The following is a 72089-nucleotide window of genomic DNA, read 5'->3' on the forward strand; positions in this document are numbered from 1 at the left end:
GGAGTAGAGAGGCTTATTGGCCCGGACAACAGGCCTAGGCCCTGTCCCCAGCCACGCACACGACTCTTCCTCCGTAGCAAAAGGGCCGGGGTGGAGGTGAAAGGATTCCGGCGGCCGAAGGAGTCGCCGGCTGCCCTGCACTCACACCCGGGAGCCAGCCGCCCCAGTGACCGCTCGCGGCTCCCGCGCCACGTAGTGCTCTACTCATGCCTCCAGGGGGCGCTGCGGCTCTTCTCGCGGGCGGCTGAGCTCCCGCTGCGGCAGCGCTTTCCCTACCCATCCGTGTTGTAGAGCGCCGACTTGAACATACTTTTTTAAAAGATAAAATTCTCAGTGTTTTTACTCCCTACCTCCACACCCACAGTTCTGAACCCAAAGCCTGCGATCCTCCTCCAGCTTTCGCGGGCCTCGTCACGACTCCGGGGCTGGAGTGTACGCGCCCAGATAATTGCTGGGCTCCCAACTCCTCCGGGCTTCGGCGGAAAGCGGCCAACAGTGCGGGAAGTTCAAAAGCAAAAGGTCCCCGCCCTGCAGAGGCTGGGGAAAGCTGGGGGAAAGGGAGGCGAGTCCTCAGAGGTAATGGCAGCTGGGATCCCCAGGGAAAGGATGGGGTTTCCATAATTTGTGTCTTCAAGGGTAAACGATTTTAGGATGTGCGCCGCGCTCGGTCTGAGTAGAAGGCTCGGAGTCAACTCCAGGGAAGTCTGTCTGACACCTGCTCGCTGCTAAACTGGCAGAGCCTCCTGGGTGGGCCGAGGGGAAGGGGCCTAGGCTCCCGGCCCCCTCCTCCTCCAACTCCTCCGCGTTTCCTCTCGCTGGCCTTCATCCCGTCCTCCAGGGGCGTAAACTTTCGGCGGCGGTTTGGGTTTGGGCAGAAACCGTTCGCGCGCCCCTCGTCAGTGTGTTAGCCATTTCCCTGGGAGCGTCCTTGGTGTGGAAAGCTGAGAGCAGCGAGGGCAGCAGAAGACCGAGTCGGCGTAAAAGTCAGAGTGAGCTGGCTGCGCAGCTCGGGGAGGACACGGGGGAGTGGGACGGCTACGCAGAGACGCAGCCCCGGAACACAGCTGGGCCGCTGTAGGTTCCGGGACTTCCCTCTCCTCACACCCGGACCCCACAACTCGCTGGGCCGGGTGCTCAGTCTTCCGTGCCAGGAGTTCTCGCCTGAAGAGTCCGGCAAATGAGGCTGTTCCTCAATGGGCCCCACAATGCGTGCGCCCTAGACGCCAGCGTGAACCAAAGGGCTTGCGGGGGGCTGAGCGTGGAGCAACTCCGGGGCATGCCGCGGGTGTGCGCGGAGGTGACTCACGGGAGCCCTGCGTACGGTGCGGCACGGGACGCGGCCTTGGGCTTGCCCTCGTCGTGGGTCGCTGTTCTGGGTCGCGCACCTGCGGATTGCGTTGGCGCGGCCTGGAGGCTGCCGAGGCGCGGCGGGAAGACGCAGCTCCCGCAAAGCCGGAATTCGCTGACTCCTTCCTACTTTTCTAGCGAAGGAAGCGCTGCGGGCTGCGTGGCCCAGGCTCCATTGTGGAACGTCGGAGGCTCGGGTGGGCGAGGTAAACGCATTTATGGAAAAACCTCGGCTCAGGAGGTTTGCAGAAAGAGGGCGCAGCTCCTGGGTGGTTGTAAAGTCTCTGTACTTCTCGGGAAAAGCGTGTGGTTCCACACACGCACACACGCACGCACGCACACGGCGAGAAGGTGTGAAGTTCGCCGCTGGGGAATTGCCTCCACTTTAGAGAAAAGGAAATGCAAAGCGTAGGAACACTCTTCAGGTCACCACCCCTGGCGTGTGTGTCCTGAGGGTCTGAAAGAAGAGAAAGTTCCCTCCAAATCTTCCAAATTGAGAAAAGCTGCGGAAAGAATGAGGCGGTTAGACAGAGGGGACCGCAGGCATCCCGGTAGCTGGAACTCAGGACTGAATACTAAAATGAAAGCACCCCTATGGAAGCCACCAGGGAAAACGTGTTTGTTTGTTTGTTTGTTTGTTTGTTTGTTTGTTTGTTTGAATCCTGATCTCAGACTTTTTACTAGGTCCCTGATGTTTGTCAAATATACTTTAAAGCAGTTAAATACTGAAGAATATTAAACACTCAGGTCTGCCTTCCGAGCTCACTTTTTAACCTTTCGAATTTGAAATTGGAAAGAAAAAAGATATGCTATCCCTGAGTTATGTTTTACCCCAAAGGAACGAAAAATTCTATTCACCTTGGCACAAATAAAATAAAATTTTATCTTAATAAACCAACGTCTTGTATCTTCTGCCTATTTCCCCAATCACTGGTTCACCTTTTGACAATTTTTCGTCTTCTGCTTATATTTGTCCACTTTCCTGCACGATTGAGATTATTTTGATTGTCCTTTGAGGCAGCACATCCAAAACCAACCTTTTGGCGGAACACTTGAATTGTACAGCCGGCTGGCTGGGAGATCTGTGCCCCCCAAAGCTCGGACTTGCCAGGGCGCTAAGGCAAATCCCTTCCTGCGACTGTCTGGGACGAAGGGCACTTTGCTCTCTGTTGTTCAGGCAGATCTCATCTGGGAAGAGGCTGTTTAAAGTGAATGTATGTCATTCTCTTTCTGTTGGTCACCCTATTTCCAGAGTAGGTTAAGTGTACTCTGCAGTTACTCTTGTCAGAGGACCAAACCTTTAGAAGAACCTGAAAAATGTATCACTACACTTCAAATTCATTAAGCTTCCTCGTGACTGAATGAGCTCTACCTTTTTTTCCCCCTGGGAACAAAGATATACATGTTTTGAGACGCTAAAAGAGTAGTTTTCTAACTTTTAAAATGATTGTTCTTCTCCCAATTCTAGATGGATTCTTAATTTGGCAATGGGTTACAGAAGCCCACCTCTTTAAGTCGGTTAACTGCTTATGGAATATACATTGGCTGATTAAAGTTTAAATATGGGAAGAAATTTCTCCTGAGACATTTCACATTTGTCTTCGCAGTAATTATGAAATTAGCCATTGTCACTTCTAAAAACAATCTTTGTTTTGAAAACAGATGAAAGCAGACTACACATATAGTCAAAATTGACAGAGTATGTACAACATTGTATTTTAAATTGGGGGAAAGGTGATATATGCTGAAGAATACAATCTAGAGCTGATTTATTTCACCCTACGAAGAAGATGGTTATGTTAAACGTGTTAAGAAGTGAAAATTAATTCAGCGAGAGTTACAAATAAAACTACAAAATGCTCTTTAGTTTCTCTGTGGGGTCTTTGGGAGGCAGAAGACCGGTTGTTCAGTTTCTAACAATATTAGGAAAAGTGGCACAGAGAAGAAAAGAGGTGGGCGTTGTGTTTGTGTGTCAGTTTTGAACTGAGTCACCTTCGGCTCCAACTGGGAAACTTCGGGCAAACCTGTGCCTTTAAGACTCAGTTGCTATCCAAACACAAGTAAACAGAGTGGACCATTAGCGGGCGCCCGGGCTCGGAGGCGGAGCCAGGGAGCAGTGGGCCCCGCGCGCGCGGCAGGACGCCCGCCCGAAGGGGAGGCGGGGCCGTTACTAAAGCCCTGGACTCCCGGCTGCGAGCAGCCTAGGGAGGGACGCGGGCGGGGACAGAGCTCAGCCGCTCGCTGCTGGAGGGTGATGGCCCTGCGAGGCAGCAGACTCCGACCTTATCCGGAGTCGGCGAGAGGCTTTTGGAGGCACGGAGTTCCAGGCGAGCACTGAGCGCTGGCTGCGAGCACCCAGGGTCTTTACGCATTCCACGTCCACAGACTCCAACGAAGGCGAGGATCCGCTCTCATTTTTTGTGGCTCGTGGTGCTCCAGATAATGTCCGCGGCTCCCGGGACTCTGCGTGGAAAGAGAAGTTTGCCCGGCGTGGACCCAATGTCCTTTTCAATCTGTGCGCCTCACTGCCTGGACCGGGTCTGAGCGGCGCTGCCCAGGCGGACCTTTCTGCGGGAAGGTGAGTGTCCGCCCTGGGAAGGGACTGCCGCCTCCCTGAGAAAGGAAGGGTGCAGGGGATGCAGGGGACGCTGATTCTCGGCCCGGCGTGCCACAAATTCAAAAATTGTGAAAAGAAATCTTATGGATGCAACCCCGGGGCATTGTTTCTCACTTTGTCGGATCCCAGGCACGCCACTCCCAGCGAACACCCAACAATACACACTTTTCTGTACTGTTTTTAGTTTTGTTTTGCTACATTTAACCTAAGCATTCACCAAGTCTTCTTAGAAAAGCTGATCAACATACCCTGAGATACAAACTCTGTTCCCCCAGGGTGTTTCTGACCCTGCTATAGTATTCCCTCTCCACCCGTCCCAGGGCAGCTGCGGACGGGCCAGGACACACAGTGCCTGTCTAGCTCACGGTTTCAAAAGGGAAGTAATAGTTCAATCCTAGGTAATTCTCCAACCTTGTGCTGGCCTTTTGACTTTTCTCCCATCCTCCAGTTCTGGAGGAGGGGGCAGAAAGCAAATTCCCCCGGGGCTCGAACGCTTGGATTCTCAAGAAATAGCAACTGAAAAAGAAGTTGCGGTTGTAGAAAGGAGGGAGAAAAAGGTGTTTGTAGAGGGAGCTCTGCATCTGTCTCCCTACCTGTTAGGAGAGAACAAAAGAGGGCTGGCGTTTCCCAGAGCGAAACGCCTCAGACAGCTACTTTCTCTGCTCAACAAACTGCAGTCTTGAGCAGAACAAGAAAATTACTCACTCAGGGGGAACGAGGGAGCAGAGAGAAACAGACCCTTATGCGGAAGGCATCTTAATTTAATTAACTCCTTGGGAAGGCAGAGGCGCTGCACAGGGGCAGGAACTTCGCAGGCTTTTTTTCTCAGTTCACCTGATCCAGTCTGGCCATTTTATTTTATTTTAAAAAGGATTTCCTTAGATGCACTTGGACTCTAGCTCTCTGATTTATGCAAAAATTCCATTGTGGCTTAGGCTGAAATTCAGCGAGCCAATCGATCTATCAGTCAGTTCTCTCAGACACCAACACACAGGTTTTAGCAGATGACCCCTGACTGTATATTATTTTTAGATAATTTAGTGTATTCACACTATTACCTAAAAGCGAGACTCCTTATCCAGTTACCAGGTACCTTTTTATTTCTCTCTAATGCTTTGAAAGCTTCACTGAACTGAAATTAGTATGTACACATCTCACTTGTTGACAGCCAGTGAACTAAATTTTACAAAACTTCTGTACATGCCTAGAAATTCCTGTGAAGAAGAGTGATGAAAGAAAACCAGCCCCAGCTCCACTAAAATATTTATGTATTTTCATTGGTTTAAATTTCTTTCCTTGCAAAATTAAACGTAACCAGTGGTCCTAAACAGCATGGTGGAGAAATGACAGCAAACGATGATAACTGTTATTGCCTGAGACGGAGTATAGGAACTACATGCTCAACTCCAGACAAAATGAAAGTACTTTAGATCTCTGCATTGACTTAAAATATTTTTTGACATATATTTTCAGTAACTCAGCAGGAGCGTGAAAATCTAAACGTCCTAATTTTTTATGGCAAAAATGTTTGGTGGATATTTAGGGTTGTTCTGTTCGTAAAAGGGTTTCAGAAGTCACCAACGGTCTGCTCTTCTGTAAAGAAACCATTTGTCCTGCAAATTAAAGTGAACACATACTATTAAATAGCAATTGTATACCACCATGAAGTTGAATTACAGTAGAATCATTAATTTTTGTGTTATGAACCATTGAGGGAAAAGGGAAGGAAAATGGCACTCAACTTTCTGCTGGCAGAATTAACATGTAACCTTTATGTCAGAGTTCACTTTGTGTATTTGGAATCAAAACCACAAGTCCTGGTAGTCCTTCAGTTGACAACACCCACACCCACACACATATACACACACAGAACATGGTGGGAGTTGTGCTTGCCTCCTATATTTATTTCTAAGAAATCTGGGAATACACCCAAATAATTTTGGTTTTCTCTCTATGGGGGAGGCTGCTTTTTAACACTAGGAGAAAAATAATATTTTGAATCTGGAAAAATATTCATTATGCAAAAAGAAGGAAATAAAGGTGTAATTTATTTTAATGTAAGGGGAAATAATCAGGTTGCCAGGGATGTTAGTAGGAGCCTTTTTTCCAGTCTCTCATGGAGAGGGCTTGAGGAGTTGACACTGAACAAAATGAATCGTGATTTGTGGTGGGAAAGTTTATTCCGAAAGGAGGTTTACAGTTTCGGTTGAATGGTCTGACTGAGACCCTCTGACTGTTGCACACCTCTCATTAACTCCAGGCCTGAACTTCCAGACCGCATACCACCAGGCAGAAGCGGTTCATTAATAAATCCCTGTCTCTGAGCCTTTCCAAACAGGAGGAGGGAGGGAAGGTGTGGGCCTCATGGAGGCAGCCAGATTCTGCCTTGCCAGATCGCTGTGTCATTAGCGCAGCCCCCTAAGTCTGCCCGCAGAGCCATTGGCAACACAACACACCAGAGAAGAAAATTCAGGTGCAGAAATGGGTGGGTGGTGAGGGAAGGCTGAACAAACTCTCCCACCTTTCTGCTGGTTTCAACAGCCGGACGTAAAGGGTGATGGCTCAGACAGGCCGGCCTTCACCTCTCCAGGGACAGCTTGTAGCTGTGAGTCCCGCACCTGGGGAGCCGCCCTCAGAGACAAGGCGCAGTTCTGCCGAGCTGGCAGAACCTGGTGCTATAAAAGGGCTGGCTGTGGGAGAAAGTAGGTCCACCCTGAATGCAGGTGAGGTGTTTCTAGAAACCTGGATCTGAAAGCAGACCTCCGTGTAGCCACTGAAGGCGCTGGGAGAACAGAGTGTGCGCGCCCTGCCTAGGCCCAGGCCGCAGACCTCGGCCCAGCGTCCAGGTGGCTGGAACACAGCAGCACCCATTTCCAGGAGGATAAACAAGCTTCCTCGAGGCCGGCAGGACCTCATTGTACCTGGCCCGCTGTGGCACCCCTACTGCCCCTTCCTTTTCCCTCCCCAGGGAGCCCTCTCCCTACTCTTCTTTTCTCCGAAGTCTTCTCGGTGTAGGAGCCACTACTGGTCGGGAAGCCGCTCAAGCCTCCCGAGAGCTTGGCGCTCAATCTGGGAGAAGGGGTTCAGGCCCCCCGACGTTCTTCACCCACCCCCAACCTCTCTCCGGGAGCCGAACCATCTGGAAGGGATCTTGGTGGGGGGTGGGAGTGGACTGCCCCTGGGAAGAAGGAGGGATTCTTGGTCGAACCCGGCCCGGAGGTGTCACTTTTCTTTCCTGCGGCCCGTCACCGCTGATGAATGGGACTGAGGCAGAGGAAGGAAAAAGAAAACCTCCGAGGTCAGCGCGGGGCGAGGCAGGCCCCTCCGAGTGCTCCAGGGCCCAAGAGCAAGAAGCACCCCCAGCTGCGCTCCCCGCACCCGGGCCACCGGAGTAAGTGCGGGGTGCACCTTGAGGAGCCGCCGCACGGGGACTGAGCCTGGTGGGACTCACAGCCCGTCCTTCTGCGGGGAGCTCCCAGGTGCCCCGGCGACAGAGGCTTAGCCAGGGATTACGTGGCGTTGGCCTTGAGAATTATCGGGGTTCCCTGAGCCTCACCAGACAGGGTGAGGTGGGTGGGCTGGAAAGGGTGCTGCCCCTGTTCCCCTTTCTTTCTTCCGGGACCTGAGTCTTCCGCTCCATCCCTGCGGTAACCTGACCTTCCTGTGGGCGCCCAGAAAGACAGCCAAAGAGCCCAACTCACCAGGGGACCTTTACTTGCCCCACCTGATGCCCTGGCCTCCGCGGAACTCAGTGTGGGCTCGCTGGGCAGGCGCTAGGGTTCCCTCATGACTCCTTTGGGGGCCCGGCAGGAGGGTGGGGAGGAGGATTTAGAACGAAGGTGTGGTTACTCGCGCCGGCGCCAAAGTTCAGACCGAGCTGGTTTGGATAACAATCACGACTCTCCTTCTCTCTCCCTGTCATTTTTAGGGTGTCTCTGCGTGCAGTCGTCTCTCTGGATTTTCACCGGAGCCCCACACCCACCCGCCTCTGAGTCCTGGAAGAAAGGGGCGGCTCCCACCGCCCCCTGGCACCCCTGAAAATGGGGAGCAAGGCCCTGCCGGCGCCCATCCCGCTCCACCCGTCGCTGCAGCTCACCAATTACTCCTTCCTGCAGGCCGTGAACACCTTCCCCGCAGCAGTAGACCACCTGCAGGGACTGTATGGCCTCAGCGCCGTACAGACCATGCACATGAACCACTGGACGCTGGGGTACCCCAATGTGCACGAGATCACCCGCTCCACCATCACCGAGATGGCGGCGGCGCAGGGCCTCATGGACGCGCGCTTCCCCTTCCAGGCTCTGCCCTTCACCACTCACCTCTTCCACCCTAAGCAGGGAGCCATTGCCCACGTCCTCCCAGCCCTGCACAAGGACCGGCCCCGTTTTGACTTTGCCAATTTGGCGGTGGCCGCCACGCAAGAGGACCCTCCTAAGATGGGAGAGCTGACCAAGCTGAGCTCCGGGCTGGGTAGTCCCATCTCAGGCCTCAGTAAATTGACTCCGGACAGAAAGCCCTCCCGAGGGAGGCTGCCCTCTAAAACGAAAAAAGAGTTTATCTGCAAGTTTTGCGGCAGACACTTTACCAAATCCTACAACTTGCTCATCCACGAGAGGACCCACACAGACGAGAGGCCGTACACGTGTGACATCTGCCACAAGGCCTTCCGGAGGCAAGATCATCTTCGAGATCACAGGTGAGATGGGGAAAGAGGTTGGCCGCGGGAGGTGAGGCGAATTTGTCCAGAACACCTAAGCCTTACAGCCATTCCAAGCGTCACTAAAATCCCCTCTGAACTAGAATGTAGCCCCAAAGGCCCCCCTCCGCCAGCTACAGCTACCCGCCAGCCTTCACCTTTTCTCCTCACTGGCCTATGCGACGTTCTTCTTTGGGATGCAGGAGGGGCTTTTTTCATCCTTTGGCAGCTAAAAACCTGGTGGGTTGGTTTTAGTGTTGTGATTGGTTTCTCAGTTTCCTCCCGGTGGCCCTTGGGGTGGAGCAGGTAAAGCCTAGGGACCCCAAATCCCACAATAGCAGCCCTGAGACTATTTCTGGAAACCTACTCGGGCCACCCCCACTGGATTCCCTCCCTTCCCTACTCCCTACCCCACCCCGGGTGCGTCTCAGAGCCTAACACCAAGACGTTTCTTTTAAAAGTATTTGTTAAGGTCTTGAGATCCCCGAATTTAGACAGAGTTCCCCCCACCCCACTCCCACCCCCACCCCCACCCAGGACCTTAAACTCTGCATTAATCAACGGCAATTGAAGAAATACTATAAGTGTAAAGGGTTTCATCCGGTAAAAACTTCCCGGGAGTTGGGGTGGGGTGTCTCTCTCCGGACTCCACTAGCTGTTACCCAAGGTGGGACTTGTGTACCGATCCTCCGTGGCTGGTAAGGGATTCGCTAAAGTCAGTTCCCCTCAACAAGGCCTTGCCTTACATCTTGATTTGGTCTGTTTAAATCCCATGCAAAACCATAGAGGCCAAGAAGGACTCACTCGGCAGGATTTCGAGCTCCAGAATACGCCAGAGAGGGCGATCAAGTGTAGACAAAACCGACGTCCAGTGAATGTTTGGAAGAGTCTGTTAGTTGAGGTTAACCATAAACAGAATTACACAGGGAAAAAAAAAAATCTAAAAACATACATAGTGGGAATCCTGTTTCTTTTGTTCTGTCATGACTTCGATTTCAGTAGTTGTCAAAAGAAACTCCTCATGGTGGTGGTAAAGCCATTTCAATGAAACCTTATATTGATTTTCAGGTATATTCATTCCAAAGAAAAACCCTTCAAATGTCAGGAGTGTGGGAAAGGATTTTGTCAGTCTAGAACTCTAGCAGTTCACAAAACTTTACACATGCAGGTAAGTTTGTTTTCTTGTTTAAAAACAGTGACTGGTTCTGTTTTATCATGTTTGCTCTACAAAAGGTGTTCAGTGGCAGAGTCTTTCTCTTAAAAGACTATTTAGATTAGTTTTCTAGGAGGAGAAAGCAGCACTCAGGTTTTTTTATACATAAACTTAATCCTATTTAACATAAAACATTTTTATATTTTCTTAAAGAACAGGCCACTCTCTTTATTCTAAATCCTAATTTTAGAATTATTATTTTTTCATCTGATCTGCCCTTCATTTAAGGCTTTCGTGTTTGGGAGGAAATAAAGGTAATTTTGATAATGGAGGCATGGTGAAATCCCATATGCTCTCTCTCCCAGGGGCCTCATAATTTGTAGTTTTCAGAACATTGAGGAATAGTTTAATTTTCCAGCAAAGAGGAGACTTATTACCCCAGAGAATGTCATTCCTTAAGAGAGGATTAGAGTTTTTCCTTCCCCTTTTCCTGCCTATGACATGGTGATGAAATGTAAAGAGCTGGAAATCACAAAGCCCACCGCGGTGGCCACTGCAGTTATCAGTGTCATTGGGGCCTCGCTGTGTGCCTGAGCGGGTGTTTTGGTGGTTGGAGGATTAGGAGCACAGATTTGTTCCTGCAAGTCCCCTCCTTTGTTGTCATGCGTGTGTTATGTGATACCAATAAGACAACTATTGAGAAGGGTGCGGTGGTGGTGTGAAGGATTAATCCTTTGCTTGCTTCACATCTGAACAGGAATCTCCACACAAATGTCCCACATGTGGAAGAACCTTTAATCAGAGAAGTAATCTGAAAACTCACCTTCTCACCCATACAGACATCAAGCCCTACAGCTGCGAGCAGTGCGGCAAAGTGTTCAGGCGAAACTGTGATCTGCGGCGGCACAGCCTGACTCACACCCCGCGGCAGGACTTCTAGAGAAGCCCAGGATCTGTCCCCTGCCGCCCTTCTCCCCTCCCCAGACACCTCTCCACGCCTCCCCCCCACCCCCAACCCTTCACTGACCCCAGCTCTGCCCTTGCTGCAGCCGCACCTGCAGCTCCAGGGAGTTAACTCAGCTTCTGGAGGACTGAGAACTGTAGAAAGCCACACACGTACATCCCTTCACAAAGAGCATATGCTAGTTTCTTGTAGATATTCACAGCTCATTTTAGAGCTCTGTACATAATGTCGTGGGTCTTGGTTTTGTTGTTTTGTTTGTTTTTGTATCTTGTTGGATGCACCTAGATATGAAAAATGGAAGCCAAATTTATCTTTAAAGACTGTATTTTCAAAATAAAACTTTTTCTTGTTTGTTTCAACACTACTGCAAAGAGTCTTGCTATTTAACTTCTATTTTTCCTCTGTATTTGGAAAGAGTGGGTTGCCTCTAAAATAGTCAATATTGAAGAATATACTTTATCCCTAGGTTTAAAAAATGACTCACCGTTTTCTTACTGGAACTTCAGCTCTTCCCTTTTTGTACTGTGGCATTTTGGACAACTATGTTGTCTTTTTGTTTTTCAAAGATATTAAAATAGACACCCCTGAGGTTTTATTCCCATTTGCTATTCTAATTCATTGTGTATTATTGCTTCAGATAAAGGCAACATAATTATTATTAATAACTTGCAACTCCAATGACTGACCTACTTAAAAACGTAAGGTGTGAAGAAGCATAAGGAAGAGAAGGGGAGCTTCTCACCATTTCATTTTTTTAAAGACCTTGACCTATTGTCAAAGTTTATGACAATTAGACTTTGAACACTATGATTTAGCACTATAGACAGACTTTACCCTGCCTCCGGGGGAGAAGTCTAAGATCTCCTACAAAACACTGCAAGAGAGTACAACCTTCAGAAGATGGAGGACAAGAGGAGAAAAGAGAAGCTACTTAGCTGTGTTTGCACAAAATATTTCTTTCCAAGGGCGGAGAACCTTTCTTCCAAAAGGTTTGGATTTCTTTGCAAAGCAAACTGAGTTAGGTCACTAGCAAGGTTTCTGTCACTGGTTGGCCTTTTGTCCCTGGGAAGAGCCAGAAGTACGGGTGACTCTGTGTATAGAACTCATGGCAAATCTGTAATCACCTGAGGCATTTCAACTTTTCCCAAAAGGTTTCTGGGGAATATGACACTAGTATAATGACAACCCTGTGTAGGATTTGGGCGGAGGGCTTTGGATGCAAGTAAACAGTAGTACTATACAGAGACTAGAAGGAAAATAATTGAACTTAAAGTGAGATTATCAGAGGAGCCTATAACCCAGTGGCCCAGTAGGGTCTCACAAACTGTAATAGTGAACAGGGTAAATTAGATATTCTATAATTTTTTTCATTTGTATATTTGTATGGAGATGGCATGTTTTATGTTCAGAATGATAGTAGGCAACACGTCCTATGTTTGTACCTCCAGAATCCTCCAGGAAGGTAGTTAGGGATTTGAAGAGTAGATTCAATTTTCTCACTAGTGCCTTGTTCGGTATGACTTACAAGGAGCTTTCAAAATTGTTCTGGACTCACTGCTCACTCTGTTTTCAGGGGAGCTGGCTGGAAGTCACTTCTGCTTCTCATGACAGATTAACTCTCTTCAACAAAGTGTCCACTCACCATCCTGTGTGTCCAATACTCACATAAATGCAATTCCCAACATGGGATGGGCCTAAAGGCTTCACTGAGGAGAGAGGGGCAAGGACAGAGTGTGGGGTGCATATGTGTGTGTTACTCAGAGGAAATGAAACTGTTGTTTGTTTTCTTTTGTTGGTACCGAATTAACTCTGTGACCTTCCTATCCCTAATCTATTAAGATCCTGCCCATCTTGGCACAGAAGATATGAATACTTGAGAGCAGGGTTGTTCTAGAGCTTTCCTAATCCTGCAGGTTTTTTCCATGTAGTCAGTCTCACTGCCCCACCCCCAACTGACTACAAGCTTCAACAGTTCCACTGCACATGCTTCAGTCAAATTATCAAAGAATGACCCTTGCTCGCTATCAAGCTCAGGTATAGCCTTGAAGTCCCTGTCACAGGGCTATAGAGATAGGTATAACTAGAATATTATTCCTCTTCATATTCTAGTTGGAAAAAAAAATGGGAATCAGAAGTGAATGAGAAAAATCAGAGAAGAAAGTAGAGAAAGAAGTTTCCCTTCCCATACATACATGATTTCACAATTTAAGGTTAATTTAATAATAATTTATTTATGTAGTCATGAATTTAACAAATGCTCATTATGTGCTGTTCATTTGCCAAGCCCTGTGTTTGGTTTCAATTATTTTCATGATCAGTTTCTGCCTTTCTATATCGAGTGGCACATTTTGCCACTACTATTTAAATAATTTAAAAATCTATAATAGGGCTTAGTTTTACAGCTACCCTCCATCAGCACTCTTAAATCCAATGTTCATCTAGACGCTGAAAGGGTCTAGCTTCAGAGTAGACTCTTTCTACACTCTTCACAATCTCAGGTGAACTTTAGAACAGTGGATTCCTCTCCAAATTCTGAGTTTTGATTTGTCTTCTTTAGAATGTTTAAGTATTCAGGTAGTGAATCTTACACGAGACAAACTTATGAGACATCATAGGGGAAATGATTCCTTGTATCTTATGAAATTGATCTGCTCTTTTTTTGTTTGTTTTTGTTATTTGTGGGTTTTTTTTGTTTTTGTTTTTGGCTTAGAGAAGAGTCACTAGTTGAGTTTTAGATTAGCCTGAGTTTTCCTTACAATCTCTTCCATACTCAACTCCTGGCCAGAGACCAGAAGTGAGAAATACCACAAATCACAACCACAGTGCTGAAGAACTTTATGAGCATTGTATTGAGCTATGACTTTAATCTCATTTTGTAATGTGTGCAGGGTTTTAAAAATAATTTCCAAATATGTATTACATTGTAATCAATTGTTAATATAAAGCTATGAATATGTGTTAAGCTCACTTATTGATGCCATTTACATGGAGTTCATTGTAATACTAGTGCTATGCTTTTTAATTGTAGTAATTAAGATTGTTATTTTGCCCAGGCACATCCTCTTTTACATTAGGAAGCCTTTTCACAATTTGACTATAGGACAACTAAATATTTAAAAAGTAAACAAATCTAAAATCTCAAATTATAAGTAGGCCCAAATACACCTAGCGATGAAATCAGGAGCAGTTAATGGGAATTTCTTCTATTGTTCATTTGTCAGATATTAGCATAGATATTTATATTTCTTCCCTTAAATCATGTTTAATCAGCTACACTTGTCCCAGTTATGATTCTGGAGGGGATCTGCCCCTGGAAGACACTTGGGAAACATTAGTGCTTTAATATTGTCAACATGATAGACTAGATGCATTTGGATTAAACCTAGTGTAGAACCTACAGCAGATTTTAATATGAGAAGGGTATTACCATGGCATTATGGTTGCCTTTCTTATTACCAAAGTAATTTTAATATTATTATAATAAAGAAATTAAAAAATTGCAACCTTGTAATACATTGCAAACAGGAATGGCTTTGTATTTTGGGGGATTATTTGTGTTCATCTTTATTTGTGTGTGTATTGAGACTGTATTTACCAATTTTTCCTTCTGAAATGAAACTTGCCACTGATAATCACCTCTGCTCCCAGCAATGAGCAATAAAGGGAGTGGAGATTCAGAATGATTCAGCTTTGATGACCTGAGATATTTCATGTTTATTCCTGTTTCTTTTCTTTATTGCTTATTGCCCCCTCCCCACTACCCAACACACACTATCTAAATTATGTAACTTTTTTCTTAAGACTATTCAAGGCAAAAACTGATAGTGAAAAATTGTAACACAAATATACTGCAAAAGGAAAATTTTAAGGTAAATGATAATGCTATATTTCTTAGGATGCTTTCTATTGCAAGAAACAGAATACCTGGCTAATGTGGCTTACACAACAGGGAATTTATTTTCTCCCATAAAAGAAGACTCAAGGTAGGGTCCAGGGATGTGTAATTAATTGGAGTGACAAGATCATCCAAAGCCCAGATTTTCCTTTTCTCTTCTTTATCTTTTGTGTGCATACTTGCTCCTTTCATGGACATAAGATGGCTGCAAAACTCCAACCACCAGCCCTAGTACTTCCTTCTCACACACATGCCACAGGCAGAAAAGGGGGTTATCTCTTTCTTGTGTCACTTTTTGAGAACTAAGAATCTCCTCTATAAATCCATACTGTATATTTGCCCTCATATATTATTGGCCAGAATTAATTCACTTGCTGCTTCCTCAGCCAATCACTGACAAGGGGAACAGAATTATACCATGATTGACTAAGACGAAATAAAATTCACCTTCAATGCATGGAAATAGAGCCAGCCTTCCCAGGAGCCTAAAAACACCGGAGTCATGTAAACAAGGAAGAAAGGAGCACTGATTGTTGTTAATATTAAGCGGTTGTTAAAAATAAATATTCCATTAATAACCTTATGTTAGAAGATTCTTATGTCATAAAAGAAGCACATTTAATGGCATATATATACAATATTTTCCAAACTAAATAAACAAATAAAATCTTCAAAAAAACTAAACAGAAACAAAGACTAGCAGTATTTAATATACCAAAATATTAATAGCAGCTATTCATGAGTAACAAATCAAGGCTACATTTTTCTTTGCCTTTTCTTATTTTTCAACTCTTCCACAATGAGCATTTGTTACTTTCATAAAAGAAAAAATAAGAAATATTATTTTTAAAATCCAAGGTAAAAACTTTAATTTCTTCAATATTTTTGGTTTCGCCTCTGACCAGTCTTGTCTCTTTTTAGTTGTTGTTTTTTTAAAAATATTTTTCAGTCTTGTCTTTTTTTATGCACACCCACACATACTTTTTTAAAAAGCTGATTTTAGAGAGAGGGAAGCATTGTACACACTCCCACCAGAAATATTGAACCCACAACCCAGGTATTTGCCCTAATTGGGAATCAAACCGGTTACCTTTTAGTGTACAGGATGTGGCTGTAACCAACTGAGCCACACTGGCCAGGGCCTGCAGGTGCTTCTTCTAAATCAGCCCTCTAACTTTGTTACACCTTTACTTTCTTTTTTTTTTTTTTTAATCCTCCCCCGAGGACATTTTTCCATTTTTTGTTCAGATAGAGCGGGAGGGAGAGAGAAAAAGAGAGAGAGAGAAACATCGACGTGAAGGGACACATCAAGTGGCTGCCACCCGCACGACCAACCAGGGCTGGGGACAAACTGCAACCGAGGTACGTGCCTTTAGCGGGAACCGAACCCGGGTCTCTCTGTACCGCAGGCCGACACTCCAACCGCTGAGCCAAACCGGCCAGGGCTACACCTTTACTTTCTAGTTTCCTTTTCTTTCTTCCTTGATTTCTATTCAAATCTCTTTTTCCTATCTTCTCTTCTCTAGAAGAGAAGAATCTGTGCTCTGATTCTTTTTCTCCCTTTTAAGAGCTTCAATAAGTCTAGCTCAGTGTTCCTCCAGGTGTAATCATTAGAATTATCCAATCCAGAGTACTTATTTCTGGTCCTCCCTAATCCAGTGGGTAAATTGGAATTTCTGGTGATACAGACACAGAACTCTGTATTTTAAACAAACACTTCAGCTAGGTCTTATGTATATTAGAGGCTGAGAACTTCTACATTAGCCTTTGACACCATCATAAGCTTTATCTTATCCATCAGCCATTCACTATATGCCTGCCGTAATAAAAATAAAACAAATCTCAACCCACTTTTCTTTACTTATTTACCCACTGTCCTTGAAGTTGTCAGATTTCCCTTTGCCTTGGTTCTTACTACTCTTCCCTGGTCTCTCCATCTACTTTTTTTCTATTATTGCTGTCCCCAAATTCCATTTTTCCTTTTCACAATAATAAACACCTTTGGCTTTGATATTTTATTTTTAAAATTTTCCTTGTTATTTTAACCCACTCAGTAATTTAAAGAGGCAGAAGAAGAAAGAGAATGTAATAATTGATTAAGATGAGAAAATCACAGGGAGGTAAAAATAATTTACTTTTCAATTTATATATTGAAATATCATCATCAAGTGACTTGTTACTTCAACTTCTATATGAAGAACATTGATTTGCTATGAGTAATGCTTTATGTATTGGGGTGTTGGTATATGCTTATTTTAAGATCAGAGCTAAATGAAGATTTTTTTTTTATTATTTATATTATTATCACACTAAAATTTCAGAGCAGAAATTTGTGATAGAAAGAGCCATGGACAAGAAGCCAGAAGATAAATTGAATTTTTTTTAAGTTCTGGAGTTGTTTACAGACAAGACATTTAATCAACCTGGGACCCAGTTTTTTATCTGTAAAATGAGAATTTGCACTATATAATAAGGTCTTCTCTAGCTTGTACGCTTTTTGGTTCTCATTGAGGTAAGCATAAAAAACTGTTAGGTAAGTATTGTTGACTACATAAAGGCTAGAAAAATAGCAGGAAATCATATCACTTTCCCTCCCATTAAAACTTTTAATTAAGTAAAAATAAATGTGGGTTTACAAATTAATCTCTACTTGTATACTGTCATATCATCTGTTTTCCTAAAACTATTGAAATTTTAGATTAGAGGACTTTTGATTGAAAGTAATGTTTGTAAACTAAAAAGTAAACATACCTCTTTATTATTTTTCAGATGATAACAATCATGGTGATTGTAAAAATTCAAAAAATATAAAAGTATATAAAGTAAAAGTCTCTTATTTCTCCCTTGCCCACCAACGATCTTGTTAACCTTATTTCCCAGAGGTAGCCACTATTAATATTTTGGGTATATATTTTTAGACATTTTGCTGTGACTATGCAAATGAAAGCGTACACTTAAAAACATGCACACAAAAATAGGATCATACTATAATACTATTTTGCAACTTGCTCCCTCTCCCACACATACACTTAACAATTAAACAATATATATAGGGTCTATTTCTACTTTTTCATATCAGTATAAATAGATCTTCCCCTAAGGTAATGAAAAAAAAAAAAAAAAAAGCTCTAAGGACCTTAAACTTGAGAATTCATTAAAATTAAACATGAAGAAAAAATACATACATTGTAATTAATAGTAACATTGCAGTAACTAATAAATGAATTTTAATGAAATCAAAACATTTGCATAAGGTAAAATTTGGGCAATTATCAAGTTGTTCTATTCATGTAATACTTTATTTTCTTGATCCACTCTTCAGTTTTAAAACAATTAAAAATTTGAAAGGAAAAATAAATTTCAATTTTAAAGACATTAAAAAGAATTAAACATGAAGAAATTAGAAAGTCATTTTGTTACTGAAATTATGTACAAAATGCCATCTCTTTAACTGACAACCTTTCGTTCCCTACCTTCATGATGGCAGCTCAGGGAGTGCCTGAGGGTTTTGAAGATTCTTCAAGGGGTGTCATATTATGGTTCACATCAATGCACACTGATATACCTCCCTGGCAAGAATTGAAAGATACAGTTCTTAAATCCCCTGGTGACCCATTATCTATGGATCATTGACAAGATAGAATGTAATAGCTCCTGTCTTTTTACCACGATAAACTTCCCAATGAAACTGTACTGTTCATGCCTTACATCTTTTATCTAAACAAAAAAATTAGTCTAGGAAAAAGAAACTTCATTAAGTGCATAATGCAGATACTATTGTATCTTTTACTATATTTTAATATTTACTGAATGAAGAAATAGTTGTTGAAGTATAGTAGCTATTTAATTGCAAAGTCTGAGAAACCTTTTCCTTAGCCTACCTTTCCAAATAGATTATTTAAAATTCAAGCTAAATGAATTGCACAAGATCCAGAATTTGGACCATCAAGTTGAACTAATAGATATTTTAACTATTTAAGGATATCATTAAAACAGTAGTTCCATTGGTACTATTGGCCAGAATTTAACATTTCTCATTATTTTGCTATGGTCTAAAAAATTAGTGCTTCCCTATCCTAAGAATCATTTCACTTGTGAACTGGGTCATAGTCATAAACTCTCAGAGGAACTTATTCACAGGTCTCTGCAACATTTGCCATGCGGCACTGTGTTTTGCAACATTACAGAGTGGCAGTGCTGTGTTATAAAAAGCATAATGTAATGATGACAGGACATGGCCGTGATTTTATGTAGTTCTGATCTAGATCCATGTGAAAGCTCCTTATTTTATGTAAATCTTCATGATTTCTATAAGAATTCTGCCCACTTGTTATTTGTTTAGAGATGGAAAAGATTAGAAATGGAAAGATGATGTTCTTGTGAACTTGATTAACACTTCATTTTCTGCCCAGGTCAAAAGAAAAAAGGTAATAACTTGACCAACTATCTCCATAGAAATATAGGCAAAGGGTCAGTTATTGTGGCCTAGACAAGTGAAGTTGAAGATATATATCCCTTCAACCCAGCAATTCCACTAGAGAAATCCAAGCACATCTGTAGAAACAGATATGGGCAAGAATACTGTCTGAAATATTGTTCATAGTAGAAAACAACTAAAAAAAACATAAATATCCACTAACAGAAGAATGGATAAATAAATTATGGATATTCACATAACGGAATACCATATAGTAGTTAAATGGATTAGCAATACATGTATCAGCATAGATTAATCTCAAGCACATGGTGTGAAAAAAAAGGCAAGTTGCAGAATAAGTATATATAATTCATGTAAAGTTTGAAGACATAATATATAATTTGTATAAATACAATAAAATTATAAAGTGTTCTTAAAAATAATAAACATCAAATTCTGGATTGTAATTACCTTTGGGGAAAAAGAGGAAGGAAATTAGGGACTGGTGCACATTGAGGGGGACATCATCTGTATTTATGACATTTTATTTCTTTTAAAAAATATGAAACAAATACAGAAATTGTTAAGACTTGACAAAACTCAGTGATGCATGTAGGGGTATTTATTATTATATGTATCCATACTTTCTATATGCTTGACATTTTTAAAAATTTTTTTATCCTCACCCGAGGACATTTTTTGATATTTTGTTCAGATAGAGCGGGAGGGAAAAAGAGAGAGAGAGAGAGAGAGAGAGAGAGAGAGAGAGAGAGAGAAACATTGATGTGAAAGGGACACATCAAGTGGTTGCCACCCACAGGATCCAACCAAGGCCAGGGACAAACTGCAACCGAGGTACAGCGGGAACTGAACCCTTGGGTCTCTCTGGACTGCCAGCCGACGCTCTAACCGCTGAGCCAAACCGGCCAGGGCTTGACACTTTTTATAATAAACTTTTTTTTTTAAAGAATGATTTTAGAGCTGAAATGGACTTTAGGAACATTCTACTACTGGATGTTTAATGGGCAGCTACTCTGTGGTGTTAGAAACACATTGTTGTGTCACAGAGCCAAGATCTCTACAACTCTGGAGCTTACATTCTACCAGAAAGAGGCAAAATACAAACAAAAAACAGATATTAATAAGGACCACATAGGGGACCTCATTCCATCTGAGGATGAGAAAATTGAGGTGCAGAAAATTTAAGTGATTTTCTCAAGGTGCAAGCCAATTCTAGAAACTTGCCTTCCTTCCGTGCCTTCCCACAAAGTCTGTTGTTTTTCCCTGTCACTCCCTAGCTTAATGTTATTCTATTGTTGTTGGTGTTAGGCACAAACACATTGACAGTGTCTTAGTTGTTTTGTAGCCATCTCTAATTTAAGATATAAGGCAAAAAGTACACATTTACCAAACACCAAAACTTAACTAAATTAGCTTTAAATTATCAGAATATTTTTAATGTGACATTAAATGTATGCAACTTTCTCATTAGGTAGGTCAGCATTGTCATCATTTCACGGATAAAAAAAGAGATGAATGGGGAAGTAGTAGTGTGATGAGGTACATTGCCCAAGGCTCTGTAGGAAATAAGAGTGAAAGGTCTGGATCAGAATTCCTAACTCTGACTAATCTAGTGCAAAATCTTGAGTACCTTTCTTTCTGATCTTACCTTTCAGGTCAGTGTGCCTCACTTCCATTCACTCCTGTAAAGCTTTTGAAAATTGTAAGAAAAGGGCCTGTAACTCTAATATCTTGTCAGACACATTGAGTATTTTTTCACATTGAAAGTTGTAAATTCATTGGTAAAAATATTTAATATAAGCTTTTGTGTCCATCTCAGTGTGCAAACACTTCTCTCCAGATGGTCTCAAAGAATGTTCAAGGAAATAATTTCCCAGACTGCAACTATTCTCTTCAGAGCTTTGAAGACAGATTTCAGGTGAGTTTTTATCCACTATTGGAAAGTACAGGGAGCAGAAGAACAGAATAATTATAGTGACCTAATCTACCTAGATGGTGTTATGACATCCATTCTACTTATACAATTCCAGCATTCATAAAGTTTCTATTCAACTAATTGTCTTCATTTCTGCCTATTAAAATAATTGTTTTAATATCACAATAGCCAAAGGTAATTGTTTCAGCTTCTTTTCCCTGTATTCATTTTTTTTAAAGTCACTTATATAAATAAAGTTCTTATGGGGAATATTATTCTGGGCAGAATTTAAATATTTCACATCAGAATGTAGTATTGTGTGATACTACTGCCACCCAGGAGTCGATCAGCAAACTTTACCCCTGTGCACTGTATACTTCCCTACAAAGCTGATTATAGGTTTATGTTGTAAGTGTACAATATTGACTGGTACAGGAACTATCCAGAATTACTTATTATCTTCATTTTCCAATGAATCCTTTCTTCCCCTGGCTGATGTGTGAAGCTAGGCTTCTAAGGACTTCTTCGGTGTACTTATTAAGAACATCTGTAAAGAGCATCAGAATGAAGTGTTGAATTTCACCCATTTGGATTTCATTAAAGTGTCTATAGTTGTCAAGCATTTAGAAAGTCAAGACACTAAGAGTTTGGGGTTTGACCCAAAGGAAATTGGTCCTCATTTTAAGGCTAAACAGGAGGAATAACTGAGCCAATGTTTTTTAGGGGAGATTTTTTAAAAAAATCATTCCTTTTAGATACATGCCCCTAAAGAATGAAAGCTTAAACAGTCATACATTCTAATGGTAGGTTTTCCATCTTACCAAAGCAAAATGTGGTTTTATTGCAGGGGTTCTTAACCTAGAGTTCATGGACTCCTAGTGGGTCCACAGGCAGACCTCAGAAAGTCCATAAACCCTGTGAAATTGTAAACAAAATTTCATGTGCATATACACATGTGTATTTTTTTTCTGGGAAGAGGAAGCTATAGCTTTCATCAAATTTTCAGAAACATCTGTAATTCAAAAAAGGTTAAATGTTGGTTTATTTTATTACATATTTAGATATCTTAAAAACTTCAAAGTATCTGAATGAACAGTTTGTAATTTCTCCTTTTACTAAGAGTACATAATGTACATAATGTTTAAAATGCTAATAAGGTAAGCTAATTTAAATATATATGTATATATATATCCATTTATCTTCAGGTAGAGTAAGAGGGAGGAAAGGAGGGAGAGAGAGAGAGAGAAAGAAAGAAACATTGATGTTAGAAAGTCATATCAATCTGTTTCCTTCCGCATGACCCTGACCAGGGCTGGGACGAGCGGCAACCGAGGTACATGCCCATGGTTGGAATCAAACCTGAGACTCTTTGGTCCATGGGCTTACACTCTAACCACTGAGCCAAACTGGCCAAGGCAAAAAATATTTTTATTGATATTTTTTAGAGAGAGATGAAGGGAGAGAGAGATAGAAACATTGATGTGAGAGAGAACCATCAATTGGCTGCCTCCTATATGCCATCCCCCCCCCCCCGGCCTCGTTGGGGATCCAGCCTGAAACCCCAGCACGTGTCCTGACTAAGAATCTAACCAGGACCTCTCAGTCCATGGGAGGACGCTCAATCCACTGAGCCACACTGGCTGGGCTAATTTTTAAATATAAATTAATGAGCAGACTTTTGGTGATTTGTGAAATCTCAATTATGGTTAAATTCACCTACATATACACACTGATTCAACCAGGTATGACAAAAGTAGCATGACTGATCATTTGAAATAAATGACATAAAAAGAGTAATTTGGTTGAAAAGTGAAAATATATTGTGTACAGCCAGTGTGACTCAGTGAATTGAACATGGCCCCATGGACTGTGAGGTCCTAGTTCAATTCCCAGTCAGGGCATATGCCCAGGTTTTGGACTCGATCCCCAGTAGGAGATGTGCAGGAGGCAGCCTATCATGTTTCTCTCTCACATCAATGTTTCTAACTCTCTCTCCCTTCCTCTTTAAAACAATCAATAAAAACATATTTTTAAAAAAGTGAAAATATGTTGTATTTGCAGCACAAATTGGAGAAGAAGGCAGCTTGAAAAATTTCCATTGCATTTAGTAGTAATAACAATAAAAGTACTATTATTTTAAAAATAATAATATAAAATAAAAAATAAAAATGCAATAAAATTTTTATTTTTTATATTTTTTTCTTTTTTGATTTTAGAGAGAGAGAGAGGACGGGAGAAAGAGTGAGAAATAGAAACATCGATGAGAGAGAACATCAATTGGCTGCCTCCTGCATGCCCCCTGCTGGGGATTTGGCCCAGAACCTGGGCATGTGCCCTGATTGGGAATTGAACTGTTGACCGTGGTGTATGGGTTGATGCTCAACCACTGAGTCACACCGGTCGGGCTTATATTTTTATTTTAAAATAAAATAAAAAATTAATTAATTATGCTCTATCTGTGGTAAAGTGGCATGAATTAATTCATATTGTGAGTTAAATTCACTCTGAGTGAAAAGAGCAATTTCATTTTTTAAAGAACACTAAGGGAAATAAATTCTGAAGTGAAAAATCCAGTGGGTATTTTTAAGTTTTGTAACATTTAAAATGAATACCCAATGATTAGATCATTATTACACTAATTCTACCTACATTTATATTTGGAACAGTTGGTAAAATTTAAGAGATCATATTTTCAGTTCAAACACAATACATTATTTCTTTTCTGCATGTGATTTCTAAAACGTGTTGTTTGAACTGGATCCTGTTATTAGGTTTGGCTTTTAAAATTTGATTATTTAGGCCCTTGCCAGTTTGGCTCAGGGGTTAGTGTGTCAGCCTGTGTACTGAAGGGTCGAGGACTCAATTCCTGGTCAAGTACCTGGGTTGCAGGTTTGATCCCTGGCCCTGGTCGGGGAGCATGTGGGAGGCAACCAATCGGTGTGTCTCTCTCACATTGATGTTTCTCTCTCTCACCTTCCCTCCCTTCCACTAGTTCTAAAAATCAATGGAAATATATTCTCGGGTGAGGATTAACCCCCCCAAAACAAGATTGTTTAGTATACATTGAAATAATATTTCTTCAGTGTTGTTTTCCTGGTGCATCATCCACTTTGGACTGGAATCAAAATGTAGAATGCAGAAACACAGCATGAATCTTTGATTAATAGGCTATCTGCCACTTTTTGTTTTATATCACAAAAATATATGCAAGTTATTTTTTTCCCTTGAGTTAAACTTCAGACATCAGTCTATTTTTATTTATCTTTGCTCCTTGTGCAACAAGCCTTCTTTGGCCACCTTCTTGAATTACCTACCCTCTCAGACAGTTCTTTAGTTTATTATACATTTTGAACCTGGTTTATTTCCAAATTAACTTGGCTAGCCTCTTAATCATTCCCATCCTCTCTCAAAAGTCCTCATCAGCCCTCTTGATATTGACCAAACCAAATTTAATTTCCAGGATTTACACTCTCTTGTCCCCTTGAACCTCCTTGATATAGAATACTGTATTTCATTAACCTTTCTTTTCTTTTTTTTTTTTTTAACTTTTATTCTTTATTGATTTTTAGAGAGAGAGGAAGGGAGAGATAGAAACATGGATGAGAGAGAACATCGACTGGCTGCCTCCTGCATGCCCCCCACTGGGGATCGGGCCCATAACCTGGGCATGTGCCCTTATTGGGAATCCAACTGGTGACCTCTTGGTGCATGGGTCGATGCTCAACCACTGAGCCACATCAGCCGGGCAATCTTTCTTTTCTTATATTATTTTTCAGGTGCCTTCATTCTCTCCTCTTGTCTTTCTCTCTAATTTTGCCTCAAAATATGTTCTTCTTTTTGATCTCTCTCAAAAACATAGTTAAATTTAAATATTAGTGAAACATGGACTCCTTAAGAGTTGCTTGTTTGTTTTAAAGTTAAGGCTTCTTCCTGGTTTTTTTTTCTTAGCATTAAGTTTCTATCTTACTATTTAAATAAGGTTAAAAATCAGTAACGGTTATAGTATATGAATTATATCTCAATAAAGCTATTGTTATAAAATCAGAAAACAGTGAAGCAGAGGGGAAAAGAATAAAGTAAAAGAATTTACATGAAAGCATTTCGGAAGATATAAATTGCAATATGGACCCTACATATTTACCATTATTGTAATTATTACTATATGCACTATTTAGCTTTACAAATTCTCTGAAACCTTTCTATAAACTAATAATTTAAGCTCCTCTACTAACTCATTGTGTAAACTATTTAACCAAATACAAATTATGTAAAAGCATCTATTCTAGCACAATGGCAGGCATATGATAGGTGTCCAATAAATGTTAAAAAATAAAAAAGTTAGCTCTGGTCAGTTTGGCTCAGCAGTTAGAGAACTGGCCAGAAGACCAAAGAGTCTCAGGTTCGATTGCAATCAAGGGCACGTACCACAGTTGCAATTTGATCCTTGGCCCTGGTTGGGGTCTTGTGGGAGGCAACCAGTTGATGTGTCTCTCTCACGTTAATGTTTCTCTCTCTCTCCCTCTCTCTCTCTTTCTCTTTCCCTCCATCCCTTCCTCCCTCTCTATCTGAAAATCAGTGGAAAAATATCCTCAGTTGAGGATTAAAAAAATAATAAAATAATATAAAATAAAAAAGTTAAAGTACAGTTGATCGAGTCAAGTCAGATCCATTAGTACAGGATTTAAAGACTAGAAGAATTTAACTTTTGCCTAAAATAATCAGGAGCCAATTTAAAGATATTTTTAAAATTTTATTCTTGGATGTTAGAGATAATATATGCTATTACACAAGTAACAGATTTGAACCCCATTAGATTAAAAATTATTTTTTTAGGCCTTTCTTAGAAGACTATTATTAAATAGCATTTGAAAAATGATTTTGTAGAGTAATATGATGATTTCCACTCAACTTTCTTTGCATTATGGGGACCTCACAGTTTTGGTGACCAAAGAGTATTTATTCCAACATGGTTCTTCCTTTTGGAAACATAGAGCTTTTTTTTTTTTATATATACTCACCCGAGGACATTTTTTCCATTTATTTGTTCAGATAGAGTGTGTGGTGGGGGGAGGGAGGGTGGAGAGTGAGAGAGAGAGAGAGAGAGAGAGAGAGAGAGAGAGAGAGACATCGACGTGAGAGGGACACATCGAGTGGCTGCCACCCGCACGACCCAACCAGGGCCAGGGTGCAACCGAGGTACACACCCTTAGCAGGAACCGAACCCCGGTCTCTCTGGACCGCAGGCCGATGCCCCAACCTCTGAGCCAAGCCTGCCAGGGTCATAGAGCAGCTTTTTTATTTTGTACAATATGCAACAGTGACTGTGTAGTTCACGATGTTGTGGTTGCTCAGAAGGTGTTTTATTTTTTTCAACCACACTTCCCTCTCAGTTTCTCAGAACCAATGAAGAAGGAAATATTATTTATCAAAGAAGGTGAAAACCAGAGCTGATGGGATACTAGTTTGCTAGGCAGGACAGCTAGCATATTTTCAAAGTTATAATCTTCATTATATTTCAAGAAAAGCAATGTCTTTGGATTGGAAAGAACTTTAAAAATGTCTGTGTCCATCACTTATATAGTATCACTAACAGGAGGAGCACTCACTATTTTGTAAAGCCTCAGGTTCCATTGTTAGAAAATTCTGAATGTTAAAAAAGTCTTATGTTGAATCAAAACACCACCTTGTTGCACCTTCCAGTGATTGGTCCCAGTCCTGCCCTCTACCCTCTTAAGATATAAACTTGGGAGAGGGGAAGAATTCTTCTTATATAAAGAGGTAAGATGTTTGCGTTGAACTTTGTAAAATGTTTAGAATTGTTAGGGAATGTTGTCATACACCATCAAGTTTTCAGAAAAATACATTGCTTATTCTCTGTTTAGGTTCTAGACTAGCAAGTTTTCATCTTTCATTCAAATAGGCCAGCAAATTTGGCTAATTTTCAGTCTTCCTGGAAGATCTGCCAACAATTACCAATGAATCCATGTTAGTACAACTTACGGGAGGAGGGAGAAGGAATTAGAAACTTCATAGTTTTATTTCCTGTTCTGGTGGTATGGTAGGAAGATGGATTAACTGGTTAGAGCTAAAGCCTTACTAGGTATGAATCTTTTAAATCCTTAGTCCAGATTAATTGAACCATCCCAGCACTGAGCACACAGGTTGTCAAGAGTACTTATCACACCAATTTGCCTAATAACTAATCTGTTTACAACCTCCTCCACATTTAACGAGGAGGTTCCATTGTCCTCCTCTTGCAAGTTCTAACATGCTATATTCCTATCTTGATTTAAAAGGGTCTGAATTGCATGATAGTGTCTCAAGCTGCCAAAGGCCACAGCTTCTTCATTTAAAAAAAGAAGGGGATTATTATAGATCAGGCAGCAGGACTCTTACAGTCTACACCTGGCTGGCCTAGGTTTGGCTTTTCCTCATCTACTTATTCATCCAAATAATAACTTCAAAAAAAAGTTAAAAAAAAAATTAGTCACCCTGGTACCAAGCCTGAGATAATGTATATCAGCTTTGATCACATGCTCTGGGGTTTGGAAAAATGAATTATTATATACCGGGTGTCATCCTCAGCTCTTCCCTGGAAACACTTTTCTTAAATGTTGCTTTTGATCATATTTTTAAAGATGTAATTAAGGATTCCTTTTCCCTAGTCATGTTTTCTCTCTTGAGCTAAAACCTTATGGAAACAATCCAATGGAATTATACAGCTATGGTTCCACTCACAGGAGCTCTTGGTAATGATTAAGGTTGCCTGGACAAAAGAATATGGAATAGGTGTCTGCCTGGTGGGTGTGTCAATGGGGGGGTGTCCTTTTTATCTGTCTGTAACCTGAGGTCCTATGAGGAACCTTAAAGCATATCTGCAACCAAGAAATTCCTGTGATTTAATTTATATTTTTTCTAATACTTCTCATTCATTTGATAGCCATTCAAAAAATATTTGCATATTAGCATGTGTTAGGCCCTGTATTAATCTAGCATGAGAGACAAATTTTTTAAAAAATGAATAAAACTTTAAGAAAAAACATTATCCAGGGTATGTGTTGGCTTCTATGAAGACATATAGAAGTCTCTTGTCGGTGAGGGAGGAAGACTCATTGGAGGAAGTACATGTGATTTCAGTGATGAGACGGCACTGAAATGTCTTTTTCCAGTAGAAGTATGCTAGCCCAGTACTGATCAGATAGGAATGGCAAAAAGCATAATCCATGACAAAAGTCTTTTTAAACTCTGAGACAAAAAGGATTTTATAGTCAAATAATCTGAAACTTCACAATACATGTTAACAATTAATGTGTCCGAGAAGTACGGTAGTAAAGAGGCCTGATTAACAAAGTACCACCCAACATTTCCCATACTGCCCTTACCATAACTCTCCTCTTTTTGGGGGGTGGGAAGATCTATTTTCTTTCTGACAGATTCCATTAAAATTCTTAACCAAAAGTGGATAATTTCCCATGAAAAACGGGTGTTGTGGGTCAGTGAAATACACTTCAGCTTTTCTATGTTTCACAGTTAACTGTTATCATAAAATGATTAATGAGGATGGCTTTTAGAATAGGCAAACTGGGCCACAGACTTGGAGTCTATTGCTTTCTGAAGCTGTGTGCCTAGCCCTCAAAAATTCTGCATAGGATCCTCACCTTAGAGGTAAACAGTCTGGAGCCCTAGGGCAGAATATGTCTCTACATTCCTTGAAACAAGTGTGAAGAAACAAATGAAAGAACTGCCATTATGAATTGTACTAAAGCCATGATCAAAAGTCTCTATACTTTGAAATAACCTAACCATATTACAGGATTAAAAACACATGAGTGAACACTAACCAATAATTTATTCATTTCTATATCAAGTACATCTTTTAATTTTGGAAACATGAATTTATGGGTTTTTTTCTCAATTATACTGACAAAAATCTTTCTCTTATTTTCAGTCTGGTAGGTCCCTTTTTCTATGTCTTATTGTACTTGGACTACAGTCAGTTTCTGGCTTTATCCAAGCTCACTTTTAAATGTGACTTTTGAGTAGAAGAAGACCTAGGGGTCATTAAAAATTAAGAGTTCATACAAGAAGTCACCTTTCTCTAGGAATAATGAAAAGTGTATAACCCCTATATGAATGTTGGGCTTATTTTGTTGTCTTCTAATAAGACTCTACTGTTGAAGCCATAGTGTAAACCACACTTCTACAGGTAGACATTACTATCTCTGAAGAAAGTGGGTATCCCCTGTATCGATAATCTGGAAAAGGGCAGTTCCTGAGAGGGATTAACAGGATCTTGGAAGCTGAATCTTAAATTTGAGCGAGGACTCCTAAATCCCTGTGGGACCACACCTTTGCTGGACTTAAAGTATATAGACTGAGGATGCTCCCTCATGTTATTAGAAAGATGGCGTCTCCAGGTTCTAGGCAGGAAGGTGGTACCCCTGTAGGGGATATTAAAATAAAGTAATACACTTTCAGATTACCTAGCTTTATGTTGCTTTTTGGGTTCATTTCTATGTGGCTATACCAAAGTGTATAGTAAAGACTTATCATACTTTAGCCTGGCACAGTCTCAACTGTACACTAAGGACCTCAGGAGAGAGAATATGGAGTCCATGTTTGGGCCCAAGAGCTAAAGAACAGACAGTAACCACTCAAGTTAACATAGTGGTATGTGGGTATGGTTATTAATAAGGGTAATAAATATCAGGTATTGAGTGCTGTGTCAGGCATTTTATATATACTACCTCATCTAATCTTTATACCAATTCTCAGATTAGTCATATTTTGTGGATGAGGAAATTGAGACTCAAGGAGAGGTGGGATTTCAATCTAGGTTTAACCTGACTCCAGAGCTGAACATACTCTAGTTACGTTACTTATCAGAATTTAAGTTTTTCTATTTGAAAACACGTCTTCTATGGTTGCTCTAGGATTCAATGAAATAATGTATATAGAGACCCAGACCACTGACTAGAAGATTACAGGTATCCACAAATGGTGCTTAGACTTGTTTCCCTTCTGGCCATTCCTTCTTTTTTTTTTTTTTGTGGTACATGCGCCTAGCAGGAACCGAGCCCAGGACTCTCTGGTCCGTAGGCCGATGCTCAACCGCTGAGCCAAACTGGCCAGGGCTATTCCTTCTTAACATCCTTCAAAACTATTCTCTTCCTCTATGTTCCCTAAACTTTTTTTTCTTTAACTAAACCCTCTCCTTGAGTGATTCACCAAACAGAGGGCTTCAACTACCATTTTTATACTGGTGATTTCTAAATCTTTTCCTTCAGCCCAGATCACTGCTGAACTTCAGACCCAGATATCTATTCATCTGATGTCTCCACCTGGATGTCTCACAGACACAGTAAACTCAACGTGTCCCATACTGAACACATCAACTTTATGTTCCAATCCTGGCTTCTCTCTAGGTAAGTGGCATCATCAAATGTCCAGATACTTAAGCTAGAAGCCGGGGAATCTTCCTCTGCTCTTCATTCTCACTCACCTGTCATGGTCACATTCTCTCAAGTCTCCTTTCTTATTATCTCTTGTATCAGTCCCTCCCTCTCGCCCTATCATCCCTCAATATTATTACTACAGCCACTATCGTTACATAAATTCAGACTCTCGTCTCTTTTATCAGTCATTACTGTAATAGTCTCCTAACTGGTTTTCCTACTATCTATCTAACCCTCTGATGTGTCCTCAACATTACTGTAAAATGATCTTTCTAAAAAGCAAATTGTATCATGTATTTCCCACTTAAAATGTTTCAAGAGCTTCCCATAGTTTTCAGGATAAAGTTCAAATTCAGTACACAAGGCCCTTCAAGATATAGTCTCTTGTTGCTTCTTTAGCTGTATTTCTTTATTTTTCATTTGTACCATTAGTTTCTGCTTTAAAGGGTTACTTGAACTTTTCTAAAGGAAGCTATCTCTAGTTTTGGGCTTTCAGGCATGTTCTTTGGATGCCCACTCATGCCCCCCACCCCCTCATCCAATTGCCCCCTTTCAACTTTTTCTTAAAGCTCAGCAGAAGGAGCACTCCTCTGGAGAGTTTTTCCTTTTTCTTGATCTTGACTCTTTCTTCTTAATGCTCCCATGACACCGAAATATTGCTATGTAACAACACTTTTCATATTACTTATCTCTCTCATTAGTCTGTAAACTGGACCCCAAAGTTTTTTCAATATAGCATCCTTAGTACCTAAATCCTAGTGCCTAGCTCATAACAGATGCACACTGTTGGTTCATGAAATGAACTCAGGAAGAGAGTTTTTAACTCTTGGCTATATTGTGTGTAAACCTAAGAAGCTCAAGGAAAGGCAGGGCTTTGAGTTAAGGTGGCAGGTTGCTGGAGATCCTTTAAACCTTTTTTTTTTTCCTTCCCCACCCTGTCCTTTCTTCCCCATTTTACTTATGGTCAGGTTTTGCCACTCACCCTAGGAACAATAAGACATGACAGCTTTTAGACACACCTGATAGAACAAGTAATTAAGACCCAGAGTATTCCATTTGGCAACCTAGAGTGATGAGATAGAGTGACTGGGACCTAGCAAGCCAATCAGGGACCTACCCTGACCTGTACAAACTTGAACTTCATTGCTCCTTGTAAACCCAAACCAGAGGTTGGGCTCTAAAGGGCGCTGTTTGGTTTTACTTTCACTGGGGAAATTGGATACTTAAAAAAAAAAAAAGTACATTAATTGACCTTTCCACTTTCTCCATTTTTTCAGACTTCTCTGAACTGCTTTCTCTTTACATTAAATTTTAAAGTTTCTCACCTCTCCTCTGAATGTAACAGAGATTAAAAGGGTCAAAAAGAAGAAAAGCAAAAGCAACTAATTCAAAAGCTAGTGGAAGTTTTAAAGCCTCTGAGGGGGAGAGTCTCTGAGTTGGAAAGGGAAAACCATAGGATTTATACAGCTTACCCAACAACTTTATTTAGTGAATGATGAAGGAACAAGGAACGGGTTGTGGGACTTCCTGACTTGCTCACAGCCACTTAACCAGTTGAGAGCAAGAGTTAAATTGTGTCCCCAAGATCCCCAAATTGCCATTTTGGCAATCTCTTTTTTTCTTGAAGACTCTACTTGTGCCCACAGCGAATATAATTATGTTTATGCAAGTTCGGGTAATCAGTAAAAATATATTCATTATATATACTATATTTATATAACTTCTATAGAGCATATAAGGTTAACACACTAACAGAGCAGAGAGAAGCCACGTAGTCAACGTGCAGGGCTCATATTTTGTCCCTGGGAGAGTGATAAAGGTTTCCAAGGCTCGCCTTCACCAGGAGCCTCTGCTCTCCGGCCTTGCTCCAAAGAACAAATTGACACGTCGTCTGTGGGGGCAGCAGAACGGTTTGGGTAACCTGGAGGTGTTCCCTTCCCAGGTCCCCTTTGCAACACCTCCCAGGAACTGGGTGGAAGCAAGAGCCAGCGCCAGCTTTCAGCTTAGGGACCACGGCGTTGGAGCCACGAGGCTCCGGTGGGGCTCTGGACACTGGTCCTCCTGGGAGCGTGTCCTGCTCCGGTGTGGGGCATTTGCAAGCCTGGCCCCTTGCCCCCAGCCTCTCACGATCCCCTGAACCCTTTAGAACAGGCAGCTCCAGCCCTGTCTTTGAATCTCTAGAGCCTGGGCAGCACCCGGGTCAGAGCAAAAGAGCAGATGGTCTTGTCATATAACCAACGCAGAACTCTCCCGTTTCACCGATGGCGAACGAGGCCCTTGGACTTGACCAACGGTGTAAAACTCCTCTGTGTAGAGATCCATTTCCTTTCCTTTCAAGAGTTTTTTTTTCCCCCCTTCGATATTCATGCACTGCCCTTGTGTACCAGAAACTGTATTAAGTACTGTAGATAAAAAAGATTAAATTAGCCTCGTGTCCAGGGACAGTGTATTTCCATATAAACTAAGAAACAATGAGGTTATAAGGTGGTGAGTGTTCAAATAGATTCAAGTACATACAGAGTGTGGGGGGAAGGCACAGGCCAGAGGGGGGAGGGAGGAGAGAGGACAGCGGGGGAGAGAGGGTGGAGGATAGAGAGGAAGAGGGAATGGGGGTTTGGGAACAGACGGCAGAGGGAGGCAGAGGTGGGGGGAACCGGGCGGGGTGGTGGGGAAGGACGTTAAGAGGAGATCCTAGGCGGGGTGAAGGGAGGTGGGCGGGGATGAGAGGGGCCAGGAGAGGCCTAGTTTGGGTCGAGGAGACCTCTCCTCATCGCCGTCTTCCATTAGAAAAGTCTCTCAAGCCCCCAAATGTGCTCCGGGTAAGCCTCCCAGCCTCGCTCACCAAGCGCCCCCTGGCATCATGACCACGCTGGCACCAAGGCCTCGGAGAAGGGCCGCACGCGCACCTCGCGCCCGCCAGCCGCTGCCGAGTCTGGGACCGACGGTGTCCCGCTGGAGCGAGCGAGCCGGCGGCCCTCCTCGACGGCCTCTGTGCAGGTGCGGGCGTCCGGAGCCAAGTGGCTTCGCCCCGGCGCGGCCGGCGGCAACGGAAGCCCCGGCCAGGCTGCAGACCGGCGGAAACGCTGGCACCCTGCGGACGTGCGGCACCCAGGGGCTGCTTTCTCCTCCGTTAACGCGTCTTTGAGCTCCGTCTGTTGTTCACCCGATAAGCGCTTTGGGGATTCCAAATGGAGCACGACCGCCGTGCTCGGGCGGAGGCTGTGGGGAATAGAGGAGACGAGACTCGAACAGGAATAGCGACTGGTCTGGCAGCTCGGGCTCGAGGCCCTCGCGGGAAGCAGGTGGCCGCGCGGGGCGGGGGGCTGGGGCAGCGCCCCTCAGCTCAGCCCTCGCTGAGCGCGCAGGAGGAAAGGCGCGGCGCGGCCCTGGCCCGGTCGCCAAGCTGGTGGGAGCCGGGCCACTGCGAACGGCCAGCACCGGCGGCGAGACCGCGGAGCGGGACTGAGCGCCCGGCCTGACGTCGGTGGGCGCAGTTAAGGCCACGCCCAGGCCGCTGGGTCCTGCATCCTCGCCCGGGACCGAGCGGAGGTCTGTCGGCGAACCTGCGGCGCAGACGGCGGTAGAGGGCTCCTGCTCTCGTCCAGGTGGGAGCGGGCCGCGTGGCCCGTCGTCTGGCGCTGGCGCTGGCTCCCGGAATTGGGTGGCCGGCGCCGCTCAGACTTTCCCGCCTTCGGCGCAGAGCCGCCCGGAGCGCGCCCTGCTGCCCCGCGGAAGGAGGGCAGCGTCGGGGTGGGTGTTGCAGCTCCCGCAGGCCGCGCTTCTCTGCGCTCTCCACATCCGCCTGAGCCGTGGCCATCAGGACCAGCAGGAGGCGCTGTGTGGACGACTTAAGAAAGAATAAGATTTTAGGGGTGGTGTTTTTTGGATGCTGGGACTTGATTCAGACCATCTCCTTCACCTCCGGCACCTCCTCTTTAAAATGGATTTGCGTGGGTGTTGTAGTTAGAAGTATGGAATGTCAGCGAAAGGGGTTGGAAAGTAGAAAGTCCTAAAATTTCATATTTGGATCATTTTATTTTATAATTTTTTTTGACAGATATTTTTAAATTTAATTTATTTATTTTTGTTATAGATGTTTCTCCTTTTCCCCCCACTGATACTCCCCTCCCTCTCCCTCCCCGCACTGTCCCCAGCTTTGTTGTCCATGTCCACTGTTCATGCATACATGCATATAAGTTCTGTGGTTTATCACTCCCCCCTCACACCCTCTTCTGGGGATTGTCAGTCTGTACCCCACTTCCACATCTCTGGGACTACCCTGTTCCTCAGACTGTTATGTTCATTATATTCCACAAATAAGTGAGATCATGTGGTATTTGTCCTACTCTCCAGGTCCCTCCAGGTCATCTCAAAGGATAAGAGATCTTTCTTTCTTACAGCTGCATAGTACTCCATTGTGTATATGTACCACTTGCTGACCATTTTATTTTATTATTTATTTATTTATTTATTTATTTATTTATTTATTTAATCCTCACCCGAGGACATTTTTCCATTTTTTGTTCAGATAGAGCGGGAGGGAGAGAGAGGAAGAGAGAGAGAGAGAAACATCGATGTGAAGGGACACATCGAGTGGTTGCCACCCGCACGACCAACCAGGGCCGGGGACAAACTGCAACCGAGGTACATGCCCCTAGCGGGAACCGAATCCGGGTGTCTCTGTACCGCAGGCCGACGCTCCAACCGCTGAGCCAAACCGGCCAGGGCTCTTGCTGACCATTTTAATAGGGACATGTATCCCTGGCTGGTTTGGCTTAGCAGTTAGAGCATCGGCCTGCAGTCCAGAGGGACCCTGGTTTGATTCCCACTAAGGGCATATACCTCTGTTGCGGTTTGTCCCTGGCCCTAGTTGGGTCGTGAGAGAGGCAGCCACTCGATGTGTCCCTTTCACATCGATGTTTTTCTCTCTCGCTCTATCTTTTCCTCTCTCTCCTTCACACTGCATCTGAACAAAAAATGGAAAAATGTCCTTGGGTGAGGATAAAAAAAAAAGGAACATGTAAAGCAGAAATTCTAATTCTTGACTATCTATAAAGAGCTCGCCTATCATTGCCACTTGTTAAAGATCCTAAGGATCTGACTCTTTTATAAGACGTATTTATAGGATTTGGTTCAAATTATTTTATTGAAATAAAGGTTTAAACAAGACTATTTCTGCTTATTACATTCTGGAAGATCATGTAGTAACAGGAACAAAAAGTAATAATAATTCTAATATAGCTGTAAAAATATTATTTATGTCGTTTATCAAACTATAAAAATCCTATTACTTGCAAATATATGGTGTTCTATGAATCATTGGTGAACCCGCTGGAACTGAAGCAATTATGCAATATTATTAAATTTATTGCAATACTTAAGTGTAGGACCAAATCATGCCAGTGAATAATCTGAAAACTCCGAACACCATTCAAAGAACATCCCCGAAATCTATCGCATGAATGGTCATTTTACACTGTTGAGTTTTGTATAGACAGTGAGGCAATGAAGGGATTAAATGGCAGTGCCTCCATCTATGTATTCTCAGCCTCAGAGAGCTCAGCCTCAAAGAGCTTGGCCTCCTGGTAGAAGCTGGCACTCTTGGGCTTTGGTTTTCAAAAGTGATTGATGCCATTTTGGAAATTATTCATCAGTAATTATAAATTAAACATGTTAAAAGAGATGGAATATAAAGAGATTTTATTCTCTTAATGATTTTTCTATGGGGGAACTAATTTCAAAATAAAACTTCTAGAAAGTCTTTCATTTGTTTTATGGTAATGTTATTTGGAAGTGATACCATTCTAGCTAACAACTATTTCAGGAGCTGAGGATATTAAACTTAAAACCTGTACTTTTTGGGAAACAGAAGAGTTTACCATCTAGACAGATGCTAGTTGTACCAGGCTAGACTTGTTGTTCCACGTATTTATGTACTCATTGGTTGATTCTCTATTAGGACAACAGTCTAACCAAGCTATTCGGCCAGGGCTACTGCAACTTTTAACATTAATCATGTATCTAGAGTAAAAGTTATAGGGATTTTCAGTATAACTTTTTATGACTAATTGAATTAATTTACCAAATTACACGTTACTTCTTTCGAGACTATAAATAGAAAGGTGTATGCTATAAAAATACCACTGCATATATTTTTCAGAGAATGAGGACTGATTAACATTTGGTGCTTCCATAGTCCTTTTTTTAAACTCTAGAAATAAATTAGCAGTTTTATGACAAGATTTTTAAAATTTATCTTTACTGTTGAAAGTATTACAGATGTCCTTCCTTTTTTCCTCCATTGACATCCCTCCCCACCCTTCCCCCTTCACTGCACTGTTGTCTGTGTCCATTGGTTATGCATATATGCATATAAGTTCTTTGGTTTATCTCTTCCCACTCCCCCACCCCCTTCCTTTGGTGGTTTGTCAGTCTGTTTCCTACTTCCATATTTCTGGATCTATTTTGATCGACAGTTTATTTTGTTCATTATATTCCATAAATAAGTGAGATCATGTGGTACTTGCCTTTCTCTGTCTGGCTTATTTTGCTTAGCATAATACTCTCCAGGTCCCTCCATGTTGTCTCAAAGGGTAAGAGATCTTTTTTCTTATAGCTGCATAGTATTCCATTGTGTAAATGTACTATGGCTTTTTATCCACTCATCTACTGATGGACACTTGGGCTGTTTCCAGATCTTAGCTATTGTAAATAGTACTGCTATGAACATAGGGGTGCATATATTCTTTCTGATTGGTGTTTCAGGATTCTTAGGATGTATTCCTAGAAGTGGGATCACTAAGAAACACCATACTGTTTTCCATAGTGGCTGCACCAGTCTGCATTCTCACCAGCAGTGTACTAGAGTACTCCTTTTCTCCACATCCTTGCCCTCTCTTGTTTGATGATTTGTTGATGGCAGCCATTCTGGTAGGTGTGAGGTGATACCTCATAGTCATTTTAATTTGCATCTCTCTGATGATTAGTGACGTTGAGCATTTTTTCATCTGTCTCTTGGCCATTTGTATGTTCTCTTTGGCGAAGTGTCTGTTCAGGTCCTCTGCCCATTTTTAAAATTGGATTGTTTGTCTTCCTTTGGTTGACTTATATGAGTACTTTGTGTATTGTGGATATTAACCCCTTATCTGATGTATCATTGGCAAATATGTTCTCCCATAAAGTGGGTTCCCTTCCCATTTTGATGTTGGTAATATCTTGACTTTCAAGTTGCATAGAAGACTTGGTATTCCTGAACTAACGGATGGATTTTCAGCTAGAGAATTCGGAAACAAAATTGTGATATAGTTTTGAAGTAGGAGGGGTGTGTGTGCAGAGAGGTAGATTGTGTTTCTGGCCCAAGATTTAATATATAAAAATATAAATTGTGAGTCCTTAAAAACAGTAGTGTTTTTATATTATAGCTAAAATAATGCTGGTATCTTAAAAAGGAAAAAAAAAAAAAGATCCATGCAGGTCAAAATTCAAAGTTACAATCCTAAAATGTCTTTTTTGGTTAATTTAACTAAATGAAAGCAACTTTTAAAAGTTATTTCCTTAAACTTTGAAATGTAATATATTTTGGCCAGGTGACTTGAAATGGGAAACAGATAAAGATGACTTACTGGTTAGTGAAACACCAGTCTTAAACAGACAGCTTACTTTTTTCCCTTTCTTCATTTCCCCTGCACCAGCTGTTAATGTTTAACCTTCATTTACTACTTCAAGAGTCATATTTACACTTTTCCAGCAACACTTTATCCATATGTTCCTTGGCCTTATACATTATATAAGGCTCTTTTAGGGCAACTTCCTAATCTTCTCATTAAGAAAATGTCACACTCACCCCAAATAACCCTATAGAAGATGTCAGATGATATCACCACTAAAATAACCCCATAGAAGATGTCATCTGATATCATTTATAGGCTTCCTTTCATTTTGCCAGTAATAGTCTTTGCCAGGTTGTTCTTCCCATTTAAGCAGCTAGATGTTTCCTTTTCCTTATTGATAGAAAAAAAAAAATCTTCTAAAAATACTTTACAATTCACTTGATATCAGATAATAAATTCAGCCTCCTTATGGGGATCATCTAAAACAAGTGATCATTATTTGGTTTATAAATTTCATGCTGGAATATCACTGTTTTAAGACCATGTGGGGGATTTGACCAGAAAGCACAGAAAGGACTTTACCTCTTGTTCGATTACTTGCTTATTCCTAGTTATTCTTTATGTTCCAGAGATTGAACGAATTGACAAGTAAGGCTTAGGAAGTGTTTTTATGAACAAATCAATCTCATTATATTGACTACTTAAGGGAGTTATATATATTAGGGGAAAAGGTCAATGAATTTTCAAATTGTTTTGTCTAGGTTTGGTTATTGGTAGTTAGTGGTTAATTCAGTGAAGTTGGAGTTAAGATTTTTTGTATTTACCCCTGGCTGGTGTGGTTCAGTGGTTAGAGTGTCAGCCCGTGGACCAAAGAGTCTTGGATTTGATCTTTGGTCCAGGTGTGTGCAGGAGGCAATCTATCAATGTGTGTCTCTCACACTGATATTTATCTTTCTCTCTCGCTCCCCCCCACCCCCTCTCTCAAAATCAATGGAAAAATATCCTCAGGTAAAGATTAACAACAACAAAAACATTCTTGTATTTAAAACTTATAATGTACATCAGTATCTAGTTGACCTGTAGCCATTCAGTATCACCTGGTTGAAGGTTTTCATCTGTAAATAGGTACAATCATATTTATCTCTTCTGAAGAATATTTAACATTTTGGTTTAAGAGATGCCAGATAAGTTGTATCATAAAATAAATTTAATATGTTACAACCAATTATTAGATCACTCTCTTTTTAATTTTTTATCCTCACCCGAGGCCATTTTTGCATTTATCTTCAGATAGAGCGGGAGGGAGAGAGGGAGGAAAAGAGAGAGAGTGAAACATTGATGCGAGAGGGACACATTGAGTGGTTGCCACCTACAGGGCCCGCAGAGGACAAACTGCAACCAAGATATGTGCCCTTAATGGTCCATGGGCTGACGCTCTAACTGATGAGCCAAACCAGCCAGGGCTCACTTGTCTCTTTAAATTGCTTAGTGATTTGCAAATAATGTGTGATCTGAGTGAACGTCTTATTCCTCTCTGATTTATTCTTGACTTGGCTCAAGAAGATACTAACTTTTACCAGAATCTACCATTCCTTCCAAAGTAGGCCCAAATGGCCAAAAAAAAAAAGTTGAATTAAAACTTAATTTTGTCACCCTGGCCCAGTAGTTCAGTTGATTAAAGCATCATCCTGATATGCCAGGGTTGGAGGTTTGATTCCTGGTCAGGGCCCATTCAAGAATCAACCAATGAATGCATAAATAAGTGGAACAACAAATCAATGTTTCTTTTTCTCTCTCAGTCTCTCTCTCTCACTTCCCTCCCTCCCTAAAGTCAATAAATTAAAAACAAATCACCAATATTTTTTCAAAAATAATTTCCTCTTTGCACAGAATTAGGTTGTCTCATTTAGACAGTTCTATGTAGTCATATGGTGCTGATTCTCCATCTCACACTCCTTTATTTTTAAGTCTATAGAGTCATCTCTATGCATGTCCATTTCTCGGATCAGTGTGAATGAAATTCTGCCTGAAAATCTATTTTTCTAAAGCAAAAGTTATAGTGATTTTCTATATACCCTTTGTGACTAATAGAATTCTCTTACCAAATTACACACATCTTCCTCTCCAGACTATAAATCAATATGCCAACTTTGACAGTTGTAAGATGTTGACAGCTCCTGTTAAATTAAATTACAATTTTCACATTTAGACTTGTTACTCCCAATTCTGATATCCTTATTGCCTGTATCATTAACTTTGGTGCCTAGTCACTGACGTGCATTTTAACATTTTTCTTACACTTTGTTCTTTTTTAAAATATATTTTTATTGATTTTTAGAGAGAGAGAGAAACATCGAACATCAATTAGCTGCCTCCTGGGGATCCAGCCCGCAACCTGGGCATGTGCCCTGACTGAGAGTCGAACCAGCAACCTCTTGGTGCATGGGCCAATGCCCAATCACAGAGCCACACTGGCCAGGCTGCTTCGTTCTTCTTGAGAATGTAATATTCATGAGGGCAGATTCTATGTATTGTAAGATATTTTAATGACACACAGTTCCTGAGTATAGTTTTGGCATGTGGTATGCACTCAAGGAAGAATTCTTCAAATAAACATGAGATGTTTTTGTTGAGTGTTGTGCAAAGTGCTTTTCTAGAATTATGAAAAATTAAAAATATTGTCTTTGCCCCTGTGATATATACAATCATACTAACGTCCACATAATTTTTTAGAGCCACATTCTCTGTGTGTAACTCTGAAATCTAAAAATCCCAAAAAACTTATTTTGTTATTTTTTTAATAATGTTTTTGGTGGGAAAATCTAACCAAATATTAGCCCTGGTTGCATAACTCTGTTGGTTAGAGTGTCATCTGGATACGCTAAGGTTGTGGGTTTGATCCCCAATCAGGGCATGTGTAAGAATCAACCAATGAATCCATAAATAAGTGGAACAACAAATAGATGTTTCTCTTTCTCTTTCTCCTCCTTCCACTCTCTCTCTCTCTCTCTGAAACCAATAAATTAGAAAAAAAAACTAACCAAAGATTAACTCATTTGACCAGGGAAAAAACCCTGACTTGAACTGATGTGAAGCTGTTTATAGTTTTCATTTATTCCACTTAAGAAGAATATTCATGCCCTGGCCGGTTTGGCTCAGCAGTTAGAGCGTCGGCCTGCGGTCCTGAGAGACCCGGGTTCGGTTCCCGCTAAGGGCGCGTACCTCGGCTGCAGTTTGTCCCCGGCCCTGGTCGGTTGTGCGGGTGGCAGCCACTCGATGTGTTCCTTTCACATCGATGTTTCTCTCTCTCTCTGTTCCTCTCTCTCCCTCCCACTCTACCTGAACAAAAAATGGAAAAATGTCCTCGGGTGAGGATAAAAAAAAAAAAAAAAAAAAAAGAAGAATATTCATGTTTCACTTAAATATTAATGCTTTAAATTATGGTGGTGGTATATTTTATTTTATTATTTTGTTTTGTTTTATTTTATTATTTTATTTTTATTTTTATTTTTGGAGAGACTGTTTCTTTATTTTGAAACAATAGGTGGCCTCCTAGTGGTAGGAACGTGCTTCCGCCTGTAGGAGGCCCAGTGTTCACCCCACGGCCGAGCTCACAGTTTAGGCTATGCTTCAGGAATGCTTCATAGTTGATGCAGCCGTTGCTGTCTTTATGTCCTGCCAGACTGTCTCTACTTCCTCTTCAGTCATCTTCTCTCCCAGGGTGGTGAGGACATGTCTGAGCTCTGCTCCCATGACTTTGCCATTCCCTTCTTTGTCAAACACCCGAAGCCCCTCCAGGTAGTCCTCATATGTGCCTTGGTCTCGGTTCTTGGACACTGCCTTGAGCATGGGCAGGAAAGTTTCAAAGTCCGCACGCTGGGACTTCAGCTCATCACAGTTGGGGTTCTCCAGAACCTTGAGCACCTCAGCATTGGTGGGGTTCTGGCCCAGGGCCCTCATCACATCTCCACACTGGCTGTACAGGATCTTGCCATCCCCTACTTGGTCAAAGAGCTCAAAGACCTCCTTGAACTCCTCCAGCTGATCCTTGTTAAACTGGATCACCACTTTGGAGAGATTGATGGGGGGCTCCCAAGTTTTCTCAGGGGCTGAAGGAACAGCTGCTGCTGGCTCAGCCTTGGTCTTGGCTGGAGGTGCCCCTGCTGCTGGCTTGGTAGCAGGCTTGGAGATAGAGGGCCCTGCTGGTTTCTTCACAGGAACATCCTTCTTGGGAGGCATGATGTCCGGTGGCCAAAGGACAGTGTCCGTGGTGGTGGTATATTTTACATGCTATATACGTTATATTATCTTTTGAAATCTGAAAAATTCTAACTTCCAAAATAATCTGACCTCAAGACTTTTCAGGATTGTGGATCTGTATAACATACAAAAAGTTAAATTATAAAATATTTAAATAACAACTAATATAATAATATTAGAATCTCAAATCATTACTTGGAAAATTGCCTAAAGGGTCATGGTGTCTCTGCTGAGTGTTCCTGAAAATGGGCAGGTCCTCAGTCTTGGATCCTAGGGGCCAGAGGCAGATGATTTGGGAGTATTTTCCTGACATGTCCAGGCATAATAAGAGCCAGAGGGTCTGTACAAACCAAGTCCTTTAGAGGATCAAAACCAGGGAAACCAAGTTTAATTATCAAGGGGTAAGAGATGGCCTGAAAAAGAAAGCCATAGAGACACTGGAATAGGAGGAGGAATTAAGGGTAAGGTGAGAGTCCTGGACAGTTGTCACAACCAAGGGTGATAGATCTGTAACCCTATGCTGCATAAGTGGATGGCTTTCATGTGTAGAGTTGGAATGGGCTGATGCAGACAACTGTTGCTTGGATCTGAAAGGGGCCTTTAAAGATCATTTATTTACCCCTGCATACCCCCCGCCCCCCATTTTACAAACAAGTAATCTGAAATGAAACTCATTTTCAAACATCTATTTAGTGTTTGAGACACACACAAATCCAAGTTTCACACTGCCTATCTGGTGCTCTTTCTACTACCATAGGGAGATAGTATTTCAGTCCAGAGTGGTCATGAATGACTTTTCAGAAGATATGAGACTTGAATTGGATTATAGTAGTTGATCAAAACTTAATTCCCCATGAATCTTTGAAAGTATTTTTGCATTGTGAACTACCTTAATGCAAAGACTATCTTCATTTCTTAATCTTAATTTTAAAAAAATGTCTAGATTACCTAGGAATTATTTTACACATAGTATAAAATGAAAAAATAAAGGTTTAAGTGGAGGCAGACCAAAAATAAATGTGTTATAATGGAAAGGCTACCACTGGGAATCATAAGACCTGAGTTCTAGTCTAGCTCTGCACAGATTATCTGGATAGCATTGTGCAAATTACTGAACCTCTGAGACCCAATTTCCATCTTTAAAAGGGTAGGATTAAGTGATCTTAAACTCTCCTATAATTTGGGTCTGTGTCTGTATTTGCTAGGACAAAATAATTGCCATTAACACTTAACTGGATTTAATTATTTAAGTATTACAAGGGCATAGGTCAGATGGACTTAGCTTTTCTAGGGACTCTCTTTCTGTAGAGAGAGATTTCTGAATACACTTGGGCTGATTCAGATATTTTGGTAAAATTAAAGTACAAAATAAATTAATATCAACAATAATCATTTAACATTTACTAAATGTATGCAAAGTATTGAATAAGATGTGTTCTCTGACTTCAAGTTGTTTAGGATTTAGTAAAAGTTTACTTTAAAAAGTTAAACAAGTAAGTAAGTAAACATAATAATCTTTATGGAGCTCAGATACGTTTAGCTGGGATGAATCAGCCTCTAAAAGTGTGGTACGACTGGCTGTCCAACCTTTTGTTTGGACTGCTTAAAATTACTTAGCATTTCATAATGTAAATATTTTTGATGCAGTACACTCCTTGATTACTATGAAAATATTTGTCATCTTTGAAGAAAACATCTAACCCTTAAAAATCAACTCAGAGTATTATGTTTCTAATTGAATACCATCAGAGATAATATAACTATATCTCCAAATCCCCACTTCTGAGTCCCAAGCATGTCAGAGAACTATCATATTCATTTCAATTTATGTTGTATTAACTAATGGTAAAAATATTTGGTTGGAACTACTTAGCACTGTGATTGACTGGTGAACATTTTAATAAAGGAGAGCTAAATAAAGATAACAGTTTTCAAAAGAAGGACATTGCATAGCTTGACTACCTGTTCTATAAGACATTAAGTCTTGTCAGCTAACTTAGATTAGAACATTTGAAGTTATAAATTTGTGACCATCTTTGTAGAATGAATCATGTTGTGAAAATTTCTTGTAGGTATTTTCCTAAACAAATGTTTTTTTGTTCAAACTTTAGACTGGGATTCACAGCGTGAAATAAATTTTACACATATACATGTATAGGTAACAAAACTTGCATCAAACAATACCTACCTTACTATTTTTTACTCTATTTTATTCTTTTGAAAGAGTTGGTCAGAAACCCACTAAATTGATTAATAATTCTCTAAAAGATCATAACCTGCAGTTGGAAAAGCTTGAGCTGCATGAAACTGTTGAAAGAGATTAGAAGAAAGTCATAAGTAATTAGAAGATGAAGATAAAACATGTATGAGAAGAGGCAAAAGTCACCATATACTTGAATAAACCTACAATAACAATGTGTTGGTTCTCTACGATATGATAGAATCAAATACTGACTTGTGTTTTCCTCAGATGCCACTATTTTAAATTCAGTATTTGCTCCACAACTAATTTTATCTTGAAACTATTACCTCGCAACCATAGAGTGACTTTCTTATAACTGTGTGTGGGTAGGCATGCGGGCCCGTGTGTGTGTGTGTGTGTGTGTGTGGTGTGTGTGAAGCCTAACTTTGATTGTGGGTCATTTTTCTAAAAATTAAGATCTACATCTTATAAGTTTTAACTTATTCTTTATTACCAGTCTTTGAACAGTGCTCTGAGCTGAATCCTATTTGAGTATAAATCACTACTTTCTTTTTTGTCTTCTAATAGTACATAGCTTTTTACCTGTAGTAATGTTTACTTAATTTTTTCCTAAGTGTGGTCATTAATGATTTAAACTTTTCTATTTATACTCATTAATAGTTTTTGAGGGGGATTTTGACAAATATTTTGGTACCTCAAAATAGTTGGTTCAACTAAAATAAAATTCAATTTTAACAAAAATTATTGGAACAGAAATATCTGAATGACAACTTGATAATTTCAAGCTGTTAACTTTTGTCTATGTAGCAATAATTTGTATAATATGGTGTCTGTTTAGCAAAAGAATTAGGTTACTTCAATAAAATTTTCTGGAATTTTATTAATCCAAATATATAAAATATACATAATTTATTATCAGATTTAACAGGATTAAATTACAGCAATAAATCAGGTAATTTTCACAACTGTAATTTAGCATTAAATGGTATATTATTTTAAAAATTGATGTTTTCTTCTCAGCCAGATCCTAAGTTCTTAAATGGAATCGATCCTTCCTCCCTTTCTTTTGGTTTCCAATTTTTCCTTTTTTCTTTCTGTATTGAATTATTGGGGTGACACTAGTTAACAAAATTATACAGTTGTTGTTGTTTTTTTTTTATCCTCACCCAAGGACATTTTTCCAGTTTTTGTTCAGATAGAGTGGGAGGGAGAGAGAGGAGGAGAGAGAGAGAAAGAGAGAAACATTGATGTGAAAGGGACACATCGAGTGGCTGCCTCCCGCACCACCCCAATCAGGGCTGGGGACAAACTGCAACTGAGGTTTGTGCCCTTAGTGGGAACTGAACCCAAGTCTCTCTGGACCGCGAACCGACGCTCTCACCTCTGAGCCAAACCGGCCAGGGCTTATGGAGATTTTTATAAAAATTTGATTTTTTAGAGAGAGAGAGGAAGGAAGAGAGAGAGAAAACATTGATGTGATTGAAAAACATAGATTGCTTGCTGGCCACCCCCACCCACATGCCCCAACAAGGGGTCGAACTCACCACCGTTCAGTGTTGAGGACGACGCTCCAACCAACTGAGGCATACTAGCCAGGAAAAAATTATACAGATTTCAGGTGCACAATTCCACTACACATCATTTCTTTACCACCCTCAGTCAAGTCTCCATGCATCACCATTTATCCCCCCTTATACCCTCCTCCACCTCACCCCACCCCACCTCTCCCTGGCAGTCACCACACTGTTGTCCATGTCCACAAGTTTTTTCTCTTTTTTGCTCAATCCCTCAACCACCTACCCAGCCCTTACCACCATCCCTGCCCCAGATAGCTGTGAGCCTGCTATCTATGAGTCTGTCCCTGTTTTGCTTGTTAGTTCATTTTGTTCATTAGATTCCACATATGAATAAAATCATATGGTACTTGTCTTTCTCTAACTGGCTTATTTCACTTAGCATAATGATCTCCAGATCCACCCATGCTGTTGCAAGGGTAAGATTTCCTTCTTTTTTTTTTACATGGAGTAGTATGCCATTGTGTAAATGTAGCACAACTTTTTTTGGGGGCCCAGCCTTATTTATTTTTTATTGTTGACAGTATTACAGATGTCCCCCCTCTTTAATCCCTTCCACTCAGCCCCAGGCCCACACTATTGTCTGTCTATGGGCTATGCATACATGCATATATGTTCTTTGGCTAATAGCTTCCAGCCCCCCCCCCTCCCCCCAGTCAGTCTATCTCTGACTGGCTGATTTCACTTAGCATAATAATCTTAATCTCCAGGTCCATCCATGGTGTTGCAAAGGGTAATAGAGCCTTCTTTTTAACAGTAGCATAGTATTTCCTTGTGTAAATATACCACAGCATTTTTGTTTTTTCAATCCTCATCCAAGGATATTTTTTGCATTGATTTTCAGATAGAGTGGGAGGGAGAGAGAGAGAGACATTGATGTGAGAGAGATACATCAATTGGTTGTCTCCTGCACAACCCTGACTAGGGCCGGGGATCAAACAGCAACTGAGGTAGGTGCCCTTGACCAAAATTGAATCCAAAATTCTTTGGTCCATGGGTCAACACTCTAACTACTGAACCAAACTGACCAGGGCTGTATGACAGCTTTTTTTATCCACTCATCCTATTATGAATAGGACTGTTTTCTATGTTTCCCTTCTGATAGTTCATTATTGCTGTATAAAAATTCAACTGGCCCTGGCCGGTTTGGCTTAGCGGTTAGAGCATCGGCCTGTGGTCCAGAGAGACCTGGGTTCAGTTCCTGCTCAGGGCGCGTACCTCGGTTGCAGTTTGTCCCTGGCCCTGGTTGGTTGGGCAGGTGGCAGCCACTTGATGTGTCCCTTTGACGTCGATGTTTCTCTCTCTCTTCCTCTCTCTCCCTCCCACACTATCTGAACAAAAAATGGAAAAAAATGTCCTCCCGGGAGGATAAAAAAAAAAATTCAACTGATTTCTGGCTATTATATTGTATCCTGCTACTTAACTGAATTCATTTATCAGGTCTAGTAGTTTTCTGGTGGAATCTTTAGGATTCTCTATAAATACTATAATGTCATCTGCAATAATGACAGTTTTACTTCTCCCTTTCTAATTTGGATGCCTTTTATTTCTTCTTCTGCTCTGATTGCTGTGGCCAGGACTTCCAGTACTATGTTGAATAAGAGTGGTGAAATAGACATCCCTGTCTTGTTCCTGATCTTAAGGGAAAGGCATTTATTTATTTATTTATTTAATCCTCGCCTGAATATATTTTTTTCTTTTTCCTTTTTAATTAATTAATTTGCATGTAGCTGTCCAATTTTCCCAACACCATTTATTAAAGAGGCTGTCTTTACTCCACTGTATGCTCTTGCCACCTTTGTCAAATATTAATTGAGCATAGTGCCTTGGGTCCATTTCTGGGTTCTCTGTTCTGTTCCACTGGTTTATGGGCCTGTTCTTGTGCCAGTACCAGGCTGTTTTGATTACAGTAGCTTTGTAGTATAACCTGGTATCTGGTAATGTGATCACACCTACTTTGTCCTTTTTCAAGATTGCTTTGGCTATTCGGGGTCTTTTTTGGTTCCATATGAACTTTTAAAGTATTTGTTCTAGTTCTCTAATGATCTCATTGGTATTTTGATGGGGATTGCATTGAATCTATAGATTGCTTTGGGTAGTATAGACATTTTAATGATGTTAATTCTTCTAATCCATCAACAAGGTATGTGCCTCCCCTTTTTTATATCTTCCTCTATTTCTTTTATAAATATCCTATAGTTTTTGACAAATAGGTCCTTTACTTCTTTGGTTAAGTTTATTCCTAGGTATCTTAATTTCTTTGCCGCAATGGTAAATGGGATTTTTTTTTAGTTTATCTTTCTGTGAGTTCATTATTGTTGTATAAGAATGCCATCGCCCTGGCCGGTTTCGCTCAGTGGTTAGAGCATCGGCCCGCAGACCAGAGAGTCCTGGGTTCGGTTCCCACTAAGGGCACGTACCCGGGTTGCAGTTTGTCCCCGGGCCCGGTTGGGGTCGTGTGGGTGGCAACCACTCTATGTGTCTTTCTCACATCGATGTTTCTCTCTCTCTCTCTCTTCCTCCCTCTCTCCCTCCCACTCTATCTGAAGATACATGCAAAAATGTTCTCGAGTGAGGATAAAATAAATAAATTTTAAAAAAAAGAATGCCATCAATTTCTTGATGTTAATTTTGTATCCTGCTACTTTGCCAAATTCATTTTGTAAGTCTGGTAAATTTTTGATGGAGTCTTTAGGATTTTCTATGTATAATATCATGTCATCTGAAAATAATGACAGTTTTACTTCCTCCTTTCCAATTTGGATCCCTTTTATTTTTTCTTCATGCCTGATTGCTGTGGCTATGACTTCCAATACTATGTTAAATAAGAGTGGTGAAAGTGGGCATCCCTGTCTTGTTCTTGTTCTTAAGGGAAAATCTTTTAGTTTCTGCCCATTGAGTTTGATGTTGGCTGTAGGTCTTTCATATATGACCTTTATTATGTCGAGATATAATCCCTCTATTCCCATATTGCTGAGTGTTTTTATCAGACATGGGTGCTGGATTTTGTCTAATGCCTTTTCAGCATCTATTGATATGATCATGTGGTTTTCATTCTTAATTTTGTTTATGTGGTGTGTCACATTTATTGATTTGCAAATATTGGACCAACCTTGCATCCCTGGGATGAATCCCACTTGGTCATGGTGGATAATTTTTTTGATGTATTGCTGGATTTGATTTGCTAGTATTTTGTTCAGGATTTTGGCATCTATGTTCATCAGGGATATTGGCCTGTAGTTTTATTTCTTTTTAGTGTCTTTTTCTGGTTTTGGAATTAGAATTATGCTGGCCTCCTAAAACGAATTTGGAAGTCTTCCTTTTTCTTGAATTTTTTGAAATAGTTTGAGGAGAATGGGTGTTAGTTCTTTTTAGAATGTTTGGTAAAACTCCCCTGTGAAGCCGTCCCGGCCTGGGCTTTTGTTTGTCGGGAGAGTCTTGATTACCTCTTTAATTTCCTTATTTGTTATCAGTCTGTTCAAGTTTTCTATCTCTTCTCGGTCCAGTTTTGGGAGACTATGTGTTTCTATAAATTTGTTCATTTTGCTTAGATTGTCGAATTTGTTGCCATGTAATTGTTCATAGTAGCTGTTAATGATCTTTTATATTTCTGTGGTGTCATTTGTTACTTCTCCTCTTTCATTTCTGATTTTGTGTATTTGGGTTCTCTCTCTTTGTTTGTTGGTGAGTCTAGCTAAGGGTCCATCAATCTTGTTTATCTTTTCAGAAAACCAGTTCTTTGTTTCCTTGATCCTTTTAATTTTTTTTTTTTTTTTTGGTCTCTATGTCATTTATTTCTGCTCTGATCTTTACTATTTCCTTCCTTCTACTTGCTCTGGGGTTTTCTTTTTGTTTTGTTTCTAGTTCTTTAAGTTGTGAGGTTAGATAGTCTATTAAAGATTTTTCTTGTTTCTTGAGTTAGGCCTGTAGTGCTATGAACTTCCCTCTTAGAACTGCTTTCCTGTATCCCATAGATTTTGTGTTGTGTGTCCATTTTCATTGGTTTCCAGGAAGTTTTTGATTTCTTCCTTGATCTCCTCGGTAACCCATTCATTGTTTAATAACATGCTATTTAGCCTCCATTTGTTCAAATGTCTTTGCATGTTCTTGTTGCAATTGATCTCTAGTTGCATGCCATTGTGATCTAAGAAGATGCTTGATATGATTTCAATCTTCTTGAACTTGTAGAGGTTTAGTTTGTATCCTAACATGTGGTCTATTTTTGAGAATGTCCCATGTGCACTTGAGAAGAATGTGAATTCTGTAGTTTTGGGGTGTAATTCTCTGTAGATATCTGTTAAATTCATTTGGTCTAGTGCTTCATTTAGAGACTCTGTTACCTTGCTAATTTTTTGTCTAGCGGATCTATCCAGTGAAGGTAGTGGGGTGTTGAAGTCCCCTGCTATGATTGTATTGCTGTCGATTTCTCCTTTGAAGTCCTCCAGAAGATTTTTAATATATTTTGGTGCTCCTATATTGGGTGCATAAATGTTTACCAAGGTTATATCTTCCTGTATAGATCCTTTCAATATTATGTAGTGGCCTTCTTTGTCTCTAGTTATGGCCTTCATTTTGAAATCTGCTTTATCAGATATGAGTATTGCTACCCCAGCTTTTTTTTGCTTTCCATTTGCTTGGAAGATTTTTTTTTCCATTCCTTCACTTTCAACCTATGTGAGTCTTTTGTTGCGAGGTGGGTCTCTCTTGTAAACAACATATATATGAGTCATGCTTTCTTATCCAATCAGCTACTCTGTGTCTCTTTATCAGAGCATTCAGTCCATTTACATTTAAGGTGATTATTGATATGTGCTTATTTATTGCCATTTTTGTTTAGTGTGGTTCTATTTTTCTTCCTATTTCTTCTACTAATTACAGCATTCTTTTTAACATTTCTTGCAGTACTGGTTTGGTGCTACTGTATTCCCCTAGACTCTTTTTGTCTGGGAAGCTCTTTATTTGACCTTCCATTTTGAATGATAGCCTTGCTGGGTAGAGCAGTCTTGAATTCAGATCCTTGTTTTTCATGACCTTGATTACCTCATGCCATTCTCTTCTGGCCTGTAGTGTTTCTGTTGAGAAGTCAGCTGAGAGCCTTCTGGGGGTTCCTTTGTAGGTAACCTGTTGCTTATCTCTTGCTGCTTTTAGGATTCTTTCTTTGTCTTTAATATTTGGCACTTAAATTACTAAGTGTCTTGGTGTGGGCCTATTTGGGTTCTTCTTACCTGGGCCTCTCTGTGCTTCTTTAACTTTAGTGCCTTCTTCCTTCATCAAATTAGGGAAGTTTTCTGTCACTATTTCTTCAGATATATTCCCTAACCCCTGCTCATTTTCTTCTTCTTTGGAGACTCCTATGATATGCAAATATTATTACGTTTCCAGTTGTCCCATGGTTCTCTTAAGCTGTCTTCATGTTTTTTAATTGTTTTTTTTTTTTTTGCTTTTGGTGTTCTGATTGGTTGATTTTTCTACCCTGTCTTCTAATTCACTGATCCGGTCCTCAGCTTCCTCTACTCTGCTGTTTAGACTTTCCAGTGTGTTCTTTATTCCTGCTATATCATTCTTCATTTCTTCTTGGTTTTTAACTTCCAATTGGTTGATTTTCAACATTTCTATGTCTTTACTCATGGTGTTGATGTCCTTACTCATCCTGTTGAGCTTCCTCAAGTTTATGGCTCTGAATTCTAGTTTTGTTAACTTGCTTAACTGCGTTTCATTTATCTCATCTTCAGTAGAGGTCTCTTGTTCTTTCATTTGGGATTTGTTTCTTTGTTTCACCAGTTTGGCTATTGCAGTGGGTTTTGGAGCCTGCCAATTATTTTCCTGTGGGTATTGGTGTTCTGATGTTTGTGGCTCCCTCTACTGGGTTTGGATGAGGATGGGAGGACCCACGTTAAACACCACTGTCAAGTCTTACTTCCCTGGGTAGAGTTGCAAGCCCAGGAACAATTCAGTTATCCTCTAGCTTTTTGCCTGGAAGCTATTAGTCTCAGTTACTTGAAGAGCCTTGGGTTATCAGTTGAATGAAAAACTCCCTCAGGTGTTCAGTGTGAGGCGGTTTCCTGAGGGTGGGGCAGATGCTGGTTGTCAATAAGCCTTAATTTGCATTTCAACATCCGGGGTTGAATCTCAGAGGGAGGGGCCTCCGCCTCTCCCCAGAGGCCTGGGAAGGAGTAAGATGGCCAGAGTCCTGCAGGGCCACAACTCAGCAAAAGCTCTGAGCGCCCTCCAAATCCCGAGTGTCCCCACACAGTTTCAGTCCAGTCTGCCCTCCCTCTGCAGGAGCCCAAGGTGAGTGGCTGTGACTATTTTAGCGCTCTGTCCCAGCTCTCTGCGCTGTAAAGCAGTTTGGGAGTTTAACCCTGAGGGTGCTGCTCACAGCCAAGACCCTTGCTATCTGAGGGCTCCCAGTCCCCATCTTGCGCCTCCACAATCCTACCAGGATGGAGTACGTGTCCCTGGTTATACGGTCCTTGCAAGCTGCTTTTCTGTTGCTTTTCCCTGACAATTTTGTGAGGCCGGCGAGCTCCGGGGAGTCACATGTCCGGGAAGTTGCATGACCTGGAAATGAATGGCCAGAGGAGAAATCAAAACCTAACTTGGGAGGCTCCGCCTTACCCGGATGTGGCTGAGGTGACACTTCCGGTCACGTCCCACAACCCTTCCCAGCCAATCGACATACGCCAGGTTCAAATCTCTCCAGCAGCTAGCCTGTCACCTGACACCACTCCTAATCACCCCACCCAGGTCCCTAATGTCCCTATAAATCTTCCCCGGGTGAAAGTAGCAGCACGACTTCCCTGACCCCCGCCACGTGGACCTGTGAACCTCGCCTGGGAATGCTTCAATAAAACTTTTGCCCACTTTTGCAGCTTCGTTTCTCTTTCTTCCTTGGTGAGATACCTTATAAATTTGTCTTCATTTTAGTTGTAATTCCAGTTTGGTCCTGGGAGATGGTCTGTGTAGTTTCCATTCACTCCACTGCCATTTTTGAATCCTCAGCCATTATTTCTTCAAATAGGTTTTTAGTCCCTTACTCTCTCTTCTCCTTCTGGTACCCCTATGATGTGGATATTGTCATGCTTCATGTTGTCCCAAAGGTTCCTTAAATTCTTTTTTCTTTTTGTTGCTCTGATTGGGTGTTTTTTCTACCTTGTCTTCCAAATCGCTGATTTAATTCTCTTCTTCATTTAACCTACTGTTTATTCCTTCTAGTGTATTCTTCTGAGTGATTCTTTTTTATGCTGTTGAGCATCCTTATAATCCTTACTTTTTTATGCTGTTGAGCATCCTTATAATCCTTACTTTGAACTCTATGTGAAATATATTGCTTGCCTCCATTTCACTTAGCTTTTTCTGGAGAGTTCTGCTGTTTTTTCATTTGGGCCTATTTCTTTTTCTCTCCATTTTGGCTGCCTTTTGTTTGTTTGTTTGTTTGTTTCTATGTATTGGATAGATCTGTTATGACTCCCAGTCTTCATGGAATGACTTTATGTAGTAGGTGTCCTATGGAGTCCAGTCATGCAATCTCCTTGATCACCTGAGCTGGGGGCTCTAGGAATGTCTCTTTTGTGTTTATGTGGGCCCTCCTGTTATAATTGATTCTGTATTGCTTATGGCCTGTTTGTCTGGAAGATTGACCTTTAGGGTGGTTGTCTGAAGTTCAACCCTGACCATGGCATGTGAGCTGTTGTGCTGGTGCTGACCACATGAATTGACTTTAGCAGAGTTTGGTGCCTGCCAAGATCTCCTGCTTATTGGGTCCTGCTCTGGTAGTGTCTGAAGGTGGCCGCTGGATGTATTGGTTCTGGGTTTCTTGGGAGGAACTCTGGTGCAGGCAATGTAAGACGCTGCCTGTGATTGGGTTTGGCAGCCTGTTTGGCACTACAAGTGATTCACAGTTTGCCTCTGTTGGGCTTGGGTGTGCATAGGAAGGACCAAGCTGGGCGCCAAGGTTGGCTTGTACTAGCACCAGGTCTGGGGGCAGGTCAGCAAAAGTCCTAAGGCACCCTGAGATCCATCTCTGCCTGCCTTTACCTGCCAAGTGCTTGTTAGGCTCAGTCACTGAAAAAGCCTCTGGCTGTACTTGAGTTGCATGAAGTAGTTTCACAGTGAGTCACCAGATAGTGGCAAATGGTTTTCACCAGATTGATACAGGTTCAAACTTGGTGCCAGTACTGGGTCTGAGGTCACTTAGCAAATTTCCCTGGGTATACCAAGTCTAACTGCCACCCTCTCGGTGCTTGCACACCTTTGTGTTGGGGCAAGGTATCAGGGAGTTGTCAGGGCGAGGCCAGCAGAGTTTATCAGGCCCAAACAGACCATGATTTGTGTGAAGGGAGAGCTTTACTCTAGTTGGATGTTCTAGGGACAAATGGCCTTTGTTTTAGAACTACACAGCTCAGTCTGTCTCAGATTCTGCTGGGAAGAGTCAGAGCTCAGCAGCTCAGTCTGTCTCAGATTCTGCTGGGAAGAGACAGAGCTCAGCAGCTCAGTCTGTCTCAGATTCTGCTGGGAGGAGACAGAGCTCAGCAGGATGGGGCTTCTGGGAGTCAGGGGGATTGGGCTAGAGGATCTCCCATCAGGCAGAGGTGCCAGTCAGGCTTTGGGGGAGGTGGTCTGCATAGCTTTTGCCCCAGAGCCACACCACTCAGTCACTGACACACCCTGAATCTGCCCAGAACTCTACACCCTGACCAAGGGAACTGACTTCTCAACAGGGAATAAGTTCTGCAGGGTGGGGCAAGGAGGAGTCCAGAGAGTAGGACACTTGCTTTCTTCCAGGCTGATAACTGCAGAGCTGGGAATGCTCCACCTAAGAAAGATGGTGTCTGGAATATGGAAGAATGACTAAGCACAGAGATTCTGGTGGATGTCCCTTGAGCTCTCTCCCCAGAGCCACAAACTCCAGACTTTCCTCACATGACTCTGGTCCACTTCTACTTTGCAACGCCATAGACCAGGCTTAGTGGTTGTAAATGAAATTTTGTGTGTTGGTCCTTTACAAGGGTGCCCATGTCTCCAGCAGACATCTGTCTCGCACTGGTGTACAAACAGCCCGCTGTTTTTCACAGATAGATGTCATGGGGGCACCTCTTGCTGGCCCTGGTGCTCTTGGTTGGGAAGCCCAGTTTTGGATTTAGACCTCATACTTCTCAGAGGGAACTTCACACAGCTGAGCTATCCCTCCAGAAGCTCAGTTACTGCCCATTGGAGCAGGGCCAGCCCTTTGTGTGTCTCTGCCCTTCTAGCCTTGATGAGGCTTCTGTAAATCCTTGGTTATAAGATTTATCTTCAACTAGTCTCCAGTTGGTTATTCAAGATGATTGTTCTATAATTTAGTTGTAATTCCAGTTTAATCCTGGGAGGAGGTGAGTGTGGCTTCCACCTACTCTGCCACCATCTTGGCTCTCCCTCCTTTTTAAAAAAATTTCTTTTTGTATCATTCAAATATTTCTAAGCTTTATATAATGTAGAAACTTATTGATTAACTTTAAGCTAAGTTATTTTCTAAAACATTTAAAATCATTAATGTTCTCTGACATTAATATTATCTAGTGGATAATGAATTGGGGTTAGAAGTCAGAAAACTAATTCCTTAATTGTATTTTTTACTGACTCAGTGATTTTAACTTTTCTGTTCTTTTACTTTCTCATCTGTAATTTACATAGGGATAATAGTTCCTGTGTTTTGTCTGTATCATAGAATAGCGTGAACACCATAGGAGATACTTAAAAGAATTGTTCTTTAAACATTTAAACAGCATGGCCTGTGTGGTTCAGTGGATTGAGCACTGTCCCATGGACTGAGGTTCTGGTTCAATTTCTGGTCAGGGCAGTTGCCCGGGTTACGAGCTCGTTCCCCAGTGGGGAGTGTGTGGGAGGCAGCCAGTGGATGTATCTCTCTCACATCAATGTTTCTATCTCTCCCTTCTTTTCTCTCTAAAAAAATCCATAAGAACATATTTTTAAAAATTTAGAAAGCACTCTACATACATAAATGGTTAGTTAGGCCCTTTATGTTTTGTTGTGATTAAACGAGATGATGCATGTAAAATGACCAGCACAGTGTTTAACACAGGGCAAACACTTAATAATGGTGGCTGATGTTAATATTATTTAACTTCCATTTGTACTTATATATTTCAATTGTTTTATAATTTACATTAAAAAATGTACTGGATTCTATTAATTCCAATGTTTTTGTAAATCTGTTTTTCATGCTTCTCATTTTCTGTAGTTCTTTAACTGGAATCTGCCCTTCCCAAAATTTGGTTTGTATTTTTTATACCTATTTACCATTTTATAAGTTTTTACATATAAGATAGTTAAAGTTAATAATTTGATAAATAAAAAAAATTTCAAAGTAAGTTTATTGTTATTTTATGGGATTAAATATTTTGAATTCCATATTTTAAATTGTGTCAATTAGAATTCAATATGTAATAATTTAATAACAGGACATTTGGTTATTTGAGTACTAGTTGCTTTGAATAATATAATTTTGATTAATTCTATTTTGTCCTATCTCTGATGAATAAACTTTACATTTAACAATTTTTATAAGCAACAGATATTTTACCCAAAACATTTGGCCATTTGAAGATAAAATAGTGCAAAAGGAATTTAAAGTTAACAGTTTAGAGCCTATACAGATAATTACATTTTACTTATTTATAATATTGCTATAGCTTCCTTCATATTTTTACTCAAATTATTATGTTTTATTGTTTTGCCTATCAAAAAAGTGATCTCATTATAGTGAGTGTAGCCTTCTTTCCTTAAACATTAAAAATAATCCATGCTTTTGCAATTAAAATTACACTAATGACCATTATTTAAATATTTTAACGCTTACTAAAGATTGAAAAAAATGTGTGTGTGTGTGTTTCCCCCCTTCCAGGAAACTTCTCTAAATGTTAGAAGAGGAATAGAAAAACATTTGCAACTTTTGTTTCACTTAGTGAACCAGTCAGAAACTGTTTATGCAAAATAATCCAACACCAGCTTAAGTTTTTTGGCTGTGTTTCCTCAAGAATAAGAAAAGATTTTGCTTCCAATTCCTGCACATTATTTTTTTATTGGTTGGTTGTATTCAGCACCAACTTGATGTCATTTTTTAGTCATTAATCTGTTCATTTTGGAAGAATAAATAATTAAAACCGTTTTGAAAATTGTGGTTTTTTGTTTTTGTTTTTGGTGGGGGAAGTTTGTTGTGGGTTTTTTTTTGGGGGGGGGGGTGCATGTGTGTGTTATCTTTTGTTAGAGCATCTACAAAAGCAATAAAAGTTCTTGTCCAAACCCTCAAGATGCAGATGATGTCATGAATGTTTTGAAGGCAGGAAACCATTCAGACTTATTTTAAGAAATTCTATTTCCTTTAAATCAAATAAAATTTTTCCCTCCTCTTTAAGTACCTGGCTGGCAAAAGAAGTTTTAATGGCATCATTTACAGAATTTTTATGGAAGAAAAAAATTTACAGGAAAAAAATCTGATTTTCTAGTAGATTGAGGTTTGAATATCACAGCTCTTAGAGACATAGAGATCTAGGGCTTAATTTGGAGTTAACTTATGTTTTCATCTGCTTATTTGCTGACTTCTTAAAAATATGTTCATTTTTAATCTGTTTCTCTATTCCTTAACCAGGAGAATTTCTCTCTGTTCCTCAGCTCTGTATCATTGATGAAGATCTTTGTGTGCTGAGTTTCCTTGGAATAGGTTAGTACTTGACTCTTGGTTTGCTCAAATTCATTATCATGATTTTCCTGTGTCCTATCAGTGCTTTATTTCTTTATTTTTCATGTGATAATTTCTTTCCTAATATTTTTGTATTGTATTTTCCTACTTCTGTGTTCTAGTTACTTTAATAGCAGAAGTTCTAATAAAAACTGACTAACCAATTGAAACAAAACAAAGAAAACCTCTTTTTGCTTTCTGAAAATTTTGACTCTCTCCATATTTAGTTTCCTTTTTATTTCATGCCTCAATTATTACTACTTTAAAAATTATTTGGAGTGTCTGTTAATCCCACTAGGTTATGCTCTCTTTATTCTTAACATTTCTCAAATCTGCCCCTTCCATATCAGTATCAGTGTGGTTTCCAGAGTCTAAGAAGTGATTCATCTAAAACATGAACAGCTCACTGCTCCTTAAAAACTATTTAATAAATGCCCATCACCTACAGAAGAAAATTATATTAGCATTTATTTTGGCACTATGAGACTACATGTAATTCACAGAATTTACTATGCTGTTTTCTCACCTCTCTGCTGTGGCTTATGTTTTTTCTTGCCTAAACCTTTTTCTCTTTCTTACCCCTTGCTTGCCTGGCTAGGAAGAAGGTCTTTCATGTTTCAAGACTTTGGTTGGATATTATTATTTCCAGGAAATCTTACTGGCTGGTCATGTGACTCTGTCTCTTTTGATTTTTCCATTGAAGTCCTTTTAAAACTCTATTATAGCACTTACCTATTTACTGCTATCATTCGAGAATGAGCTCCTTGAGGGCAGGGGACAAATTGTAGTTGGCTTTGTAACTGAAAGTGTTGTAAAAAATATTCCCTGAACTGAACTTTCTTTAACTCTGTTTTAAAAAGTTGAATGTACTATGCAAGGTGCTGATAAAAGAAAAAACTATGCCAAACACAAAAGAACATTATAGGTTTCTGATACCTTTATTGATCGAAGATAACTGATACAATATCCCAAACTACTAAATTTTTCTATTCTGAACCTATTCATGATGAGAGAGTGAGCCACAGCATTACACCTTGAAAATTCTGGATCAAAAGAATTGTCTGTTTGATTCGTAAAACTGTCTCTGACTTGGACAGTTTTGGTATGAGATCATTTTAGAAATTATATGCTCTTTGTAGCAGGTGTATTTCCCAGTGATGCTGACAACAGAACAATACAGCTAACTGATTCCAGCTCCAGATCATTCTCCAAAATTGTTTGGCAGGAGATGTATTGGAACTCTCTGACTGTCCACGTTCTTGGAAAGATGGCAATAAGGAAAAAGTTGCTTTCATCAAGCCAGTTTTCTGCATTTCTACAGCTCATGAAGTTTAAAATCTCAAAGAATTTTTAAAAGACAATTGAATTTTGCCCTGGCCGGTTTGGCTTAGCTGTTAGAGCGTTGGCCTGCAGTCCAGAGAGACCTGGATTCAATTCCTGCCAAGGGCGTGTGCCTCAGTTGCAGTTTGTCCCCGGCCCTGGTTGGTCGTGTGGGTGGCAGCCGCTCAATGTGTCCCTTTCTTCCTTCGTTCGTTTCTTCCTTCCTTCCTTCCTTCCTTCCTTCCTTCCTTCCTTCCTTCCTTCCTTCCTTCCTTCCTTCCTTCCTTCCTTCCTTCCCTGAGGACATTTTTCCATTTATTTTGTTCAGATAGAGTGGGAGGGAGAGAGAGGAAGAGAGAGAGAGAGAGAGAGAGAGAGAGAGAGACATCCACATGAAAGGGACACATCAAGTGTGACCAACCAGGGCCGGGGACAAACTGCAACCGAGGTACAAGCTCTTAGTGGGAACCGAACCTGGGTCTCTCTGGACTGCAGGGTGATGCTCTAACCGATGAGCCAAACCGGCCAGGGATCAATGTGTCCCTTTTATGTCAGTGTTTCTCTCTCTCTCTTTCTCTCTCTCTCTCTCTCTCTCTCTCTCTCTCTTCTTCTCTCTCCCTCCCACTCTATCTGAACAAAAAATGGAAAAATATCCTCGAGTGAGGATTAAAAAAAAAGAATTGAATTTTAAATACATTCAAGAAAGTATATTACTTTCGTGAAAGTATATTACTTTCTTGAAAGTATATTACTTTCTTGAAAGTATATTACTACCTCCATCCATTCTTATAGAACGTGACTCGTTTCCCATATATTTCTAGGAGAGAAATTTCTCTAGAATTCATGGGAAATAAGCACTTTAAAACTAAGGCGGCTCCTATGCATTTTGAAGGGTGCACATGCACTTATTAGTTCATTTATGATTGGAAGGATGACTGTAAGGAATGTTCGATAGTTTATGAGTTAAACAGTTCTCCACTGCATTTTTGCTAAATTGTTCAATTAGCACTATTTTTAGCTACTTAATTAAAAGTATATGAAGTCATTTTATCACTTTATTGTAAAAGATACAAAAAAATCACCTTTTAAGATATAGTTTAAATTTATTTATGATTGGCTAATAATTATACTGATTATTATCTGATGCTATATTTAATTTATGTAGACCAGTGTTATCCAATAAAACTTCCTGCAGTGATGTAAATGTTCTGTCTATGCTTTCTAATAGGGTATCTAATAGCTACATGTGGCTATTGAGCATTCAAAATGTGGCTAGTGTGACTGAGGAACTGAATTTATATTTTTATTAATTTACATTTAAATAGTTACATGTGTCTAGTGGCTGCCATGTTCGACAGTGCCAATCTATGATATACAGTATTATCAGTAAAATTTTAAAAATAATCAAACACTTGGATATAAGGAAAGTATTATCTATAATCATCTGATCTATAATCTATAATACTGATTATATATTTTCCTAATAGGGAGATGCAAATTTTTATATAAAAAAATGGCCATTATATCTGAATGGCCATAAAAACTCAATGTATTTGATATATTTAAGAAAACTGGACATCTTAAAAGGATACAGTTATTGTTCTCAAGAGATATACAATTTAAGTACAGAAAAGACAATGAATTAAGAATTTCAGTATAGATTACCTGGCATGTTTTGTGAGATTCTTTCATTATATTTGCTGAGACTCTCTGAGACCTGGTTAACATTTTTGGAAAACAGAGAGCCATAAATTTTACATACTAATCAACATCTAAGAATTGCATTATTATAAGGATAACAAAATAAAACTATTATGTTAAATTGAAGTCTGAACATGGTGTAGGAATGGCCCTGGCCGGTTTGGCCCAGCAGTTAGATTGTCGGCCTGCGGTCCAGAGAAACCTGGGTTCGGTGCCCACGAAGGGCGTGTACCTCGGTTGCAGTTTGTCCCCAGCCCTGGTTGGGTCATGTGGGAGGCGGCCACTAGATGTGTCCCTTTCCCTTCGATGTTTCTTTCTTCCTCTCTCTCCCTCCCACTCTGTCTGAACAAAAAATGGAAAAATGTCCTTGGGTGAGGATAAAAAAAAAAGGTGTAGGAATGCATTGCAAAGTAAATAAAAACGGATTCGTTATTTTGCCCTTAAATAAAATAAAACATTTAAAATTTGATTAACTTAGTTCTTTTTTAGTCATATTACATTTTTGGTGATGTGCTTTTACCTCTGAGCAGGCAGGTTTTATTTAGATTTTCAAGTGGAAAAGCCAAATGAAATGTCTCAAGACATTCTTGGCACAGTAAGAAGCATGAAACACCAAAAATTTTCATGAGAAAAAGACAACCTGTTTTCTCAAGATTTCTAGTCCAACTAGGGAAATTCAAGAAAGAGTAGATTCTTAATTCCTAGTATTATCTTTAGTTTGTGGAAGAGAAACCAAAAACCAGAGGTCAAAAGAGAAAGCAGAGTGGTAAAAGGTGTTGCCACCTGCAGCTTTGCTTGATAGAGGAGAAGGATAAAGTGTGTGCCCATGTGTGCATGCATGCAGGAGCACAGGTATAAAGCCTAGGCCTTCAGGGGGTCAAGGTCAGTCAAAATACTTAGTGCTTAAGTGGATTTGGTGTCAATTTCCCATTTGTTCCTATTATTATTATTATTATTATTTTATTAATCCTCACCCGAGGATATTTTTCTATTTATCTTCAGATAGAGTGGGAGGGAAGGAGAGAGAGAGAAACATCCATGTGAGAGGGATACATCAACTGGTTGCTTCTGCACAAAACCACAACCGAGGTACGTGCCCTTGACCGGAATCAAACCCACGACTCATTGGTCTTCGGGCCAACACTCTAACCACTGAGCCAAACTGGCCAGGGCCAGTTTGTTCCCAATTTTAAATATGGATTCATGAATAGAAAGCACTCCAAATCGAAAAATGGCGGCGAAGTGAATGGAAGCTACACAGACCGTCTCCCAGGACCAAACTAGAATTACAACTAAAATAAAGACAAATCACCAGGAAAAAGCAACAGAAAAGTAGCTTGCGAGGATCATATAACTGACTAGATCCTGGTAGGATAGTGGAGGAAGGAGAGGGGGGCTGGGAGCCCACGGTCAGCAGCGGCCTTAGCTGTGAGCAGCGCCATCAGGGTTAAAGTCCCAAGTGGCTCCACAGTGCAGAACCAGGACAGAGGCTAAAATAGCCACAGCCACTCACTTTGGGCTCCGGCAGAGGGAGGGCGGACTGGACTGGAACTGTGTGGGGACACTCAGGATTTGGAGGGCACTCAGAGCTTTTGCTGAGTTGCGGCCCTGCAGGACTCTGGCCATCTTACTCCTTCCCAGAGCTCCGGGGAGAGGCCGTGGCCCCTCCCTTGGAGATTCAACTCCACTCTGAGCACTTGAAGGAGTTTTTCATTCAACTGATAACCCAAGGCTCTTCAAGTAACTGAGACTAATAGCTTCCAGGCAAAAAGCTAGAGGATAACTGAACTGTTCCTGGGCTTGCAACTCTACCCAGGGAAGTAAGACTTGACAGTGGTGTTTAACATGGGTCTTCCCACGCTCATTCAAACCCAGGAGAGGGAGCCACAAACAGCAGAACACCAATACCCACAGGGAAAATTTGGCAGGCTCCAAAGCCCACTGTGATAGCCAAAATGGTGAAATAAAGAAACAAAAGCCAAATGAAAGAACAAGAGACCTCTACCAAAGATGAGATAAATGAGGAGCAGTTAAGCAAGTTAACAAAACTAGAATTCAGAGCCATAATCTTGAGGAAGCTCAACAGGATGAGTAAGGACATCAACACCACGAGCGAAGACATAGAAATGTTGAAAATCAACTAATTGGAAGTTAAGAACCACCAAGAAGAAATGAAGAGTGGCATATCAGAAATAAAGAACACATTGGAAGAACTAAACAGCAAAGTAGAGGAAGCTGAGGACCGGATCAGTGAATTAGAAGACAGGGTAGAAAAATTAACCAGTCAGAAAACCAAAAGGAAAAAACCATTAAAAAACATGAAGACAGCTTAAGAGAACCATGGGACAACTGGAAACGTAATAATATTCCCATAATAGGAGTCCCCGAGGAAGAAGAAAATGAGCAAGGATTAGAGAATATATTTGAAGAAATAGTGACAGAAAACTTCCCTAATTTGGTGAAGGAAGAAGGCATTCAAGTTAAAGAAGGACAGAGAACCCAAGTAAGAAGAACCAAAACAAGCCCACACCAAGACACTTAGTAATTTAAGTGCCAAATATTAAAGACAAAGAAAGAATCCTAAAAGCAGCAAGAGATAAGCAATAGGTTACCTACAAAAGAATCCCCATAAGGCTATCAGTTGACTTCACAACAGAAACACTACAGGCCAGAAGAGAATGGCATGAGGTAATCAAGGTCATGAAAAACAAGGATCTGAATTCAAGACTTCTCTACTCAGCAAGGCTATCATTCAAAATAGAAGGTCAAATAAGAGCTTCCCAGACAAAAAAAGGCTAAGGTAATACATTAGCACCAAACCAGCATGGCAAGAAATGTTAAAAGGACTGCTGTAATTAGTTAAAGAAATAGAAAAAAATATATAACCAAACTAAACAAAAATGGCAATAATAAGTACATATCAATAATCACCTTAAATGTAAATGGACTGAATGCTCTGATAAAAAGACACAGAGTAGCTGACTGGATAAGAAAGCATGACTCATCTATATGTTGTTTACAAGAGAGACCCACCTCGCAACAAAAGACTCACATAGGTTGAAAGTGAAGGAATGGAAAAAAATCTTCCAAGCAAACGGAAAGCAAAAAAAAGCTGGGGTAGCAATACTCATATCTGATAAAGCAGATTTCAAAATGAAGGCCATAACTAGAGACAAAGAAGGCCACTACATAATATTGAAAGGATCTATACAGGAAGATATAACCTTGGTAAACATTTATGCACCCAATATAGGAGCACCAAAATATATTAAAAATCTTCTGGAGGACTTCAAAGGAGAAATCGACAGCAATACAATCATAGCAGGGGACTTCAACACTCCGCTGCCTTCACTGGATAGATCCTCTAGACAAAAAATTAGCAAGGTAACAGAGTCTCTAAATGAAGCACTAGACCAAATGGATTTTATAGATATCTACAGAGAATTACACCCCAAAACTACAGAATTCACATTCTTCTCAAGTGCACATGGGACATTCTCAAAGACAGACCACATGTTAGGACACAAACTAAACCTCTACAAGTTCAAGAAGATTGAAATCATATCAAGCATCTTCTTAGATCACAGTGGCATGCAACTAGAGATCAATTGCAACAAGAACATGCAAAGACATTTGAACAAATGGAGGCTAAATAGCATGTTATTAAACAATGAATGGGTTACTGAGGAGATCAAGGAAGAAATTAAAAACTTCCTGAAAACCAATGAAAATGAATACACAACAACACAAAATCTATGGGATACAGCGAAAGCAGTTCTGAGAGGGAAGTTCATAGCAGTATAGGCCTAACTGAAGAAACAAGAAAAATGTCTAATGGACTATCTAACCTCACAACTTAAAGAACTAGAAACAAAACAAAAAGAAAACTTTAGAGCAAGTAGAAGGACGAAAATAGTAAAGAGCAGAGCAGAAATAAATGACATAGAGACTAAAAAAACAAAACAAACCAGAAACAAACAAAAAACAATTAAAAGGATCAAGGAAACAAAGAGCTGGTTTTTCTTTCTTTCTCTCATTTTTTTAAACCTCATCCGAGGACATTTTTCCATTTTTTGTACAGACAGAGTGGGAAGGAGAGAGAGGAAGAGAGAGAGAGGGAAACATCGATGTGAAAGGGACACATCGAGTGGCTGCCACCCACATGACCAACCAGGGCCGGGGACAAACTGCAACCGAGGTATGTGCCCTTAGCGGGAACCGAACCCGGGTCTCTCCGGACTGCAGGCAGACGCTATAACCACTGAGCCAAACTGGCCAGGGAAAGAGCTGATTTTTCGAAAATATAAACAAGATTGATGGACCCTTAGCTAGACTGACAAACAAACAAATGGAGAGAACCCAAATACACAAAATCAGAAATGAAAGAGGAGAAGTAACAGCTGACCCCATGGAAATACAAAAGATTGTTAACAAATACTATGAACAATGATATGGCAACAGATTTGACAATCTCAGCGAAATGGACAAATTTATAGAAACACACAGTCTCCCAAAACTGGACCAGGAAGAGATAGAAAACTTGAAGAGACTGATAGATAACAACTAAGGACATTGAAGATGTAATCAGGACTCTCCCAGCAAACAAAAGCCCAGGCCCGGATGGCTTCACAGGGGAGTTTTACCGAACATGCAAAAAAGAACTAACACCCATTCTCCTCAAACTATTTCAAAAAATTCAAGAAGAAGGAAGACTTCCAAACTTGTTTTAGGAGGCCAGCATAATTCTAATTCCAAAACCAGAAGAAGACACTACAAAGAAAGAAAACTACAGGCCAATATCCCTGATAAACATAGACGCCAAAATCCTGAACAAAATATGAGCAAATCGGATCCAGCAATACATCAAGAAAATTTTGCACCATGACCAAGTGGGAATCATCCCAGGGATGCAGGGCTGGTACAATATTCACAAATCAATAAATTGTGATACACCACATAAATAAAATGAAGAATAAAAACTACATGATCATATCAATAGATGCTGAAAAAGCATTCAATAAAATCCAACATCCATTTCTGAGAAAAACGCTCAGCAATGTGGGAATAGAGGGATCATATCTTGGCATAATAAAGGTCAACATAAAAGACCTACAGCCAACATCATACTCAATGGGCAGAACTAAACGCATTTCCCTTAAGAACAGGAACAAGACAATGATGCCGACTTTCACCACTCTTATTGAACATAGTACTGGAAGTCTTAGCCACAGCAATCAGACATGAAGAAAAAATAAAAGGGATTCAAATTGGAAAGGAGGAAGTGAAACTGTCATTTGCAGATGACATGATATTATACATAGAATACCTTAAAGACTCCATCAAAAATGTACTAGACTTGCCCTGGCCAGTTTGGCTCAGCGGTTAGAGCATTGGCCTGCGGTCTGGAGAGACCTGGGTTCGGTTCCCGCTAAGGGCACGTACTTCGGTTGCAGTTTGATCCCGGCCCTGGTTGGTCGTGCGGGTGGCAGCCACTCGATGTGTCCCTTCACGTCGATGTTTCTCTCTCTCTCTTCCTCTCTCTCCCTCCCACTCTATCTGTACAAAAAATGGAAAAATATCCTCGGGTGAGGATAAAAAAATTAAAAAAAAGTACTAGACTTAATAAATGAATTTGGCAAAGTAGCAGGATACAAAATTAACGTCAAGGAACCGATGGCGCTCTGGCCAGTTTGGCTCAGTGGTAAGACTGATGGCCTGCGGTCCAGAGAGAGCCAGGTTCATTCCCGCTAAGGGCACATACCTCGGTTGCCGTTAGTGCCCGGCCCTGATTGGGTCATGCAGGTGGTAGCCACTTGATGTGTCCCTTTCACGTCGATGTTTCTCTCTTCCTCTCTCTCCCTCCCACTCTATCTGAACAAAAATGAGAAAATTGTCCTTGGGTGAGGATTAAAAAAAAAAAAAGAAAAGAAATTGATGGAATTCTTAGACACCAATGATTAACTGACAGAAAGAAAAACTGCAAAAACAATGCCATTTACCATCAAGGCAAAAAAAATTAAGAGACCTAGGAATAAACTTAACCAAAGAAGTAAAGGACCTATTTGCAGAAAACTACAGGACGTTGAAAAAAGAAAAAGAGGAAGATATAAAAAAGTGGAAGCACATAACTTGTTCATGGATTGGAAGAACTAACATCATTAAAATGTCCATATTACCCAAAGCAATCTATACATTCAATGCAATCCCCGTCAAAATACCAATGAAATTTTTCACAGAACTAGAAGAAATACTTTAAAAGTACATATGAAACCAAAAAAGACCCTGAATAGCCACAGCAGTCTTGAAAAAGAAGGACAAAGCAGGTGGGATCACATTACCAGATATCAGGTTCTACTACAAAGCGACTATAATCAAAACAGCCTGGTACTGGCACAAGATCAGGCACATTGACCAGTGGAACAGAATAGAGAACCCAGAAATGGATCCATGACAGCCTCTTTAATAAATGGTGTTGGGAATATTGGACAGCTACACGCAAAAAAATGAAACTAGACCATCAACTTACACCATACACAAAAATAAACTCAAAATGGATAAAAGACTTAAATGTGACCCGTGAATCTATAAAAATCCTAGAAGAAAATATAGGCAACAAAATTTCGGACATCATACCCAGCAGAATTTTCACTGATACATCACCTAAGGCAATAGCAACAAACTAAAATATCAACACATGAGACTACATCAAACTAAAAGGCTTCTGCACAGCAAAAGAAACCACCATCAAAATGGAAAGGCAACCCACTGTATGGGAGAGGATAATTGCCAATGATACATCTGATAAGAGGTTAATTTCCAATATATATAGAGTACTCATACAACTCAACAAAAGGAAGAGAAGGAACTCAATTGAAAAATGGGCAGAGGAGCTGAATAGACACCTCTCCAAACAGGACATACAAATGGCCAAGAGGCATATTAAGAAATGCTCAACATCACTAATTATCAGAGAGATGCAAATTAAAACAACAATGAGGTATCACCTGACACCTGTCAGAATGGCCGCCATCAACAAATCATCAAACAACAAGTGTTGGCGAGGGTGTGGAGAAAAGGGGACTCTAGTACACTGCTGGTGGGAATGCAGACTGGTGCAGCCACTATGGTAAACAATATGGTGTTACCTCAAAAAATTAAAAATTGAACTGCCATTTGACCCAGTGATCCCCCATCTAGGAATATACCCTAAGAAGCCGGAGACACCAATCAGAAAGAATATATGTATCCCCATGTTCATAGAAGCACTATTTATAATAACTGAGATCTGGAAACAGCTCAAGTGTCCATCAGTATGAATAAAAAAGTAGTGGTACATATACACAATGGAGTACTATGCAGCTATAAGAAAAAAAATCTCTTATCCTTTGAGACGAAATGGAGGGACCTGGTAAGTATCCTAAGTGAAACAAGCCAAGCAGAAAAAGACAAATACCACATGATCTCACTTATTTGCGGAATATAATGAACATAATAGTCTGAGGAATAGGGTAGACCCAGAGAGGTGGAAGTAGGATACAGACTGACAACCCTCAGGAGAAGGGGTGGTGGGGGGAGCGAAGAGTTAAACCACAGAACTTATATGCATGTATGCATAACCAATGGACATAGACAACAAAGCTGAGGACAGGGTGGGTGCTCTGGGGAGGAGGATGTCAATGGGGTAAAAAAGGAGAAACATCTGTAACAAAAATTTAAAATAATAATAATAATAAAAAAGAAAGTACTCCAAATCATAATCTCCTTTTAATTCATCAGCATCTTTCTTATCTTTTCTTCCAAGATAAGGATTTTATTAAGTATCAATACAATGATAAAAACATCTGCAAATATTTTGCATCAACATTTGATTTTTTAAAGATCTGGCATTCTTTGTATTTGTTACACATTAACCCACTTTTCTCCATGATAAGCAAATTTTCACTTATGTAAAGCTTTGGTTTCTTTCATTTTTCTATTTCGTCATCAGTATTATATCAGAACTTTGTACAAAAGTAGTAATTTGTAAAATAAAATTTGACTTTCTTTAAGTTTAGTCTTTCTATACATTCAATGATTTATTCTTTTATTTTCATTTCCTTTTTTCTGTCCCCTACCTCTTCCTAACCTTTTACTCCATTTTCTCAGAAAGCAAACCTTTATTATGTGCTTACTATTTGACAAGTTCTTTCCTTTTCATATGTACAAATATTTTAAATTTGGATCTGACTCTAAAATCTTCTGTGTTCAGTCTGCCTTGTTTTCTCCCTATGTAGGTATTCTTCAACTCTGCTTCCTACTCTTCCCTTCCCTTCTCTATTCTTAAAAAAAAAAAAAAAAAATGTCTTTATTGATTTTAGAGAGAGAGGAAGGGAGAGGGAGAGAGAGAGAGAAATATCGATGAGAGAGAACATGAATTGGCCACCTCCTGCATGCCCCCCAATGGAGATTTGGCCCACAACCTGTTCATGTGCCCTGACCAGGAATTGAACTGGTGACCTCTTGGTGCATGAGCCACAGCAGCCAGGCTCCCTTCTCAATTCTTAGGGATCAATTAGTCTCTGTGAATTTTTCTTCTTCCATATACTTTTCCATTTTTCTCTTACTACTTCTCAAACTCTTCCTTTTTTCCTAAGTCATAGTTCTGTTTTTCTTCTAGTGAGAAAGTAAAATGGCCTCAAAGATGATTGAATTTTTGGATTAAATGTCTTAAAATTTATTTATATCTCCTGGCCTAATAATTCTAAATTTATTTGAATCAAATCACTGCAGATATATACAACATGTATATACAAAGGAGAAAATCCAAGCATTATTTGTAGTTTTGAAAAATTACAATAATTTCATTGCCTAACAGTAGGACTGAACATAGATTAAGTAAATCCTAGAAGATATATAATGGGCTATTACAGAGTTAAGGTAGGGCATACTTAATCATATAGAAAAAGTTTGTCATATATTACTTTAAAAATACGTTTATTATGCATACCCATAATAATGGAATTAAAATGTATATATTCTAATTTAAAGAAAAAATGAATACTTATTTGTGTACCACACACTTATTAAAATGAACATTAACAGTTTCTTTAAATCCCCTTATATGAAACCATATTATGGTAAGTACAAGTACTAAAAAGCATCTTAGACGATAGTACATAAAAATGATAATAGTATGATCAGTATAACTTACTTTAGTGAAAAGTATGTGTATAGTAGAACATATATTAAAATGTTAGCAGTTGTTATCTCAAGTTGATGGCATTATGGGGGAACTTAATTTTTTTAATTTCTAATTTTTTGTTTCATTCTTTTTCAAAGAACATTTATCAGCTATGTAATAAAAATACATAACAAATGTTTCCTGTATACATGTAACTTTATTATTATTATCTTTAGTGAAAATGGTAGATTGAAAAGTCAAAAAATACTCTTTTCCTTTGAGGCTGGACAGACTATAGTCAGAGACTGGAAAGTAAAAGGATTGTTTATGATTCACCATCAAACTTGAAGGCCCTTAATTATTCTTAATCAGTATAACAATATTTCATTCCTTTGTGGCACAAGCTCTATATGAGGTGAATGGTGCAACAGAACCTTCGTGTCTAAGTGCCTTAGGTACTCAGTCAGGTAGACAGAGAAGGAGATCCTCTCTAGTTGCACAGGTCAAAGAACTTATCAAGGAGAAGGGCTTTCATTTGGATTTTAAAAGATACAGAAGATTTAGATCAGCATTGTTGAATTCTTTGGCCTTTGGGACCTCTTTACAATACTCTTCATAATTATTGAGGACTTCAAAGAGCATTTGTTTATGTGGGTTATATCTATCCATGTTTACCATATTCTACATTAAAATAAAAAATGTATTAACTCATTTTAAAATAAATTACATGTTAACATAAATAATTTTTATGAAAAATATTTTCCAAAACAAAACCACTGAGTGAGGAGAACAGTATTGTTTTACCTTTTTCATGTATGTTTAACAGAAGACGTCTGGATTCTCATATCTGCTTCTGTTGTGATACCACACATCATACAGCCTCTGGAAAACTGCACTATATGCTTGTGAGAGGACGAGAGTGAAAAGGCAAATAACATCTTAGTATTATTTTGAACATAGAGTTAACGTAATGGGCCTCTTGAAAATCATTTTGAGAATTACTGATTAAAGTAGACCGAGCACAAAATAGAGGGATGACATAACCTCAGAGGTGGGAAAGCACAAAGGAAATCATTGAGAGTGAACAGACGATTCTGGTGGTTATAAAGCATTCAGATGGGGTGAGGTGGAGGAGACAGGAAAGATATGGCTAAAAATGTAGTTTGGGGGAATCATATCAATACCACCATTTAAAATTATGTTTATTATTGACCTCTAATTTTGGCTTTAGAAAGTTTCAGGGCAGGAGTGATTAAAGAGAAATGCATACTTGGTTCCAGGCAATACTAAGTTATGTGCTGGCAGCATTTTTAGAGATTCATTGGCTGCATTTATTCATTCAATTTGTTCAGTGTCTACTACATTCCAAGCATCGAAAATAAGAACTAGTGATACAAAGATGAAAATGATGCAATCTCCATGGGAGATTCAGATATTAAAAGATAAATAATACCATCTTTATTTTTATTTTTTAGTTGATATACAATATTATATTAGTTTCAGGTGTACAACATAATAATTAGACATTTATTTAACTTACGAAGTGATCACCCCAATAAGCAATACATTCTTTGAACTGGAGGAACACAGAGAAAAGGTCAGCTGACTCCGACTGGGAGGTGTGGTGCACAAGTTGTGAGGTGGATAGAAAGTCTCAAATGTTGAAACCCTAAATACCACCAACCAGTCATATCTAACCATGGTGAGAAATACTAGAAGTATAGGGATGACAAATACAGCACTAGATTTGATGTAGTAGATCTGGAGAGATAGATAATTCCAAAGAATGCTTTCCTGAATATATGTTCTCATTTTGAAAGTATAAATGTACACAATCTCTTTCCCCGCAACACCTACATTATCTCTCCACTGCCTGACCTGGGAGACACCATTAATTATCTTAATGTCTTTCTTCTTTCACTTGTATCACCTTCTCAGTCTTTTTGTTTTCGTGTCTCAATAACTAGAGAGAAAGGAAGGAAGAAATTTAGATAATTACAACAGCCTTAAACCAAGTACTGAGAACACCTTTACCATCCCAGGT

General features: G+C 40.3%; 2 protein-coding genes across 3 annotated transcripts; one reads left to right on the forward strand and one right to left on the reverse strand.

Annotated features, from left to right (window-relative positions):
• The first annotated feature begins 3545 nt into the window (after positions 1-3545).
• On the forward strand, positions 3546-11140 carry OSR2 (odd-skipped related transciption factor 2). 2 transcript variants are annotated; one of them, XM_036264060.1, is made up of 4 exons: positions 3546-3925; positions 7893-8660; positions 9729-9828; positions 10571-11140. In XM_036264060.1, exons 2-4 carry the CDS (start codon positions 8005-8007, stop codon positions 10751-10753), a joined length of 939 nt encoding a protein of 312 aa, XP_036119953.1. In that variant the 5' UTR covers positions 3546-3925; positions 7893-8004; the 3' UTR covers positions 10754-11140. The 2 variants fall into 2 exon arrangements, with proteins under 2 accessions (XP_036119953.1, XP_036119954.1); XM_036264061.1 differs by having other exon boundaries at positions 10653-11136.
• Positions 11141-41720: 30580 nt separating this feature from the next.
• On the reverse strand, positions 41721-42344 carry LOC118631727 (myosin light chain 6B-like). The gene has a single exon (XM_036264273.1). The coding sequence runs from the start codon at positions 42327-42329 to the stop codon at positions 41721-41723; it is 609 nt and encodes a 202-aa protein (XP_036120166.1). The 5' UTR covers positions 42330-42344.
• Positions 42345-72089: the final 29745 nt, after the last annotated feature.

The sequence above is a fragment of the Molossus molossus genome, unplaced genomic scaffold, assembly GCF_014108415.1.
Source record: "Molossus molossus isolate mMolMol1 unplaced genomic scaffold, mMolMol1.p scaffold_m16_p_16, whole genome shotgun sequence".
Taxonomy (NCBI): Eukaryota; Metazoa; Chordata; class Mammalia; order Chiroptera; family Molossidae; genus Molossus; species Molossus molossus.

Excerpts from the sequence above, each read along its gene's own strand:
- OSR2 (XM_036264060.1), top strand. The coding sequence starts at position 8,005 with ATGGGGAGCAAGGCCCTGCCGGCGCCCATCCCGCTCCACCCGTCGCTG. Across the intron at positions 8,661-9,728 it reads GATCATCTTCGAGATCACAG|GTATATTCATTCCAAAGAAA; the intron begins GTGAGATGGGGA and ends ATTGATTTTCAG. Across the intron at positions 9,829-10,570 it reads ACAAAACTTTACACATGCAG|GAATCTCCACACAAATGTCC; the intron begins GTAAGTTTGTTT and ends ACATCTGAACAG.
- LOC118631727 (XM_036264273.1), bottom strand. The coding sequence starts at position 42,329 with ATGCCTCCCAAGAAGGATGTTCCTGTGAAGAAACCAGCAGGGCCCTCT.